Source organism: Salmo salar, unplaced genomic scaffold (assembly GCF_905237065.1).
Source record: "Salmo salar unplaced genomic scaffold, Ssal_v3.1, whole genome shotgun sequence".
NCBI lineage: Eukaryota > Metazoa > Chordata > Actinopteri > Salmoniformes > Salmonidae > Salmo > Salmo salar.
Window position 1 is genome coordinate 1 of NW_025549541.1, and position 51,424 is coordinate 51,424.

The following is a 51,424-nucleotide window of genomic DNA, read 5'->3' on the forward strand; positions in this document are numbered from 1 at the left end:
TGATATCCAGTGGAACAACCACTTTACAATAGTGCATCTAAATCTTTTAAGGGGGGTGGGGGGTTGGGATTGCTTTATCCTATCTAGGTATTCCTTAAAGAGGTGGGGTTTCAGGTGTCTCGGAAGGTGGTGATTGACTCCGCTGTCCTGGCGTCGTAAAGGAGCTTGTTCCACCATTGGAGTGCCAGAGCAGCGAACAGTTTTGACTGGGCTGAGCGGGGAACTGTCTTCCTCAGAGGTAAGGGGCCAGCAGGCCAGTGGTGGATGAGAGCGCCCAGTGCCCTTGTTTGGGTGTTGAGACTGATCAGAGCCTGAAGGTATGGAGGTGCAGTTCCCTTCACAGCTCCGTGGGCAATCACCATGGTCTTGTAGCGGATACGAGCTTCAACTGGAAGCCAGTGGAGAGAGAGCGGAGGAAGCGGGTGGCGTGAGAGAACTTGGGAAGGTTGAACACCAGGCCCGGGCTGCGGCGTTCTGGATGAGTTGTAGGGGTTTAATGGCACAGGCAAGGAGCCCAGCCAACAGCCCAGGTTGCAGTAATCCAGACGGGAGATGACAAGTGCCTGGATTAGGACCTGCGCCGCTTCCTGTGTGAGGCAAGAATTCGTACTCTGCGAATGTTGTAGAGCATGAACCTACAGGATCGGGTCACCGCCTTGATGTTGAGAACGGAGAGCGACGGGGTGTTGTTCAGGATCACGCCAGGTTCTTAGCACTCTGGGGAGGAGGACACCAGGGAGTTGTCAACCGTGCGAGATCATGGAGCAGGCAGTCCTTCCCGGGAGGAAGAGCAGCTCCGTCTTGCCGAGGATTCAGCTTGAGCTGGTGATCCGTCATCCACATGATATGTCTGACAGGACATGTGGTGAGATGCGATTCGACGCCTGGTTATCAGAAGGGGAAAGGAGAAGATTGTTTGTGTGTCGTCTGCATAGCAATGATAGGAGAGACCATGTGAGATATGACAGAGCCAAGTGACTTGGTGTATAGCGAGAATAGGAGAGGGCCTGAGAACAGAGCCCTGGGGGACACCAGTGGTGAGAGCGCATGGTGCGGAGAGCAGATTCTCGCCACGCCACCTGGTAGGAGCGCCACCTGTCAGTGGAGGACGTAATCCAGCGTGGGTCGCGCCAGGAGATGCCCAACTCCGGAGAGGGTGGAGAGGAGGATCTGATGGTTCCACAGTATCAAAGGCAGCAGATAGGTCTAGAAGGATGAGAGCAGAGGAGAGAGAGTTAGCTTTAGCAGTGCGGTGGAGAGCCCGTGACACAGGAGAAGGAGCAGTCTCAGTTGAATGCCCAGTCTTGAAACCTGACCGATTAGGATCAAGAAGGTCATTCTCGAGAGAGATAGCAGGAGAGCTGGCCAAGGACGGTACGTTCAAGAGTTTTGGAGAGAAAAGAAAGAAGGGATACTGGTCTGTAGTTGTTGAACATCGGAGGGATTGAGTGTGTAGGTTTTTTTTTCAGAAGGGGTGCAACTCTCCGCTCTCTTGAAGACGGAAGGGACGTAGCGCCAGTGGTCAAGGATGAGTTGATGCAGAGCGAGGTGGGAGGAAGGGAGAAGGTCTCCGGAAATGGTCTGGAGAAGGAGGAGGATAGGGCTCAAGTGGGCAGGTTGTTGGGCGGCCGGCCGTCACAAGACGCGAGATTTTATCTGGAGAGAGAGGGGAGAAAGAGGTCAGCACAGGGTAGGGCAGTGTGAGCAGGACCAGCGGTGTCGTTTGACTTAGCAAACGAGGATCGGATATCGTCAACCTTCTTTTCAAAATGGTTGACGAAGTCATCCGCGGGAGGAGGGGGAGGAGGAGTCAGGAGGGAGGAGAAGGTAGCAAAGAGCTTCCTAGGGTTAGAGGCAAGATGCTTGGAATTTAGAGTGGTAGAAAGTGGCTTTAGCAGCAGAGACGAGGAGAATGTAGAGAGGAGTGAGTGAAAGGATGCCGGTCCGCAGGGAGGCGAGCCTTTCTCCATTTCCGCTCGGCTGCCGGAGCCTTGTTCTGTGAGCTCGTAGTGAGTCGTCGAGCCACGGAGCAGGAGGGGAGGACCGAGCCGGCCTGGAGGATAGGGGGACAGAGAAAATCAAAGGATGCAGAAAGGGAGGAGAGGAGGGTTGAGGAGGCAGAATCAGGAGATAGGTTGGAGAAGGTCTTGAGCAGAGGGAAGAGATGATAGGATGGAAGAGGAGAGAGAAGCGGAGAGAGAGCGAAGGTTGGGACGGCGCAATACCATCCGAGTAGGGGCAGAGTGGAGAAGTGTTGGATGAGAGCAAGAGGGAAAAGGATAAGGTAGTGGTCGGAGATTTGGAAGGGAGTTGCAATGAGATTAGTGGAAGAACAGCATCTAGTAAAGATGAGGTCAGGCGTATTGCCTGCCTTGTGAGTAGGGGGGGAAGGTGAGAGGTTGAGGTCAAAAGAGGAGAGGAGTGGAAAGAAGGAGGCAGAGAGGAATGAGTCAAAGGTAGACGTGGGGAGGTTAAAGTCACCCAGAACTGTGAGAGAGGTGAGCCATCCTCAGAAAGGAACTTATGCAAGGCGTCAAGCTCATTGATGAACTCTCCAAGGGAACCTGGAGGGCGATAAATGATAAGGATGTTAAGCTTGGAAAGGGCTGGTAACTGTGACAGCATGGAATTCAAATGAGGAGATAGACAGATGGGTCAGGGAGAAAGAGAGAATGTCCACTTGGGGAGAGATGAGGATTCCAGTGCCACCACCCCGCTGGCTCGATGCTCTAGGGGGTATGCGAGAACACGTGGGCAGACGAAGAGAGAGCAGTAGGAGTAGCAGATGTTATCGGGTAATCCATGTTTCCGTCAGCGCCAGGAAGTCTAGGGACTGGAGGGTAGCATAGGCTGAGATGAACTCAGCCTTGTTGGCTGCAGACCGGCAGTTCCAGAGGCTGCCAGAGACCTGGAACTCCACGTGGGTCGTAAAAAGCGCTGGGACCACCAGGTTAGAGTGGCAGGCGGCCACGCGGTGTGAAGCGTTTGTATGGCCTGTGCAGAGAGGAGAGAATAGGGATAGACAGACACATAGTTGACAAGCTACAGAAGTGTTGTTTCTTGTATTATTGTCTCCTGTGTCTTTAGAGAACTGTTTCACTTTGATATCCTTTTCTTCTGTCCTGATTTTCTCTTTCTTTTCTTCTGTTAACTAGATATTCTTTGTTGTTCTTCGTTAGCTAGCTAGCTTCTTCCAAAAGAGTCCCTAGCAACTGCTTAGCAACTGGTAAACAATTCAGCTTTGCTAAGATAACTACAATTTTATGAAAAATAGTTATTTTTCAAAACGCCTATCTTCTTTGTTTGTTGCTTGTTTTTTCTCCTATTCAGTCTTGCAGTTTTCTTTTGCTTTTTTCCGATGTACTTCACTCTAAAAACCATGTAAATTTCAATATTTGTAGGAGCTCATTTTTCAGCTGCTGCTGCTCAAATTGGAGTTCCGGAACCACAGCTGTGCCAAGCATGTAGCATCATACCCAAGAAGGCTTGAGGCTGTAATCTATTATTATGAGCCATCCTCCCCTCCGCAGCCTCCACTGCATTGACCCTAAACCTTAACCTCAACGTTACCCTTAACCCCAACCCTCACTTAACCTGACCCTACTCATAACTCTATCAAATTGTTGAGTATCTTCAGATAAAATGTGACATTAATTTGTAATGGTACTGCAGGTAAAAAGATCAGGCTCTTCTATGATTTGTAGGACCATCATGTCTGTGCTGATATAGGCCTAGCCATGTAGTTGTTACTCAGTTTACACACTTGGTTAATTTTTACACATTCTAGTTGCTGAGATTTGAGATGAACTGTCCTCAAGTGAACCAAACCTAGAGCTACAGTAGTTAGCAATGTCCAGTCAAAGAAATAAAACATAATTTGTAACTATATTCGAACGAACAAAGCAACAAAATAAAATTTAAAAAACAACATTTATTTACATGACAGAAAATTACTAAGAAAAGGCCATACTTAATGTTACTACGTCTATAGCAAAAGTGGAATATGTGTTCAGATTTTGAACAACATAACATGGAAGAATGTTGATTTAAGCTTTCAGTCATCTCTGGGTGTGACACTCATTCTCTGGGCAGATGACATGTGTACATGCCTCTTTCTAACATGGAAGGAATGAGTGAAAGAGATGTTTCTTTCTGCCATTTACACCCTTCATTCATTGCCAGCCTTTATCTGGTGTGACTGAAACTCAGTTTGCATATTTGGCAGAGTTCAATATGGCTTGGTCCCAGATTTGTTTGTGCTGTTACGCAATGACCATACAGATGTAGGATCTTAATTTGATCAATCTTTTTGTTGCTGAGAATTTTCCTGCCGAGCAGGAAATGCAAACTTGTAGTGTATTCAAGGTTTAAAAAGTATTCTAAAGTTTATCATTTCCATTTTAAAATGTCACTTCATTTGCTCTAACGAAAAATGTATCAACCCTTACAAAAATGTCCATTAATTATAATCCACATAAGAATTCACATTTCCTGTTGCTACAGGATTATTTTCCCCTGTAGCGAACTGGCTCAAATTAAGATCCTACATCTGTAGGAGTTGGAAAAACAGCACAAACAGGTCTGGGACCAGGCTAAATTCACTGCTAATCTCCAGACACCTTCACTTAGGTGTCTCTTAATGGAAAATGGCCACCCATTCTAAAGTGATTCTTAAGACAATGAATGTCAGTAACAGCTGGTTCCTTGGAGACTGAGGTAGTGCTTGTTTTTGTCACTGTTACCTTGAAGTTGAACCAAGACTCCTCACTGCAAAACCTTTTTTATAAATGTATTGTCAAGTGCAGGTAAAAAAAGATAAAATTTCTTTACAATGAATAGCTTAAATAATACCTGTCTTTATTTTGTATTTCTTCCCCATGACTTGCATACCCTCATGTACAGCATCAGAACAGGTACAACCATGCATAGTATCAGAACAGGTACAACCATGCATACCCTCATGTACAGCATCAGAACAGGTACAACCATGCATAGTATCAGAACAGGTACAACCATGCATACCCTCATGTACAGTATCAGAACAGGTACAACCATGCATACACTTATGTACAGCATCAGAACAGGTACAACCATGCATACACTTATGTACAGCATCAAAACAGGTACAACCATGCATACACTTATGTACAGCATCAGAACAGGTACAACCATGCATACACTTATGTACAGCATCAAAACAGGTACAACCATGCATACACTCATGTACAGCATCAGAACAGGTACAACCATGCAATCAGACAAAAAAAAAAAAAGAGTTCATATTCACATGTCTTATTTCTTATTGATTTGCTCTTATTGACATGAATCTGATGTGGGACTGCCAGATATTATGGAAATCATTTGGTTCTGCCTTTGATGTTACAGTAGGACCTAAATCTTGTCCTCAAGGATGTAGCTAGATATTTAATTTAGCCACTGTGTTCAAGTAGGAGGATTGTAGATTTCCAGAATAATGTTATGCATTTCTTTGCTGCATGCATAGACAGATCAATATATATTTTTCTGCTACTTATTCCATGGACCTAGTTCACGAGTACCAAGCAGACACAAGCGAGGCAGGGGTTGAAATCTCTAAACATTACTGTGAAAGCTGCTAAACTTGCTGTACTGCTGTGCTCTTTCCCCTTTGTGATTGTTAGGCTACCGTAATCAGTCATTAACTCATTGTTTTTACTTCAGAGAACAATAGGCCAACTGCTCTCAAAGACAAACTCTGTAACTCATAAACCATTATCTTTCAAAATATGAAAGCTTTTGGTTAGACTTCTGTTGCCTTTTTTCAAAAGTTTTCTCCCTTGGCAGCTTTTTCGAAGAATGTGAATATTTTTGTGTGTCTGTGTGTGAACATGAACTCAGCTGCTCAACACCTTTTTGTCTTAGGGTGAAACTAGATGGGGTGTGCAGAGCCTGATGGGAGGGAGAGAGAGAGAGGAGGAGTGGAACAGGTGTACTGAATGTTCTGGGTGGGTGGGGAGTGGGAGGAACCGACAGAACAACATAGCAACAACCTTATAAAGGGAAAGATGCTCCCTCTCTCTGGCTTCAGTTCATACAGCAAGTGAAGTCAACACCACTGTCCTCTCAGACAACATGCTCAGCCTTATTAAACTGCCCAGAGTCTTCACCATCAACCAAGTCCCAAAAGTAAGTTACTTTACTTCACTACGTTTTATAATGACATATCCTACAATATTATTTTCAGAGTCGAGGTTATATTTTCTATTTAAGTCCAGTTAATTCAGAAGTTGGACATGTGGACATGGAATTTGAGTGGAACACTATTCTGAATCGTGTGTTTATTCGGTGCCACTTAGAATGTCAGGAATGTATCATTGTGACTCCCCTCAAGAATGTATAGTCAGTCCTACTTTCACTGGGAAATATGTCAACATCATCACCATTGTCTTTAGAGTAAACAGGTTACCCTCCATATGTATCTAGATATAGCCTACTACTGTGTGGTGAATGAGTGTTGGCCAACTGTGCAGTAACCCTGGGTTTTGTTTTGTTTAGGTGTTCCATGAGGACAGCATCATCTCAGGCTACCGACACCCTCGCAGCTCAGCCACTGACTGCATCCTCAGCCTCTTCCAGCTGACCAATGAAACGCTCAATATCTGGACACACTTCCTGCCCACATGGTATAGCTGAGCGACCCCTGTTACACTTACGGGGTTCCTTGTGAACGCCACATGGGGGCACATGTTTTGGTCACACTTTATTTGGATAGTCCCACACAAGATGCTCTGTAGATGCTCATACTATCAACAAATCTGTTTAGCAATTGCTTGCTAAATTTGGCTTAGGGTTAGGTTTAGAATCAGGGCTAGGGTTAGTGGATAGTTATTTCAATCAATCAAAAGTATTTATAAAGCCCTTCTTACATCAGTTGATGTCACAAAGTGCTGTACAGAAACATTGACATTTGTTTACAGTTATTGAACATCTACTGAACATCTACTTGGGACTATCTAAATAAAGTGTTACCCAGCACTAACACACCTAATTCAAGGTTGAATGGTTACGAAGTGCTGGGTAAGAACTAAAATGTGCACTCCTGTCACAGCAGTGGTATGTGTCCTTCAGACAGAGTTGTAGTAAATTCACAACCTTAACATCCTTCATAGATTAAAACAAACTGAGCTCTTTTCCTTAGATTCTTTATTCCAAAACTCTTCATCCTCAAAAAACAATGATCCGTATAGTTAAATGTGTGTCAGGTAATCCTGTGAATTGTAGTTAATAGAAGATGGGGGGACTTCTCAAACTATTTAATAACCCGTATAACATCTCTTTGAGGATCATTGTAGTATTCAATGCAGACCCCCCCCACCCCCATGGCAGTCCTCTGCTTCTTATTAAGGACGTGTAAAGAGCAGGTGTAGTCATTTAACATGATGGTTAACTGGAACCTCAGGGGACAGTCTCGTGTCAGTGATACTGGAGGCTTGACTGAGACGAAAGTAAACAGTTGAACTTTTCTCTCATGTTTAGTTATTATCTTTATAATTTGGATATGAACAATGAACATAACATGTATTTTAATGACAGAAAAGAAGCAACTGCATATTGAAACATGCTCTCTCACTCTCAATTCCCTGGAACAATGTTGCTTTGGATTTGGACTAAACCAGAAAACATAATTAACAGGTTTTAGTGAATAGCAGCTGAAGCATATTCCACAGGCTTGAGGCCTTCCACAGGAAGTAGTAGTTGATTAGCAGTGTAGCATGGTGTATGTGACTGTGTCTACCTGATGATGACAGTCGTTAAGACACTTGCCTCTGCACTGCAAGTATCAAGGACTCCTCTTTCTATTTCTCTCTCCCTCTCTCTCTGTCTCCCTCTTCTCTCTCCTCTCACAGCTCTCAAATGAGTTGCCACAATTAGTGAACAGCTCTGTGTAGTGATGGGGAAAACCACAAATAAGGTTTATTTGTTAATGAGGTGTGCAGAGACATGGAAACACAGCCCGCTGCCTCTGTAACTACTGTGTACAGGCCAGGGAAAACCTTGTGGTAGATACAGTAACTCACTGTGGCTGACTGAACTGGAGAATACAGTAATCTTACAAAAGACCAGGCTGGTTAAAGGGATTTCTTTCTTTTTTAAGCTATCACTGTGATGTTTAGGCGAACAATCCAAAATAACTATTTCATTTTGAAGAATCATAATTAACTTGCATTCTGATTTAATGCTGAAACAAGTACCACAAAATTGGTAAACGATTGCTCCCCCGATAAACAATTGGTCCTGAAAGGAATGCGTCCTCCAGTGCCAAACTAACCCCCTCTGTCCTCTGTGTGTCCTGACAGGTACTTCTTCTGGAAGCTGCTGACGGTGGTCCTGATGCAGGACGTGTGGCGCGACTTCGTTCACATGGCCCCTCCTGGTGTTCCTGATGTCGTGCTGTGTGTACCCGCTGGCCTCTAGCTGTGCCCACACCTTTAGCACCATGTCAACGCGCGCGACACATCTGCTTCTTCTTCGACTACGGAGCTCTGAGTCTCTACAGCCTGGGTGAGTAGACATGTCATAGAAATATAATTATTTTCAAAAGAACATTGTTGCCCCTAGCAACATGACTACTATATTATGCAGGTGTATTTCTAGAGGGAAAGGCATTGTATGGATTCTATCTAGTCAATGTATAAGGGGTTGGATTTGTATAGAGTTCTGAACCTGCAGGTCTTTTAACTGAGAGTCGTTGTATGATACCCTGATGGAGTTAGAATGGGTAGGAAGCACAGGGGGTTGGTGGCACCTTTATTGGGGAGGATGGACTTGTGGTAATGGCTGGAGCGGAATCCGTGGAATGGTATCAAATACATCAAACATTGTTTGATGCCATTCCATTGCTCCGTTCCAGCCATTATTATGAGTTGTCCTCCCCTCAGCAGCCTCCACTGATAGAAAGGGAATGTAGTCCCATTCAAATGGATGTTCTGTGGTGGGTACACTGGCCAGTCATACTTTTGATGTACAATTTGGAGTGTTGGATTGATCACATTACACATCTATGCCTGTTTCATTTGATCTAATTCTGTGGTTTCCCCCAATCCCAAATCAACCCCTAGCCGCTTGTTAATTCCTCATTACAGATCTGATGGAAGTACATGTGTCTGAGATAAATGGCACCAACTGCCTGGCCTACCACAGGCTTTATGACCATATTTGGCCCACCCATTCAATCCTTTTGGATTTTGGAGGGGCTTACAAAAGGTGTCTAGGGGTGGCAGTTGGGGTGGCAGTAGGGGTTGATGTGGAAAACGCATGCATAATGGTTTGCATTTATATAGCTCTGCACCCAGTTTTAAAAATCCCTTAGTGTGTAGCAGGTCTTGAACAGGACATAATGTACAGTCAGGGTAACTATACCCTCAACTAACTAATGTGAAGCACCAACCTGCCATACAAAGGGTGTTATTAGTTATGGAATCCATGCAGGAATGTGCTTAACCACATGTACCATGCATACTGAGTCCTGGACCAACCAGTCCTCAGATTGGAATCTACACTTCTGCCAGCATCTGCATGCTGAAGGGTGACGGTGTGTGTTTGTGTGTACACACGCATGAATGCCTTAGCCACATGAGTTCCCACATGTAGGATCTTAATTTGAGCCAGTTTGCAACAGCATGAAAGATCTCCTGAAACAGGGTGATCAAATTAAGAGCCTCCATCTGTATGTGTGTATATTATACACATCAATATAGTCTATGGTATATACACATAGTTTGCAGTGCCTCTGTATGCACACACGTTTGTATTTGTGTCTATTCCTGCATGTTTGGTTATGCATATTTCTTTCCCCTCCAGGCTCTGCCATAACATATTCTGCCTACGTGATTCCTGATAAGTGGGTGAACAGTTTGTTCCACCAGTACTATATCCCCATCGCTGTGCTAAACACTGTCATCTGTACCGCCTTAGCCTGCTACTCCAGGTAAGAGAGCTTTCTACTGGAAGGCCACTGTTGTTTGCAGGTTAGCGTTTTCCTTGTTCTGGAGGCAGCTCTGCAGTGGTCACTAGCTGGCACAGCCACAAAGTCATCAAATCTGATTTAAACCTTAACCCCAAACACACTGATAAACCTAACCTTAAATGAAAACCAAAAAGCAAATGTTTGTTTTCATGAATGTTTACAATATAGCCAGCTGGCCTATCTAAGGGGAAAACGCTCAGTTCTGCCTCCAGGTGTCACGGTTGTCGTAGGGTTTATACCAAGACGCGAGCGGTAAAATGTATACTCATCTTCTTTTATTAAAGGACAAAGAAGGAAAACCAAAACGTATACAAAAACACGACGACAAACACCAGGCCGGTAAGGCACAAAGCTATACACAGCAACAATCTCCCACAAAAATCCCATGACAAACACACACCTATTTATAGGACCTTCAACCAGAGGCAACGATAGACAGCTGCCTCCAACTGAAGGCCCCAACACCAATTAACTAAACATAGAAATACAAATGACTAGACTGAACATAGAACAATAACCAAAACCCTGGACTAATAAATCAAATACCCCTCTACATACATAACCACCCCGAACCATATAAACCAAATACCCCCTCTACATGAACACATACACAAACACACCCTGAACCACATAAAACAAATACCCCCCTGCCACGTCCTGACCAAACTATAAGAACAAATAACCCCTTTACTGGTCAGGACGTGACACCAGGACAAGACTCATAACAATAAATGTCAACCTGCCTGTTGTTTAGCAACCACTCAATCTCAGGCATCTCATAGTGCTAATGAGGATATTGTATAATTAGCTCTGGGTTTTAAAGGAATGTGATTGTTCAACTTGACCCCTAGCTTTGGATGAATTAATAAGATTACAAAATGACAATATTCCTCCAACCAGAAACAATCACATTTAGTCTAAATCCTACTGTGTGGACACATATTTGACATTAAACATTTTAATGTAGATTTGATACACACACTGCTGTTAAAAATTAATTTGGGGGAATGAAACTGCTCCTTTCAGCTCCTTTCTGTCAAAATATCTTGCATGATAGGAGGCAAATTGGACCAGTCTTTTACCTCAGCTTAGCTTCACTGTGTAGCAGCTATTGTGACTTCGCTTGTCATCGTACACTAAGCCAACACGTTGTTGTTAAAACGCACACTGACTGATTTGCCTACATTTCTTCATAATTATTACTGAGTATTATCTGCTTGATGGCAGTCTCACAATGCTTCTCCCTCCTCTTTTCTGCCAAGGCTTGGTTTACCATATATCCAATATAACCATGACATCATAAAAAGGTAAACATCATGTCGTCTCCGTTAGTCATGCGTTTTCTTTTGCTCTCTGTCAACTGCTGTGCTACTGCTAACCTAACTCACTGTGCTACTGCTAACCTAACTCACTGTGCTACTGCTAACCTAACTCACTGTGCTACTGCTAACCTAACTCACTGTGCTACTGCTAACCTAACTCACTGTGCTACTGCTAACCTAACTCACTGTGCTACTGCTAACCTAACTCACTGTGCTACTGCTAACCTAACTCACTGACTCACAGGAGGTTGGTGGCACCTTAATTGGGGAGGATGGGCTCATGGTAATGGCTGGAGCGGAATGGGTGGAATGGTATCAAATACATCAACCACTTGGTTTCCATTTTCACATATGTAGACACTGGTTTGGTGCTGGAGATAATGAATATGAGGTTGAAAAGTGGCGGAGTTGCCCTTTAAATATTAATGGTACTATGCACCTCCCTTTTCAATTATGTGGGTGTGAGCTAACAAAAAAACATGTAGGCCTCGTCACTCCATAGATAGACTATCAAGTGTGGTTTTAGTTGGAAGAGGTAGTAAGGAGAGGGAACACATGTACAGTAGTTAGCAACAGATCGTGTGTTTTTATGTGAAGAGGGAGTTGGCTTCATATACACTGGAATGTGTTTCAAAGCTACAAAAAACAGAATCTATTTTGCTAATCTGATCTGACAATGACACAGCAGTTATGGTTGTGTGAAAGGTAAGGAGAGCAAGTGAGTGAATTTAATTGAAGCCGTGCATTCGGAAAGCATTCAGACCTCTTGACTTTTCCCACATTTGTTACATTACAGCCTTAAAAAGCGTTTTTGCTATTAAACTAGAAATTGAGCTCATGTGCATCCTGTTTCCATTGATCCTCCTTGAGATGTTTCTACAACTTGATTGAAGACCACCTGTGGCAAATTCAATTGATTGGATATGATGTGGAAAAGCACATGTCTATATAAGGTCCCACAGTTGACAGTGCAGGTCAGAGAAAAATTGAAGCCATGAGGTCGAAGGAATTGTCCGTAGAGCTCCGAGACAGGATTGTGTTGAGGCACAGATCTGGGGAAGGTTACCAAAACATTTCTGCAGCATTGAAGGTCCCCAAGAACACAGTGGCCTCCATCATTCTTAAACGGAAGAAGTTTAGAACCACCAAGAATCTTCCTAGAGCTGGCCGCCTGGCCAAACTGAGCAATCGGGGGAGAAGGAACTTGGTCAGGGAGGTGACCAAGAACCCGATGGTCACTCTGATAGAGGTCCAGAGTTCCTCTGTGGAGATGGGAGAATCTTCCAGCCATTTCTACAGCGCTCCACCAATCCGGCCTTTATGGTAGTGGCCAGACAGAAGCCACTCTCCAGTAGAAGGCACATGACAGCCTGCTTGGAGTTTGCCAAAAGGCACCTAAAGGACTCTCAGACCATGAGAAACAAGATTCTCTGGTCTGATGAAACCGAGATTGAACTCTTTGGCCTGAATGCCAAGGGTCACGTCTGGAAGGATCCGGCACCATCCCTACAGTGAAGCATGGTGGTGGCAGCATTATGCTGTGGGGATGTTTTTCAGCGGCAGGGAATGGGAGACTTGATGAAAATCTGCTCCATAACTCTCAGGACCTCAGACTGGGGTGAAGGTTCACCTTCCAACAGGACAACGACCCTAAGCACATAGCCAAGACAACACAGGAGTGGCTTTCAGACCAGTCTTTGAGTGGCCCAGCCAGAGCCCGGACTTGAACCCAATTGAATATCTCTGGAGAGCCCGGAAAATAGCTGTGCATCAACGCTCCCCATCCAACCTGACAGCGCTTGAGAGGATCTGCAGAGAAGAATGGGAGAAACTCCCCAAATACAGGTGTGCCAAGCTTGTAGCATCATACCCAAGAAGACTCGAGGGTGTAATTGCTGCCAAAGGTGCTTCAGCAAAGTACTTAGTAAAGGGTCTGAATACTTATGTAAATGTGATATTTCTGTTTATTTTTATTTTTAATACATTTACAAAATGTATTTATTGGGTATTGTGTGTAGATTGATGAGGGGAAGGAAAACATTTGAATCCATTTTTAGAATAAGGCTATAACGTAACAAAATGTGGAAAAGTCCAGTGGTCTCAATACTCTCCAAATGCACTGTAAGTGATTTGTGATGGGAATATAAAACCATGAAAATGTCCTGTGTAATATTTAAACAAGATGAGTTCATGCTAGATACAAAAATGCACTGAAAAAGTGTCTATTTGGGAGCAAGTTCATAAAGGCTACAGTTTATTCCCAAATTCAATAACGGGAAATGGGTTTCTAATCATTTGAATAACCATGCAACAGTAATGCAATATTTTGTTCCCTAGACGCTGTTAAGAGCATCTTCTATTCATCTATCCTTAATGCACAGAGATGGGGAACAAAGAGATGGCATACGTTGATTAATTAAAATCCGTAATTATTTGCAGTGTATAATGAATGTGCATGGATTTGGCTCATTGTGATGGCTGATAAAACAACCATAACTTTTTTGTTTCAGATTGTCAGAGTGTAAGAGCCCAAAGTTTGGCAAATTTCTCCGCATTCTAGCTTTCGCATTACCCTACCTGTTCGACAACATTCCTCTCTTCTACAGGGTGAGTCATTACATTTCTCACCCCTCTGTGTGACAGACGCACCTTCTCCTGTGCCTGAGGAAAAGTTGAAAAGTATCGAACAGTGTTTGTCATGTTGAAGTGTACTGTGTCAATGTTTGATTCATGTGATGTTTTTGCCAGATCGTGGGACTAGGGATGAAAATGAGCTGAAGCTAGTATTGTCTGATTATTGTACGACTATATATTTTTAAACCTAGCAAGCTCTGTACACTTTGTTGTCTGGTTAATGGTATAATTATAGTCAAGTCAGTGGAATGCAGGTGTACATTTATTATTTATACAAGTATTTATGAACAGTTCTAAAATTCAGCTATTGGATCTTAATTTGACCAGTTTCTCACAGCAGTAAAATAATCCTGCAGCAACAGAAATGTTGATTATAATTATAGATTATAATTCATTTTTGTATGGGTTGATACGTTTTTAGTTAGGGCAAATCAAGTCTGAAATTTTGAACTGTAAATTACCAATGTTAAAATATTTTTTAAAGCTCAAATACACTACAAGTTGGTGTTTCCTGCTGTATAGGAAATGTCCTGCAACAACCGGGTGATCAAATTAATATTCTACACCTGTGCCATGCTATCTTGGTTCAACAGCCATGTGGAGTGTGACTGTGATGAAGCCTGTCACGTGACGCGAGGCTAATACATTCTACTGTGTTTTGACAGCTCTTCTTGTGTGTGGGTGAGGGCTGCACTGACAACGATACCAACGCTCTCCACCACACCCACATCGTCATGGCCTTCCTGACCGCATTCCTCTTCGCCACACACCTACCAGAGCGCCTGGCCCCAGGCAGCTTCGACTACATAGGTCAAAGTGCATGGTTTATCTGGAAAGGCTGCTTGTTTGATTCATTCAGAATGATTTGTCACTGTACTGTGCAAGACTTGTTGCAATACAGTGGATACTGATCAACACTGGCTTGACATTAGTGGTATGACATATGTAGCATTAAAACAACATAGTAGTCTTTATATCACTGCCTCTGGGTCTCACCGTGCCTTCCTGTTTCCCCCTTATGCTGTGGAGGCCAGTTCTTCTGTTGCTGGCCAGTTACAGTTCTCCTCCTTGAGTTCTGCTTCGTACCTTTCCTGTACCACTACTACTGTAGGTATTTAACCACAGTCCTTTTGCACCCTCTGCAGGTCACAGCCACCAACTGTTCCACGTGTTCGGCATAATTGGCACTCATTTCCAGATGGAGGCCATTGAACAGGACATGGTGATGCGACGCCCGTGGCTCCTCACGTACTCTCTGCCCATCACCTTCACCAACACACTGGGGGCGGCACTGCTGAGTGTAACCCTCAGCCTTGGCATCATCTTCCTCTTTAGTCTGCCTCTGCTCTGGTCAGCCACCCGGGGAGAACACACTGAGAAGAAGACATAGTCACATCCAATAGCCAAGGGCTGCCAGTACCACTAGCACTAGCCATTAGCCACATGCTAATGACAATGTATACAGGATGTAGTAACTGGATGGTTCAGTTGGTGGAGCATGGTGCCTGTAATGCCAGGATTGTAGATTTGATTCACAGGGCCACCCACACGTAAAATGTATACAAGCATGAATGTAAGTCACTTTGGATAAGAGCGTCTGCTAAATGGCATATATTTGTATTATATTACTATTATTAAACTGGACACTGTGGTGGGGGGTGGGTTTGGGAGAAGAGGTGAACAAGTGAAGTGACCCACTATGACTTATTGGTGTTGGATAGAGGTGAAGTCATGACAAGATACAATGCTGAAGGGGCAATGAAATGTTCTTCACATAATGTCAGCATGGATGAATAAACTGGTAGCTGAGCAAGAGCTCCAGATATACTACAATGAGGGACAGACAGTGGTACCTCTGGTAGTATTACATTGACTATAGGACTAGTACACAGTACTAAACACATAGGCCTTGCTTTTGTTCTCTGATTTACCAACGCTACTGAGGAGCAGGAAGAGGCTGGAGCAGTGGGAAGTCAAACTGTTTATGAAGACTCAATCCACTGAGGAGCAGGAAGAGACTGGAGCAGTGGGAAGTCAAACTGTATATGAAGAATCAATCCACTGAGGAGCAGGAAGAGACTGGAGCAGTGGGAAGTCAAACTGTATATGAAGAATCAATCCACTGAGGAGCAGGAAGAGACTGGAGCAGTGGGAAGTCAAACTGTATATGAAGAATCAATCCACTGAGGAGCAGGAAGAGACTGGAGCAGTGGGAAGTCACAAACTGTATATGAAGAATCAATCCACTGAGGAGCAGGAAGAGACTGGAGCAGTGGGAAGTCAAACTGTTTATGAAGAATCAATCCACTGAGGAGCAGGAAGAGACTGGAGCAGTGGGAAGTCAAACTGTATATGAAGAATCAATCCACTGAGGAGCAGGAAGAGACTGGAGCAGTGGGAAGTCAAACTGTATATGACGAATCAATCCACTGAATGTTACATGACGAGGAATTTTCAAAATTCCTTCAATTTCATTTTTCTTTCTTTTTAAACACATTATTTTTATACTAAATATATTGATCACATGATCATTTTTATACACAAACAATGGATATGTACCACAAACATATATCAACAATATTAGGGCCACAGTCTGTAGTCTAAGGGCTGTTCAGTAGAGGGTTTTGGTAGTCTACTGTAAACTAAAATCAGCACTGAAGGATACAATAACTTATTAATTAAGTGTACAGTATGTATGATGGTCAGCTACTAAAGTGAATGTGCCTTTTAGAGATAAAAATGATACATGTCACATCGCTTTCCTGTACACTGTTAAGTACAGTATTATTTAAAGCGTCACCAAGAGATTATAGTTCTCCGTTAGACATTAAACATTTTCTTTGGCTCCTGTAAATCTTGTCTTATTTTAGATCATATATTTTGTAATGTTATTTATTGTGAATTCCCATAAATAAAAGGTGTATGTGTATTGCCTTGAAATGAACTAGAGAGCAAAAACATCCTGTGAATGCAACACAAGAACTAGGCCTACAGCAAACTCCAAACACGGTTTTCTCATTGTAGTACATTTGAAGAAGAGCCTTTAGCTCACTTTCTCTTATTTCATTAACCACATGTAGGCTAGAGGATCACTTTGGATTTTATCATAAGCACAATATTCTTGAAATAGACATTGTACACAATATTTTTTTATTGAATGATTATTGAAGACATGGTTAGTTTTATTCCCAACAAATGATAATGCAGAAGTGTGCAGCACACACTCAGCTGATCCCAGGTTTTCGGTCAGGGTAGATAAGGTCATTTGGGGCAACACAAATGTGGGGGCGGGGCTTCCTTCACATACGGATGAAGCTGTCTGCGTTTTTACTGGCTCAAAACCACCAACACCTACGTGACGTCACACGAGAGGGAATTTTCAAAAACTGAAGAAGCTCACCGAACTTAAGGGGAAAGATAAACAAAGGCAACATAAAAAATGCAAAGACCTGCGTAAGTACAATACTGTACTATTATGTAAAGTTTTCATTAGTTAAAAATTGTGGTTATATTCGTAAGCAGTTTAATAACGATAGCGAACAAGGTAGCTAGCATTCTAGCTAACTAAACTAGCTAGACCGGCAGATAACCTTGATTGATAGATATCACGCCAACTGTGGCTAGCTAGCAAAGTATCATGTCGAATGTAATGTTTGCCAGCTTAGCAAGTTACTCCAACATAATAGCATAGACGTTAGCCAACACAATAAATTGAGACGCCAGTTTGCGCTGTTGACTTGAATATGTACACTTTTCTGAAGGGTGGGCTGATTTTGTAGCCAGCAGATCCGACCCGCTTGCTTACAGCTGCACCAGGGTCTGACAGGCTAACTGTGTAGTTTAAGGCAGAAGGAACCACTGCAAGATATATCGGAAAGGTACCTCAATGCAGGAATGAAGAAATACCTTGTACTCCGAATTGTCCCATTATCCCAATAGTTACACCAATAAGATTGAACAACTGTTAGTTTATAAGTAAACTGCCATCTGTCCTAATGCTAGCTAGTAGTAGCCACATCGGCCATTATGGAATGGCATGTCAAGTTGAACAAGAAAAGGAGTTGATTGGCTGACACGGCCAGTCCAAAATGACTGCTATGACTTCTGCTACCTAACATGAGGACGAAATGGACAGTTTTCCGAGAAACATATGGCGCTGGCTCCATGGTCAATCAAATGTATTTATAAAGCCCTTCTTACATCAGCTGATGTCACAAAGTGCTGTACAGAAACCCAGCCTAAAACCCCAAACAGCAAGCAATGCAGGTGTAGAAGCACGGTGGCTAGGAAAAACTCCCTAGAAAGACCGGAACCTAGAGAGGAACCAGGCTATGAGGGGTGGCCAGTCCTCTTCTGGCTGTGCCGGGTGTATATTTTAACAGAACATGGCCAAGATGTTCATAGATGACCATCAGGGTCAAATAATAATAATAATAATACTAATAATCACAGTGGCTGTAGAGGGTGCAACAGGTCAGCACCTCAGGAGTAAATGTCAGTTGGCTTTTCATAGCCAACCATTCAGAGTATCTGCACATCTATCACTCCAGTGTTTAATTGCTAAATTGTAATTACTTTGTCACTATGGCCTATTTATTGCCTTACCTCCCTAATCTTATCTCATTTGCACACACTGTATATAGACTTTTTGTATTGTGTTATTGACTGTACATTTGTTTATTCCATGTGGAAGTCTGTTTTTTGTCACACTGCTTTGGTCGCAGTTGTTCTCAACCGGCCTACCTGGTTAAATAAAGGTGAAAAAAATTATCTCTACTGCTCCTGCTGTCTCTAGAGAGTTGATAACAGCAGGTCTGGGACAGGTAGCGCGTCTGGTGAACAGGTCAGGGTTCCATAGCCGCAGGCAGAACAGTTGAAACTGGAGCAGCAGCATGACCAGGTGGACTGGGGACAAATCAAATCAAAGTTTATGTCACATGCACCGAATACAACAGGTGTAGACCTTACAGTGAAATGCTTACTTAGAGGCTCTAACCAATAGTGCAAAAAAGGTATTAGGTGAACAATAGGTAAGTAAAGAAATAAAACAACAGTAAAAAGACAGGCTACATACAGACACCGGTTAGTCAGGCTGATTGAGGTAGTATGTACATTATTATGTAAATGTAGATATGGTTAAAGTGACTATGCATATATGATGAACAGAGAGTAGCAGTAGTGTAAAAGAGGGGTTGGCGGGTGGCGGGACAATGCAGATAGCCCGGTTAGCCAATGTGCGGGAGCACTGGTTGGTCGGCCCAATTCAGGTACTATGTACATGAATGTATAGTTAAAGTGACTATGCATATATGATAAACAGAGAGTAGCAGCAGCATAAAAAAGAGGGGTTGGGGGCACACAATGCAAATAGTCCGGGTAGCCATTTGATTACCTTTTCAGGAGTCTTCTGGCTTGGGGGGTAAAAACTGTTGAGAAGCCTTTTTGTCCTAGACTTGGCACTCCGCTACCACTTGCCATGCGGTAGTAAAGAGAACAGTCTATGACTGGGGTGGCTGGGGTCTTTGACAATTTTTAGGGCCTTCCTCTGACACCGCCTGGTGTAGAGGTCCTGGATGGCAGGCAGCTTAGCCCCAGTGATGTACTGGGCCGTACGCACTACCCTCTGTAGTGCCTTGCGGTCAGAGGCCGAGCAATTTCCGTACCAGGAGGTGATGCAACCACTCAGGATGCTCTCGATGTTGCAGCTGTAGAACCTTTTGAGGATCTCAGGACCCATGCCAAATCTTTTTAGTTTCCTAAGAGGGAATAGGCTTTGTCGTGCCCTCTTCACGACTGTCTTTGTGTGTTTGGACCATTCTAGTTTGTTGATGTGGATGCCAAGGAACTTGAAGCTCTCAACCTGCTCCACTACAGCCCCATCGATGAGAAATGGGGGTGTGCTCGGTCCTCCTTTTCCTCTAGTCCACAATCATCTCCTTAGTCTTGGTTACGTTGAGGGATAGGTTGTTATTCTGGCACCACCCGGCCAGGTCTCTGACAGCAAGGGAGTCATCAGGCCAGGTAGTCCTGAGGCATGGTCCTAGGGCTCAGGTCCTCTGAGAGAGCACACTTAAATTCAGACAGGAGAAATACTCCAGATATAACAGACTGACCCTAGCCCCCGACACAAACTATTGCAGCATAAATACGGGAGGCCGAGCCGGGAGACACTGTGGCCCCGTCCGACGATACCCCCGGGCTGGGCCAAACAGGCAGGATATAACCCCACCCACTTTGCCAAAGCACAGCCCCCACACCACTAGGGTTTGAGGCAGAGAATCCCAGTGGAGAGAGGGGAACCGGCCAGACAGAGACAGCGTTTGTTGCACCAGTGCTTTTCTGTTCACCTTCACTCCTGGGCCAGACTACACTCAATCATAGTACCTACTGAAGAGATGAGTCTTCAATAACGACTTAAAGGTTGAGACCGAGTCTGCGTCTCTCACATGGATAGGCAGACCATTCCATAAAAATGGAGCTCTATAGGAGGAAGCCCTGCCTCCAGCTGTTTGTTTTGATATTCTAGGGACAGTAAGGAGGCCTGCGTCTTGTGACCGTAGCGTACGTGTAGGTGTGTATGGCAGGACCAAATCGGAAAGGTAGGTAGGAGCATGCCCATGTAATGCTTTGTAGGTTAGCAGTAAAACCTTTAAATCAGCCCTTGCCTTGACAGGTAGCCTGTCTAGAGAGGCTAGCACTGGAGTAATATGATCACGTTTTCTGGTTCTAGTCAAGATTCCAGCAGCTGTGTTTAGCACTAACTGAAGTCTTAATCTACACAGGAAGCCTGTCTGACCCAAGTGCAGCTGTAAGCAAGCGGGTCGGATCTGCTGTCTTCTGTATTTGTATCTAACTATGTGTTAGTTATGCTAGCCATGTCTTGCTGCAGTGTTTTTTTTTTCAGCCACTTTCTCCAAGTCCGTTACTGTGTAAATGTACTGTAGCTACTCAACCTCTAAATGCCTCTCATTCATTTCACAGAAAGGGCAAAACTCCACGGAGGCCAGCCCTGAAGAAAACATCACACACACAAAAGACCCAGTTGGTGTAAGTTGGTCACTGTCAGCTGTCACCTCAATTAATAGTTACTAAAAGCAAGTTAATAATGACAAAATAATCTGTACGTAGCTAGTGAATAACATGCCTTACAGTATGGTGATTTGCTGTGTGCAGGTGTACTGCCGTATCCGCCCTTTAGGCGCTACAGATGAGGAGTGTTGTATTGAAATGATCAGCAGCACCACCATTCAGCTGCATGCTCCTGATGGCATCAAAGCCAACCGCAATGGGGAATACAAAGAGGTACAGGTGTAACACAGCTAACTACATTACATGTCTCTCTCTCGCTCCATGATGCATCTTCCTGTGTCATCTCATAATGAACGTGTTCTTTCACAGACTCAGTACTCCTTCAAAAAAGTGTTTGGGATCCAAACCTCCCAAATAGAGTTGTTTGAGGATGTTGCCAAACCACTTGTGGATGACCTCATTCACTGCAAGAATGGTAAGTGACCGAAACTGCTCGTTTATTTTTAATAATGCATACGTTTTTAAAGTATTCGGTTTCGACAGGGTGTTGAGCGGCGATTTTTGTTTTTCTTTGCTGTCCATAGGATTGCTTTTTACTTATGGCGTCACAGGCAGTGGAAAGACGTTTACCATGACAGGCTCTCCTGGAGAAGGTGGTCTCCTCCCCCGCTCTCTGGACATGCTATTCAACAGCATTGCTCCATTACAGGCCAAGAGATTTGTAAGACTTATTTTACGTCATATCTCTGGGTGTAAACTCTGTTCCTACAGGGCATCATTGTATGCTTTTGTCCTCGTCTTTTCATCAGAGATTTATACATTGAACTGGATGTATTGGTACACTAGCCAATCAAGTGCTTGTGAGAGACTTAACTTTGAGTTGGCCATTTTATTCAACAGCTAATATGTGCAAAAAAGCCAATATTATTTTACTATTTGAATTTCAGGTTCTCCAAATGTTACATTGAGTGCTAAACCCTATACGTCTAGCTTTCAAATGTTCAATCTTGTAGGTGTTTAGGACCGACGACAAGAATGGCATGGAGATCCAAGGTCAGGTGGACGCTCTCCTGGAGAGACAGAAGAGAGACTCAAATCAACAGTCTGCAGTGCCCAAAACACCGTCCTCAAAGTATGCATGGGTTTTAGAAGCCAAACATGTTTCGTGCACATATTTGTGATCATCCTCAGATGTAAATAGATGCTAGGTTATTGACATCTTTCATGCATTGATTTGAGTGTTTCAGAGACTATTTGGATGACAAAAAGACAACCTGTTGAAATGATATTGGAAATGGCCATTTCACTTTCTTGATTGTTGAAGCTGGTTTGAGACTGAGGTTTTGTGTTGGTTCTGTCCTTCAGGCAAAAACCTGATCCAGAGTTTGCAGACATGATCAGTCCAGGGGAGGCTTGCAAATGTGAGGGAGTTGACGAGGACAGCTGTTACAGTGTGTTTGTGTCCTACATAGAAATATACAATAACTACATCTACGATCTGCTGGAAGAAGCTCCAATAGACCCCATACGACACAAGTAAGTCCAGGCTTTGTTGCGCTACCAGTAGTTATATATTTTTGTGTAATTTAATTGGAAAGATATGTTAAGGGTGACCAGTAAATCATTCTGCAAGAGTGTTCCTACCGCACGTCTTTCCTGTCATTTGTATCTTCTACAGTTAATTTTAGTGTGAAGAATGCACCAGTCAATGTAAGATGTATTGTAGGTTAGAGATGTGAAATGTTTTGTCTTTGTTAGGCGACCCGGTGGAGACACACCTCTGCGGATCCCTGAGTTGATGTACGTGGTTAGTTTATAACTAGCCTGGGACCACACTGATCAACTAGCTGTTTCATAGGAGCACTTTCATATATCTGATCCCAGGATAAGTGTATACAGTTTAAAAGTATAAAAACATGGCAGAATTATCTAGCCATCATCCCTCCACTACATCCCTTCCCAATCTAGAACCCTGCATATAATACATATGGTACCATGATCCCCTCCCAATCTAGAACCCTGCATGTAATACATATGGTACCATGATCCCCTCCCAATCTAGAACCCTGCATGTAATACGTATGGTACCATCATCCCCTCCCAATCTAGAACCCTGCATGTAATACGTATGGTACCATCATCCCCTCCCAATCTAGAACCCTGCATGTAATACGTATGGTACCATCATCCCCTCCCAATCTAGAACCCTGCATATAATACGTATGGTACCATCATCCCCTCCCAATCTAGAACCCTGCATGTAATACGTATGGTACCATCATCCCCTCCCAATCTAGAACCCTGCATGTAATACGTATGGTACCATCATCCCCTCCCAATCTAGAACCCTGCCTATAATACGTATGGTACCATCATCCCCTCCCAATCTAGAACCCTGCATGTAATACGTATGGTACCATCATCCCCTCCCAATCTAGAACCCTGCCTATAATACGTATGGTACCATCATCCCCTCCCAATCTAGAACCCTGCATGTGTACGTATGGTACCATCATCCCCTCCCAATCTAGAACCCTGCATGTAATACGTATGGTACCATCATCCCCTCCCAATCTAGAACCCTGCATATAATACATATGGTACCATCATCCCCTCCCAATCTAGAACCCTGCATGTAATACGTATGGTACCATCATCCCCTCCCAATCTAGAACCCTGCATATAATACGTATGGTACCATGATCCCCTCCCAATCTAGAACCCTGCATGTAATACGTATGGTACCATCATCCCCTCCCAATCTAGAACCCTGCATATAATACGTATGGTACCATCATCCCCTCCCAATCTAGAACCCTGCATGTAATACGTATGGTACCATCATCCCTCCACTACATCCCCTCCCAATCTAGAACCCTGCATATAATATGAGTGGTATGTAGTGTTATTATATAGTATATACATTTAAACATGTAGTATTACCTTTTGGAGTAACTATTTGCTTTTATTCCTCTGTCTCTGGTTGCCTTTGTAGAGGTAGTGCTTTTTAACCTCTGCTGATTATCATGAGATTGGTGTAAACACATCCTTGAATGGCTGTGGTGAAACTGATCTGTGCTGCGGCTGGGAAGCTTGACATAATGCATGTCTTTTACCCGTTGACTGTTTTGAACAGTTATAACCGTTGTTTTAACATAGTCATGTTGACTTTTTGCTAGTGGTTAGTCTAGTTTATTTGTTTTAGGCTGTGTGGTGGTTAACCGTATTGTTGCTCTGCACGGTTGCAGACTGCCTCAATCAAAGATTTTACGTGAGGACCAGAACCACAACATGTATGTGTCAGGATGTACAGAGGTCGAGGTGAAGTCCACAGAGGAAGCCTTCCAAGTGTTTTGGCGGGGTGAGTGGGATTTTAGTCATTTCTTTTGAAGAAAAAATATTTTTTCCTTCTGATTGTATTAGTCTACAGTTTTTGCTTTTGTCCAGGTCAAAAGAAAAGGAGGATTGCCGATACTCAGCTGAATCGCGAGTCCAGTCGCTCTCACAGTGTGTTTATTGTCAAACTTGCACAAGCTCCGCTGGATGCAGATGGAGACCACATTCTACAGGTGACTTTGAACCTTGCATCTTTATATCTTGCCGATACAGTTCTTCATATAGAAGTGAAGCCAAAATCCACTACCTTGTCCCAGGGATGGAACAAGGATTTTGGGCATGGCCAGCCAGGCTAGTACACCACACTTTTTTTTAGTAGCCTGGGTCTAATATCTGTGCCACGCGATATCTGAAAATATAAAATGTCACTAGCCAGGAGGCTAGTTGGGAAAATGTTCTACCAGCCCAGTGTGACCCGTACTAGCGTGGGCCCGGTGGGCTGGCATACTCTCTATCCCTGCCTTGACCTAATGTTAAGATAACAAACTCAAACATCCTTTAATTACTATGTGAACTAGCACAATAAATATCTGCTGCTCCTTCACTAGTAGAAGCTGTGTTAGCTCATGTATGTTTCACTAGAAGACCCAATACAGAGCAAGCATGCTAACAGCTATCACTGGACCACGTGGCCTTCAACCAGTGCTAGCTCTGATAGCCTAGTCTCTGATAGCCTAGCCTGGCTGTGTTACAGGACAAGAACCAGGTGACTGTTAGCCAGCTGTGTCTGGTGGACCTGGCAGGGAGTGAACGCACCAGCAGGACTAAAGCAGAGGGCAGCCGCCTCCGGGAAGCAGGTGAGCTGACAACGTGGGACCCATAGAAAAATCCTTTACTTTTCTGTTTGTCTAACAGCATCACTGACCTAGCCTGGGGAACCAGTCTGTTTAGCTAACATTCTGTTTGTCTAACAGCACCACTGACCTAGCCTGGGGAACCAGTCTGTTTAGCTAACATTCTGTTTGTCTAACAGCACCACTGACCTAGCCTGGGGATCCAGTCTGTTTAGCTAACATTCTGTTTGTCTAACAGCACCACTGACCTAGCCTGGGGATCCAGTCTGTTTAGCTAACATTCTGTTTGTCTAACAGCACCACTGACCTAGCCTGGGGATCCAGTCTGTTTAGCTAACATTCTGTTTGTCTAACAGCACCACTGACCTAGCCTGGGGATCCAGTCTGTTTAGCTAACATTCTGTTTGTCTAACAGCACCACTGACCTAGCCTGGGGAACCAGTCTGTTTAGCTAACATTCTGTTTGTCTAACAGCACCACTGACCTAGCCTGGGGAACCAGTCTGTTTAGCTAACATTCTGTTTGTCTAACAGCACCACTGACCTAGCCTGGGGAACCAGTCTGTTTAGCTAACATTCTGTTTGTCTAACAGCACCACTGACCTAGCCTGGGGACCAGTCTGTTTAGCTAACATTCTGTTTGTCTAACAGCACCACTGACCTAGCCTGGGGATCCAGTCTGTTTAGCTAACATTCTGTTTGTCTAACAGCACCACTGACCTAGCCTGGGGAACCAGTCTGTTTAGCTAACATTCTGTTTGTCTAACAGCACCACTGACCTAGCCTGGGGAACCAGTCTGTTTAGCTAACATTCTGTTTGTCTAACAGCACCACTGACCTAGCCTGGGGAACCAGTCTGTTTAGCTAACATTCTGTTTGTCTAACAGCACCACTGACCTAGCCTGGGGACCAGTCTGTTTAGCTAACATTCCACTCCACTCCTTGTGCTCTATGTCATATGCCACATGTTAAGCATGACAGGAGTGGAATCATGGCTAAACAGACTGGTACCCAGACTAGTACTGACCTACTGACAGCTTCACAACATGCACCCATCTTTACCTGGCATCTCCACTCTTTCCCCAGGCAACATCAACCAGTCCCTGATGACATTACGTACCTGTATAGAAGTCCTCAGAGAGAACCAGATGTGTGGAACAAACCGGGTTGGTCACTTTGAATGAATCTCTGTGTACTTGATAAAACTGTAGACCAGATGAGTCAAGCTCTGATATTATGTCATAAAGTAACACGATGATACTGTGTGTTTTTGTTTCAGATGGTTCCTTACAGAGACTCTAAAGTCACTCATCTGTTCAAGAACTATTTTGACGGTGAAGGGAAAGTCCGCATGGTTGTGTGTGTCAACCCTAAAGCCGACGACTATGAAGAAACCATGGTAACTGATCTGAGTTAGATCCCAATAACAGCCCCTAAGAAACCATGGTAACTGATCTGAGTTAGATCCCAATAACAGCCCTAAGAAACCATGGTAACTGATCTGAGTTAGATCCCAATAACAGCCCTAAGAAACCATGGTAACTGATCTGAGTTAGATCCCAATAACAGCCCTAAGGAACCATGGTAACTGATCTGAGTTAGATCCCAATAACAGCCCTAAGAAACCATGGTAACTGATCTGAGTTAGATCCCAATAACAGCCCTAAGGAACCATGGTAACTGATCTGAGTTAGATCCCAATAACAGCCCTAAGAAACCATGGTAACTGATCTGAGTTAGATCCCAATAACAGCCCTAAGAAACCATGGTAACTGATCTGAGTTAGATCCCAATAACAGCCCTAAGGAACCATGGTAACTGATCTGAGTTAGATCCCAATAACAGCCCTAAGAAACCATGGTAACTGATCTGAGTTAGATCCCAATAACAGCCCTAAGGAACCATGGTAACTGATCTGAGTTAGATCCCAATAACAGCCCTAAGGAACCATGGTAACTGATCTGAGTTAGATCCCAATAACAGCCCTAAGAAACCATGGTAACTGATCTGAGTTAGATCCCAATAACAGCCCTAAGAAACCATGGTAACTGATCTGGAGTTAGATCCCAATAACAGCCCTAAGAAACCATGGTAACTGATCTGAGTTAGATCCCAATAACAGCCCTAAGGAACCATGGTAACTGATCTGAGTTAGATCCCAATAACAGCCCTAAGGAACCATGGTAACTGATCTGAGTTAGATCCCAATAACAGCCCTAAGGAACCATGGTAACTGATCTGAGTTAGATCCCAATAACAGCCCTAAGGAACCATGGTAACTGATCTGAGTTAGATCCCAATAACAGCCCTAAGAAACCATGGTAACTGATCTGAGTTAGATCCCAATAACAGCCCTAAGGAACCATGGTAACTGATCTGAGTTAGATCCCAATAACAGCCCTAAGGAACCATGGTAACTGATCTGAGTTAGATCCCAATAACAGCCCTAAGAAATGGAAATATCAACAAGACGTAACCGTGTGTGTTCCTTCAGTTGGTCATGCGCTTTGCGGAGTTGACCCAGGAGGTTGAGGTGGCGCGGCCGGTGGACAGGCCCATTTGCAGCCTGGCGGCGGGGCGGAGACACCGAAACCAGGCCCTCAGAGATGAGTTGTCACGACGCCAGGAGGAGCGCCCTGGGGGACCCAACAACACCGGTATGTACACACACATAATCACAGAGAGACAGAGAGAGATATATATCTATATCTATATCATCTGATTGTACATGGGTGATGTTAGAACCGTCCAATGTGACCACCACCTCAGGCAGCACTAATGTTAAGTGAAGTTAATCTGTTCTCCACTGATCTTTCAGAGGATGGCTTGGTGCTGAACCAGCTCCTGGACAGCCTGCCGGCCCTGCCTGCCTGTGAGTTGGTGGATCCCACCGATGAGCAGATCCTGCCCCGCCTCATAGAGGTGCTGGAGAGGAGGCACCGCATCCGCCAGATGATCACTGAGCAGTACACCAGAACTGGTACGGACCAGGCCACTATAGACCTAATGAAGGGTATTTTGTCAGTACAGGACCTATTTTATTTATTTTAAATGTATGTACTGTAGTTCTGTTGTTGTCTGTTAATGTTCTGTGTTGACTCCAGGAAGAGTAGCTGCTGCTTTAGCAACATCTTAAGGGGATCCTAATAAAATACTACGGGCTTTAGAGCTGTACATTTAGTCTAGCGTTTGAAATGTCAGACTTCCTCTATTTAAATTCATCATTGTCTTTTGATGTTTATCTGACTTTTCTTAGGGCATGTTTTGCTATATGTAAATGTTTAGTTAGTGTAAACATATTGTCTACCTTTAGTGGACAAGAGTAAAGTTAAATCTGTACCAATGGATTCATTTCCATTCCTTTTCCCCCTTTCCAACAGCCAACACGCTGAAATCGATGCTCCAGGAGTTTGACGGCCACCTGATGGCCAAGGAGAACTTCATCCATGAACAGCGGGGTAAACTAGGGGAGAAGGACAAGATCATGTTCAACCAGAAGAATGAGATGGATCGGCTGGAGAAGAAATCCAAAATGCTGGAATACAAGGTGAAGTCTAAGTCCTCCATCTCTCTCCCCCCGCCTTGTTCTCCCCCCTTTGCCTCGTTCTCTCCATCTCCTGACCTCAGCTGCATTTTTATATCACTGAAACCCATGCATTCGTACATCCCTGAACTTTTTACATGCCTTTTATGCCCCCCCTCAGATTGACATTCTTCAGAAGACCACCAATATCTATGAGGGGGACAAGCGGTCGCTGCAGCAGGAGCTGGAGAGCCGTGAGCAGAGGCTGCAGCGGGAGCTGTCGGAGAGGAAGCGCATGGAGGCACGCATGCAGGGCATGGTGTCTGACACCAAACACCAGTGGGAGAAGGAGTGTGTAAGTGAAGTGTTACCCTCCCTCCCCTCAGCCCTCCCCTCAGCCCTCCCTCCCTCCCCTCAGCCCTCCCTCCCTCCCCTCAGCCCTCCCCTCAGCCCTCCCTCCCTCCCCTCAGCCCGCCCTCAGCCCACCCCTCCCCTCAGCCCTCCCTCCCTCCCCTCAGCCCGCCCTCCCCCACTCTTTCAATAGATCTGGTCACTCAGCTGCTAACTAACCCCAGAATGTGAGGGGGGGTCACTCAGCTGCTAACTAACCCCAGACTGTGAGGGGGTCACTCAGCTGCTAACTAATCCCAGACTGTGAGGGGGGGGTCACTCAGCTGGTAACTAACCCCACCAGTGGGAGAAGGAGTGTGTAAGTGAAGTGTTACCCTCCTTCCCCCAGCCCTCCTCCCCTCTGACCTCCCTCCCCTCAGCCCTCCCTCCCTCCCTCCCCTCAGCCCTCCCTCCCTCCCTCCCCTCAGCCCTCCCTCCCTCCCTCCCCTCAGCCCTCCCTCCCCTCAGCCCTCCCTCCCTCCCTCCCCTCAGCCCTCCCTCCCTCCCTCCCCTCAGCCCTCCCTCCCTCCCCTCAGCCCGCCCGCCCCACTCTTTCTGTGGTCACTCAGCTGCTAACTAACCACAGACTGTGAGGGGGGGTCACTCAGCTGCTAACTAACCACAGACTGTGAGGGGGGGGTCACTCAGCTGCTATCTAACCCCAGACTGTGAGGGGGGGTCACTCAGCTGCTAACTAACCCCAGACTGTGAGGGGGGGTCACTCAGCTGCTAACTAACCACAGACTGTTGGGGGGTCACTCAGCTGCTAACTAACCACAGACTGTTGGGCGGGGGTCACTCAGCTGCTAACTAACCACAGACTGTTGGGCGGGGGGGTCACTCAGCTGCTAACTAACCCCAGACTGTGAGGGGGGGCACTCAGCTGCTAGCTAACCCCAGACTGTGAGGGGGGGGTCACTCAGCTGCTAACTAACCCCAGACTGTGAGGGGGGGTCACTCAGCTGCTAACTAACCCCAGACTGTGAGGGGGGGGGTCACTCAGCTGCTAACTAACCCCAGACTGTGAGGGGGGTGTGTCACTCAGCTGCTAACTAACCCCAGACTGTGAGGGGGTGTGTCACTCAGCTGCTAACTAACCCCAGACTGTTGGGGGGGTCACTCAGCGGCTAACTAACCACAGACTGTGAGGGGGGGGGTGGGTCACTCAGCTGCTAACTAACCACAGACTGTGAGGGGGGGGCACTCAGCTGCTAACTAACCCCAGACTGTGAGGGGGGGGTCACTCAGCTGCTAACTAACCCCAGACTGTGAGGGGGGGTGTCACTCAGCTGCTAACTAACCCCAGACTGTGAGGGAGGGGGGGTGTCACTCAGCTGCTAACTAACCCCAGACTGTGAGGGGGGGTCACTCAGATGCTAACTAACCCCAGACTGTGAGGGGGGTGTCACTCAGCTGCTAACTAACCCCCAGACTGTGAGGGGGGGGTCACTCAGCTGCTAACTAACCACAGACTGTTGGGGGGGTCACTCAGCTGCTAACTAACCCCAGACTGTGAGGGTGGGAGGGTCACTCAGCTGCTAACTAACCACAGACTGTTGGGCGGGGGTCACTCAGCTGCTAACTAACCCCCAGACTGTGAGGGGGAGGGTCACTCAGCTGCTAACTAACCAGACTGTTGGGCGGGGGGTCACTCAGCTGCTATTAAACCCCAGACTGTGGGGGGGAGGGTCACTCAGCTGCTAACTAACCAGACTGTTGGGTGGGGGGTCACTCAGCTGCTAACTAACCCCAGACTGTGGGGGGTCACTCAGCTGCTAAATAACCCCAGACTGTGAGGGGGGGGCACTCAGCTGCTAACTAACCCCAGACTGTGAGGGGGGGTCACTCAGCTGCTAACTAACCACAGACTGTTGGGCGGGGGGTCACTCAGCTGCTAAATAACCCCAGACTGTGAGGGGGGGCACTCAGCTGCTAACTAACCCCAGACTGTGAGGGGGGGCACTCAGCTGCTAACTAACCCCAGACTGTGAGGGGGGGGCACTCAGCTGCTAACTAACCCCAGACTGTGAGGGGGGGTCACTCAGCTGCTAACTAACCCCAGACTGTGAGGGGGGGCACTCAGCTGCTAACTAACCCCAGACTGTGAGGGGGGGGCACTCAGCTGCTAACTAACCCCAGACTGTGAGGGGGGGGCACTCAGCTGCTAACTAACCCCAGACTGTGAGGGGGGGCACTCAGCTGCTAACTAACCCCAGACTGTGAGGGGGGGTCACTCAGCTGCTAACTAACCCCAGACTGTGAGGGGGGGGTCACTCAGCTGCTAACTAACCCCCAGACTGTGAGGGGGGTCACTCAGCTGCTAACTAACCCCAGACTGTGAGGGGGGGTCACTCAGCTGCTAACTAACCACAGACTGTTGGGGGGGGTCACTCAGCTGCTAACTAACCACAGACTGTTGGGGGGGGGTCACTCAGCTGCTAACTAACCCCAGACTGTGAGGGGGGGTCACTCAGCTGCTAACTAACCCCAGACTGTGGGGGGGGGGTCACTCAGCTGCTAACTAACCCCCAGACTGTGAGGGGGGGTCACTCAGCTGCTAACTAACCCCAGACTGTGGGTCATAAACATAGTTGAGGGTAGGTGTGGTGTTTATTGTAGTTCAGTGCTACTTACATTTTGTTGAAGTTGTGTAGTTAACATTGGTCTTCCTCTTGCTACCTCAGGAGCGTCGTGTGAATGCCAAGCAGCTGGAGATGCAGAACAAGCTGTGGGTGAAGGATGAGAAGCTGAAGCAGCTGAAGGCCATCGTATCAGAGAGCAACAGCAGCGCCACCTCAGAGCAGCAGCGTCCCCCAGACAAGCCCCAGAGGGCCTCCCGGGAGACGGATCAGCCTCGCGCCCCTGAGAAGAGATCTCGCTCACCACTGCCCGTGAGTTGTTACACCCTGTCACTGCCTCTCTTTCTCCCTCGCCGTCTCTCCCTCGCTCTCTTTCTCTATCCATCTATCGCTCCAGCTATAAATGATTGTGATTTGACGTTATTGTAATAGATATTGACTGTGGAACTAGTCTAATGTTGATGGACCGTTGTGTTGCATGGTGGGTTGAAGTGCTGTGTCATTAGACCACATGTACTATTACTCTGCTGTCTCACCGTTACTGGCCCCCTGCATGTAGTGTCTGTTTCACTCTGCTGTCTGACCGTTACTGGCCCCCTGCATGTAGTGGCTCTGTTTCACTCTGCTGTCTGACCGTTACTGGCCCCCTGCATGTAGTGTCTGTTTCACTCTGCTGTCTGACCGTTACTGGCCCCCTGCATGTAGTGTCTCTGTTTCACTCTGCTGTCTGACCGTTACTGGCCCCCTGCATGTAGTGTCTGTTTCACTCTGCTGTCTGACCGTTACTGGCCCCCTGCATGTAGTGTCTGTTTCACTCTGCTGTCTGACCGTTACTGGCCCCCTGCATGTAGTGGCTCTGTTTCACTCTGCTGTCTCACCGTTACTGGCCCCCTGCATGTAGTGTCTGTTTCACTCTGCTGTCTGACCGTTACTGGCCCCCTGCATGTAGTGGCTCTGTTTCACTCTGCTGTCTCACCGTTACTGGCCCCCTGCATGTAGTGGCTCTGTTTCACTCTGCTGTCTGACCGTTACTGGCCCCCTGCATGTAGTGTCTGTTTCACTCTGCTGTCTGACCGTTACTGGCCCCCTGCATGTAGTGGCTCTGTTTCACTCTGCTGTCTGACCGTTACTGGCCCCCCTGCATGTAGTGGCTCTGTTTCACTCTGCTGTCTGACCGTTACTGGCCCCCCTGCATGTAGTGTCTGTTTCACTCTGCTGTCTGACCGTTACTGGCCCCCTGCATGTAGTGGCTCTGTTTCACTCTGCTGTCTGACCGTTACTGGCCCCCTGCATGTAGTGTCTGTTTCACTCTGCTGTCTGACCGTTACTGGCCCCCTGCATGTAGTGTCTGTTTCACTCTGCTGTCTCACCGTTACTGGCCCCCTGCATGTAGTGGCTCTGTTTCACTCTGCTGTCTCACCGTTACTGGCCCCCTGCATGTAGTGTCTGTTTCACTCTGCTGTCTGACCGTTACTGGCCCCCTGCATGTAGTGTCTGTTTCACTCTGCTGTCTGACCGTTACTGGCCCCCCTGCATGTAGTGTCTCTGTTTCACTCTGCTGTCTCACCGTTACTGGCCCCCCTGCATGTAGTGGCTCTGTTTCACTCTGCTGTCTGACCGTTACTGGCCCCCTGCATGTAGTGTCTGTTTCACTCTGCTGTCTCACCGTTACTGGCCCCCTGCATGTAGTGTCTGTTTCACTCTGCTGTCTGACCGTTACTGGCCCCCTGCATGTAGTGTCTGTTTCACTCTGCTGTCTCACCGTTACTGGCCCCCCTGCATGTAGTGGCTGTTTCACTCTGCTGTCTGACCGTTACTGGCCCCCCTGCATGTAGTGGCTCTGTTTCACTCTGCTGTCTCACCGTTACTGGCCCCTGCATGTAGTGGCTCTGTTTCACTCTGCTGTCTGACCGTTACTGGCCCCCCTGCATGTAGTGTCTGTTTCACTCTGCTGTCTGACCGTTACTGGCCCCCTGCATGTAGTGTCTCTGTTTCACTCTGCTGTCTGACCGTTACTGGCCCCCCTGCATGTAGTGTCTGTTTCACTCTGCTGTCTGACCGTTACTGGCCCCCTGCATGTAGTGTCTGTTTCACTCTGCTGTCTGACCGTTACTGGCCCCCTGCATGTAGTGTCTCTGTTTCACTCTGCTGTCTGACCGTTACTGGCCCCCCTGCATGTAGTGTCTCTGTTTCACTCTGCTGTCTGACCGTTACTGGCCCCCTGCATGTAGTGTCTCTGTTTCACTCTGCTGTCTGACCGTTACTGGCCCCCTGCATGTAGTGTCTCTGTTTCACTCTGCTGTCTGACCGTTACTGGCCCCCTGCATGTAGTGTCTGTTTCACTCTGCTGTCTGACCGTTGCTGGCCCCCTGCATGTAGTGGCTGTTTCACTCTGCTGTCTGACCGTTACTGGCCCCCTGCATGTAGTGTCTCTGTTTCACTCTGCTGTCTCACCGTTACTGGCCCCCCTGCATGTAGTGGCTCTGTTTCACTCTGCTGTCTGACCGTTACTGGCCCCCCTGCATGTAGTGTCTGTTTCACTCTGCTGTCTGACCGTTACTGGCCCCCTGCATGTAGTGTCTCTGTTTCACTCTGCTGTCTGACCGTTACTGGCCCCCCTGCATGTAGTGGCTGTTTCACTCTGCTGTCTGACCGTTACTGGCCCCCTGCATGTAGTGTCTCTGTTTCACTCTGCTGTCTGACCGTTACTGGCCCCCCTGCATGTAGTGTCTGTTTCACTCTGCTGTCTGACCGTTGCTGGCCCCCCTGCATGTAGTGGCTGTTTCACTCTGCTGTCTGACCGTTACTGGCCCCCCTGCATGTAGTGTCTCTGTTTCACTCTGCTGTCTCACCGTTACTGGCCCCCTGCATGTAGTGTCTGTTTCACTCTGCTGTCTGACCGTTACTGGCCCCCCTGCATGTAGTGTCTGTTTCACTCTGCTGTCTGACCGTTACTGGCCCCCTGCATGTAGTGTCTCTGTTTCACTCTGCTGTCTGACCGTTACTGGCCCCCTGCATGTAGTGTCTGTTTCACTCTGCTGTCTCACCGTTACTGGCCCCCTGCATGTAGTGTCTCTGTTTCACTCTGCTGTCTGACCGTTACTGGCCCCCTGCATGTAGTGTCTGTTTCACTCTGCTGTCTGACCGTTACTGGCCCCCTGCATGTAGTGTCTCTGTTTCACTCTGCTGTCTCACCGTTACTGGCCCCCCTGCATGTAGTGTCTGTTTCACTCTGCTGTCTGACCGTTACTGGCCCCCCTGCATGTAGTGTCTCTGTTTCACTCTGCTGTCTCACCGTTACTGGCCCCCTGCATGTAGTGTCTGTTTCACTCTGCTGTCTGACCGTTACTGGCCCCCCTGCATGTAGTGTCTCTGTTTCACTCTGCTGTCTCACCGTTACTGGCCCCCTGCATGTAGTGGCTCTGTTTCACTCTGCTGTCTCACCGTTACTGGCCCCCTGCATGTAGTGTCTCTGTTTCACTCTGCTGTCTCACCGTTACTGGCCCCCTGCATGTAGTGTCTGTTTCACTCTGCTGTCTCACCGTTACTGGCCCCCTGCATGTAGTGTCTCTGTTTCACTCTGCTGTCTCACCGTTACTGGCCCCCTGCATGTAGTGGCTCTGTTTCACTCTGCTGACATTTGTGACATTACAGTGTTCAGATAGAAACTTGTATGCTGTAGAACAGATATGATTGTCTGTCATGTACCTGAATAGGGCATCGTGTTGGTTCTATTTGTTACAATGTTACCTACAACGTTGTGAATACAGTGTTGTAGATGCCATGCTACAGACTTCATATAATACTCCCAGACTCCCTCCTGCTACCACCACCAGGTCAGCACAGCTCAGTGCCACCCCCTTCCACCCTCCTCCTCCGCTGGTAGTCTGTCAGTAGCCTCCGTCATCTCTGAGTGGGAGCAGAGGTTCCCCATAGGTAGGGACCCCCCCGGGACACCCGGAGCGTACGGAAGAACGACCCCATACGGAAGCAGCAGTGTGGGCCGCAGGAGAGGCCAGCGATGGGCCCCTGAGACAGAGGCCCCGGGCCCCAGCCACACATATGGGCTAGACCTAGAGTCAAGTTCAAGGGTTAGTGTGTGTTAGAATTTCACCCTAAGGGACTGGTTTCCCCGACAATGATTAAGCATAGTCCTGCTTTTGGCTTCATCTGTGTCTTGGAAATCAGGAGGTGAACTTTAAGTAGCTGGATCTGCCATGCTTGTAGACCCGGATAGAACTGCACCCTAGACCCGGATAGAACTGTAGCTGCTTGGTTTGTATACTTACCTACTGTACATGTGCTAGCTATTAGGACCAGGCTGATACCAGTATCGATACTCGTTAGTGTCATGGCAAGAAAAGGAAACACAAAGTGGATTTAACTTCTGGAAAACAGTCCTTTTGTTGAAACAAACATCACTATGTTGTCTTCCAGAGTCATGTTCCAAGCTATAACACAGTATTTACCATGTAACAGGTTTTTAAAGGGCCCAAGAGTTTGGTCTGTTTCGTGTTTTAATTTTAGCCATGGAAACAAAAAATTGCGACGCTGATATCACAGTAGTTAGATCTGCTATGCTTGTAGTCCTGTGTGTTCATATGTGTGTAGATGTACCGTAGCTAGTTCTGCTATGCTTGTAGTCCTGTAGGCTTTAATCTGTGTGTTCGTATGTGTGTAGATGTACCGTAGCTAGTTCTGCTATGCTTGTAGTCCTGTAGGCTTTAATCTGTGTGTTTGTATGTGTGTAGATGTACCGTAGCTAGTTCTGCTATGCTTGTAGTCCTGTAGGCTTTAATCTGTGTGTTTGTATGTGTGTGTAGATGTACCGTAGCTAGTTCTGCTATGCTTGTAGTCCTGTAGGCTTTAATCTGTGTGTTTGTATGTGTGTAGATGTACCGTAGCTAGTTCTGCTATGCTTGTAGTCCTGTAGGCTTTAATCTGTGTGTTTGTATGTGTGTAGATGTACCGTAGCTAGTTCTGCTATGCTTGTAGTCCTGTAGGCTTTAATCTGTGTGTTTGTATGTGTGTAGATGTACCGTAGCTAGTTCTGCTATGCTTGTAGTCCTGTAGGCTTTAATCTGTGTGTTCGTATGTGTGTAGATGTACCGTAGCTAGTTCTGCTATGCTTGTAGTCCTGTAGGCTTTAATCTGTGTGTTCGTATGTGTGTAGATGTACCGTAGCTAGTTCTGCTATGCTTGTAGACCCTTAAACAATCATCCTGCAGAATTGCATCAGTAGCTGCTTGATATGTGTTTGGTTGTCTGTAATGGCCACCACAGGACTGATAACCAGGGTGTCCTCATCACATTTATCATCACCATTATCCTCCCATTTTATGTTACATTGTCCGCTAGTGTAGGCTGTATTACGTACAGTAAGTAACATTTTTCAGCACTTTCACATATACAATATTCACAAATCTCCTCAGACTTTTTGTGTACCCCAGGAAGAGTAGCTGCTTCAGCAACCGCTAGTGGGGATCCTAATAAACTACCAAGTACTAATAATACTCTTATGAAACAATCCATTCATCAATTCATAATGCTATAGATTGCTGCTATAAAACTCATATCTAACCTGGTTTCAATCATAATGTTGGCAGCTGATGTGTATATACAGTGGCAATAGAAAGTGTGTGAAATACCTGGATTTCTGCCTAAATTGGTCATACAAATGTATCTGATCTTCATCTCGGTTACAACAATATACAGTCTGCTTAAACTAATAACACAAACAATTATACTTTTCATTGATCACACTGTAAACATTCACAATGCAGGGTGGGAAAAGTATGTGATCCCTTGGATTTAATAACAGGTTGACACTCCTTTGGCAGCAATAACCTCAATCAAACGTTTCCTGTAGTCGGATCAGACCTGCACAACGGTCTGGAGGAATTTTGAAACATTCCTCTCTTTTACAAAGCTGTTTCAGTTCAGAAATATTCCTGGGATGTTGGGTATGAACTGCTCACGCCACGGCATCTCAATCAGGTTGAGGTCAGGACTGGGCCACTCCAGAAGGCGTATTTTCTTCTGAAGCCCTTCTGCTGTTGATTTACTTCTGTGTTTTGGGTTGTTGTTCTGTTGCATCACCCAACTTCTGTTGAGCATCAATTGGCAGACAGACAGCCTAACATTCTCCTGCAAAATGTCTTTAACTTGGGAATTCATTTTCCGTCTGATAGCAAGCTGTCCAGGCCCTTAGGCAGCAAAGCAGCCCCAAACCATGATGCTCCCTCCACCATACTTTACAGTTGGGTTGAGGGTTTCATGTTGGTGTGCGGTGCATATATTTATTTTCTTCCACACGTAGTGTTGTGTGTTCCTTCCAAACAACTTTAGTTTCATCTGTCCACAGAGTATTTTGCCAGTGGCGCTGTGGAACATCCAGGTACTCTTTTGCGAACGTCAGACATTCAGCAATGCTTTTTTTGGACAGCAGTGGCTTCCGTGGTGTTCTTCCATGAACGCCATTCTTGTTTTAGTGTTTTACGTATCCTAGACTCGTCAGATGTTAGCATGTTCCAGAGATTTCTGTAAGTCTTTAGCTGACACTCTAGGATTCTTCTCAACCTCATTGAGTATTCTGAGCTGTGCTCTTGCAGTCATCTTTGCAGGACTGCCACTCCTAAGGAGAGTAGCCACACTGCTGAACTTTCTCCATTTATAGACAATTTGTCTTACCATGGACTGATGAACATCAAGGCTTTTAGAGATACTTTTGTAACCCTTTCCAGCTTTATGCAAGTCAACCATTCTTAATCTTAGGTCTTCTGAGATCTCTTTTGTTCGAGGCATGGTTCACATCAGGCAATGCTTCTTCTGAATAGAAAACTCACATTTTCTGAGTTTCTTTTTTTTTATATGGCAAGGCAGGTCTAACCAACGTCATTGATTGGACTCCAGGTTAGCTGACTCCAATTAGCTTTTGGAGAAGTTATTAGCCTAGGGGTTCACATACTTTTTCCAACCTACACTGAATGTTTAAATTATGTATTCAATATAGACAAAAATACAGTAATTTGTTATTAGTTTCAGCACACTGTCTATTGTTGTGACTTAGATGAAGATCAGATCAAATTTGACAACCAATTAATGCAGAAATCCAGGTAATTCCACAGGGTTCACCTACTATTTCTTGCTACTGTATATTGACTTACAGTATACCTGTCATTGGTCTTCCATTAGCCTAGCTTACAGGAAGGGAAATTATCTTAATCATATCCGATTCATTTGAACCTCCAGAGCATAGAGGATTGTCCAATTTATACCTGTTAAACATAACACCTCAAACTATACTGTGTATAAACCGTGGGCTTTATGTTTTGCCAGCCCACTCTACCCACACTAATGCCTGTCGCCGGTCCGCCGTAGACGCTGCTACTACTAACCCAATGGCCCTTAACACCACAACTGTCAATAATTCCCTGATTTTTGTCTTTTCCTCACTGTTTTAAATGGGACCCACCAGACCACGGGGACACCGATTCGCCTGCACCACAGACGCTCACACTCAGCGGGTGGGGAGCGATGGGTAGATCACAAACCACTCTCTAATTTGGATTTAGACACGGTCATGCAGCCAATCATACCCAATGCAATCAAGGTGTCAGCGGCCAGCGAAAGCTCTGTCTAAATGCCACAAGTATGTTCTCACGCATCAGGAGCTTGCCTCCGATGGGGAGATTCAGACCAAACTGATCAAGGTAAAAAAGAAAGAGGGGAAAAATTCCTCAATTGGTGTCTTTTTTTTTTGTTTCTGTCTCATATTTTAGACTTTTTCACCTTTTTGGGTTTGAATCTTTCCGACTACTATAGAATATTGATACCTGAGCAATGAGTAGTAGTAGTAGTAATAATGTTTCAAATAGAGATTTGTACTGCTACAACCATGGAAAGTGTTCAGACCCCTTGACTTTTTCCACATTTTGTTACGTTACAACCTTATTCAAACATTGATGAGAGAGAAAAAACAATTTAATCTATCTAGACACAATACCCCATAATGGATACATATACATAAGTATTCAGACCCTTTACTCAGTACTTTGTACCTTTTTGGAAGCGATTACACCCTCGTCTTCTTGGGTATGACGCTACTAAACATCCCCACAGCATGATGCTGCCGCCACCATGCTTCACCGTAGGGATGGTGCCAGGTTTCCTCCAGACCTGATGCTTGGAATTCAGGCCAAAGAGTTCAATCTTGGTTTCATAAGAGCAGAGAATCTTGTTTCTCATGGTCTGAGAGTCCTTTAGGTGCCTTTTGGCAAACTCCAAGCGGGCTGTCTTATGCCTTCTCCTGGGGAGTGGCTTCCGTCTGGCCATTCTACCATAAAGGTCTGATTGGTGGAGTGCTGCAGTGAAGGTTGTTCTTCTGGAAGGTTCTCCCATCTCCTCATAGGAACTCTGGAGCTCTGTCAGTGACCATCAGGTTCTTGGTCACCTCCTTGACAAAGGCTCTTCACCCCCGATTGCTCAGTTGGAATCTTAGTGGTTCCTAACTTCACGTGTGTGTGTGTGTGTGTGTGTGTGTGCGCGCGCCTTTCCAAATCATGTCCAATCAATTGAATTTACAACAGGTGGACCCCAATCAAGTTGTAGAAACATCTCAAGAATGATCAATGGAAACAGGATGCACCTGAACTCAATTTCGAGTCTCATAGCAAAGGGTCTGAATACTTATTTAAAATTTAATAAAAACTCTTCTTTGTCGTTATGGGGTATTATGTATAGATTTAGTAAAAAAAAAAATATCTTAATCCATTTTAGAATAAGGCTGTGGGAAAAGTTGTGAGGTCTGAATACTTTCCGAATGCACTGTACCTGATTTACCTGTGAAGGGGAATGCATTTGTATCCCTCACTTTGAGTCTTTCTGCGTGGTACATCTCTTAATCTGATAGTTGTCCATCTTCAGGGAGACGTGTTCAGAACGAGAGGTGGAGGACAAGCCGTGCAGTTCACAGACATCGAAACGCTTAGACAGGAATGCCCAACTGCTTCAAGGTATGCCCATTGGCCAACCTATCCGTTATTATGCAGACACTTTGCCAGATGTTGTGTTTAGCGTTGCAAAATTCTGATGACTTTCCCAACATTTCTAGGTTTCCCGAAATCCCGTTTGCAGGATTCCATATTTTATGCTTATTTCCAGGAATATTCCAAGTGGTGTTTCTGGAAACCTTTTGCAACCCTATCAGAAATCATCTTCTGTTGAGATGAGGACATTACCTCACTGTCTCATCTTCTTGAAATAAATGTTGGCTATGTTTTTAGTGTAAGTCATTCAGAGACCTGATGTGAATATTTTCTGTTCCATGAAGTCGTAAGAGGAGGTCATCGGAAGACGGGCCAGGACAACATGATGAGAACAAGATGGACTGGAACGACAGAGAGAACAGGGTAAGCTGTCCATCACTCATTCACCTAGGCTGGAGTAAACGGCCATTAGAGTTTTGTAATGATACCTGCTCATAAAGGTATAAATCAGCTAGACATTTGGTGTGACCCAGGGTATAAAATATGTTTTCTCCCAACAGGCACCAGTGGCAAGCACAAGCTCGGGTCTTGGTCTCCAGATTGGCTATCAGAAGTGAGCATTTATATCACATTCCAGTAGGGATTTTGACTGACAACATTGCATGTTTTCATAGTATTGACTAATCAACTGTTGTTGACAAATTCCACTTCTTCTTTTCTCCATCCCTTCTTTCAGAGCATGAAAGTAGGAACTGGACAGATCATCTTTGTCTATGCTGGATTTGTCTTGTGCATTGGACTAGTGAACTTACCTTCACTTTAAACTATGCATCTTTTTTTTAAAGTCAAACTTTTTATATAACTGTTTTTCTAGACAAGTGATGATCAAGACCTGAGTTGTATTTAATCATGACCGTAGCTTAAAAGGGACATTTTTCAATTAGATTTGTATTAGATGATTTAGATAAGAGAACTACAAGTTATCACATTGTATAGCGTGTCATTGTATAGTTTACTACCTTCACCTATGACACTTCCCTTCACTGCGTTTTCACACCCAAAGATTATTTAGATGACAAAATGTAACTTTCTTTTTCTCTCTCTCTGTTTCAAGGTACTTGTTTTGTTGTTGTATAGACCTATATTCAGACACATAATCTGCAGAAAATCAATGGTAGAAAGCTGCTAGTTCAACGACCCCAATTATATACTTTACTAAAGCCTGCCGGTCAGTCTCTGACTGCAAATACATGTATTTTTGAAGGAATGTACTATTTAAAAACTGTAAAAAAAATAAATCAAGAAATGAGAATCTTATCTTTAACCACCTTTTTTATATTACTGTATAACCATGTGAATGGCAGGTCTTGCTTTGGAGGTAGGTGTAGCGCTGCAGGCCCCAAACATAATCAATTGAAACCAGTTGGCATCCAAAAAGATTTGGTGTGGCAACATGAGTACCAATCTATCAAATTAATTTTATTACTTTAAGTCAGCAGTAATGTTAGGGAAACAGTGCTACACTCTACCTAATGTCCTAACCCAACCTTCCCCATCTTAGCAGCACCACTGCCAGACTCCTGTCTGAATAACTGGTGTCCTTATAGTTCACATCCCTTATATTTGCCCCAGCCAGGCAGCCACAGGCACCAGCCTTTTTAAATGGAAGGGAGTGCTTTAAGACTTTGCTAAGCACACAATGTGCTATGCTAACAAACTGAAATTTTTTATGTGGCTGGTGCTGTTTGCTCGACATTCTTTGGTCTGTTGACAGTTGATGAGAAATGTCAAACAGAAGCGCTCACTAGCAAATCTGTATATTTTGTGGGGCCCCTGCTAAAGTCTTGTGCACTGCAGACTATCTGCTAGTCTCCTGGGCAGGTTACATTCCACCAGCATGATGCGAATGGTCCGGGCATATTTATTGTATAGGGCTGCTTTTGGGCTGTCAATGGTTTGAAACATCTTTCTTGTGGGAAGAACATACGCAATGAAAGGCAGAAAATTTTTAGATTTTCTTGTTGCCTGATTCCACTTGTCTGTATGCTGAGTAATTTCACTAAGCCTCAGAAGTATTTGTAAACCTGGCCCAGCATGTTCCATGTGGGCTAGCTGATATGTGTGTATAATTGGAGCCTATCTACATGGTCAAATTCCATCACACAACTAGAACACGTTTAATGTTCATTAATATTTGAAGATACATTTTATACATGTGTCTTTCATCTATAATGTTGCATGACTTACTTTAGCCGTATAATGTAATGACTCAAACACACTACTGTTTGCAGCACACCGAGGAGAGCTTTACAGGGAATTCCTGTAATAATCATTACTAACAGCAGGTGGCAGCAGATACCGTACATTTTATAACAGGGGCCTTTAATATTGGCACTTATTTTGTGACTGGCCATATGGCTCTACAGGTTATTCTGACTTGGAGAATTGTCTGATGGTAACCATGGTCTGGACAGTGTAGATTGGTTGGTGTTAATGCAAAGGTTTTATCCAGTAGTTCCTCAGACTGCATCCTTACCAGACACATTTGACATGACGCGTATACATGTGTTTCCATGCCAACAAACGGTCACGTGAATATGTAATAATTACCACATGCTTTAACTGGGCATACTAGCTCTCCATTTCCACCTTCTTGTTATATTTTAACTGTGCATACTAGATCTCCATTTCCACCTTCTTGTTATATTTTAACTGTGCATACTAGCTCTCCATTTCCACCTTCTTGTTATATTTTATCTGTGCATACGAGCTCTCCATTTCCACCTTCTTGTTATATTTTAACTGGGCATACGAGCTCTCCATTTCCACCTTCTTGTTATATTTTAACTGGGCATACGAGCTCTCCATTTCCACCTTCTTGTTATATTTTAACTCGGCATACGAGCTCTCCATTTCCACCTTCTTGTTATATTTTAACTGGGCATACGAGCTCTCCATTTCCACCTTCTTGTTATATTTTATCTGGGCATACGAGCTCTCCATTTCCACCTTCTTGTTATATTTTATCTGGGCATACGAGCTCTCCATTTCCACCTTCTTGTTATATTTTAACTGGGCATACGAGCTCTCCATTTCCACCTTCTTGTTCTATTTTAACTGGGCATACGAGCTCTCCATTTCCACCTTCTTGTTATATTTTAACTGGGCATACGAGCTCTCCATTTCCACCTTCTTGTTATATTTTAACTGGGCATACGAGCTCTCCATTTCCACCTTCTTGTTATATTTTAACTGGGCATCACGAGCTCTCCATTTCCACCTTCTTGTTATATTTTAACTGGGCATACGAGCTCTCCATTTCCACCTTCTTGTTATATTTTAACTGGGCATACGAGCTCTCCATTTCCACCTTCTTGTTCTATTTTAACTGGGCATACGAGCTCTCCGTTTCCACCTTCTTGTTCTATTTTAACTGGGCATACGAGCTCTCCGTTTCCACCTTCTTGTTATATTTTAACTGAGCATACTAGTGTTCCGTTTCCTCTCTCTTGTTATATTTTAACTGAGCATACTAGTGTTCCGTTTCCTCTCTCTTGTTATATTTTAACTGAGCATACTAGTGTTCCGTTTCCTCTCTTGTTATATTTTAACTGAGCATACTAGTGTTCCGTTTCCTCTCTTGTTATATTTTAACTGAGCATACTAGTGTTCCGTTTCCTCTCTTGTTATATTTTAACTGAGCATACTAGTGTTCCGTTTCCTCTCTTGTTATATTTTAACTGAGCATACTAGTGTTCCGTTTCCTCTCTTGTTATATTTTAACTGAGCATACTAGTGTTCCGTTTCCTCTCTTGTTATATTTTAACTGAGCATACTAGTGTTCCGTTTCCTCTCTTGTTATATTTTAACTGAGCATACTAGTGTTCCGTTTCCTCTCTTGTTATATTTTAACTGAGCATACTAGTGTTCCGTTTCCTCTCTTGTTATATTTTAACTGAGCATACTAGTGTTCCGTTTCCTCTCTTGTTATATTTTAACTGAGCATACTAGTGTTCCGTTTCCTCTCTCTTGTTATATTTTAACTGAGCATACTAGTGTTCCGTTTCCTCTCTCTTGTTATATTTTAACTGAGCATACTAGTGTTCCGTTTCCTCTCTTGTTATATTTTAACTGAGCATACTAGTGTTCCGTTTCCTCTCTCTTGTTATATTTTAACTGAGCATACTGGTGTTCCGTTTCCTCTCTCTTGTTATATTTAGGGGCCTTTCAGATCTCATTGCCTGTGAGTGACTCATTGTGCTGCAGAGAATATGGATGACAGTCTTGACACATTTGACAAGTTGGACTGTGAGTCCATGCCGTCAGCCACGGCCGTTGACTTTGGACAGCTCCAGATATCCTAGGCTCCTCTGCTTCACTGGGCTCGTTTCATAGTGAACGCTTGGTCGGCGGCGAGGTCAGTGCACACTGCACTGCTGAATTGCTCTTCTGCTTGGATGAGGCCCGTCGTCTTTCACCTAAACCGCTGCGTTATCACTTCATCGTAAACGGAGCGCGAGGGAATGTAAGTTAATAGGCAATGTGCACTTAGCAAATCGACTCCAGAGTATGATTTCTTGCTGGAGTGGAGGGGGACTGAGTTTATCAAGTTCACTCTCCCCAGCCACTTACCTTATTCAGAGTAAAAAATATATATATATATTTATATTTGACCTTTATTTTTTTTATTACCAGAGCATTCAATTGTAATGTGTTTTGTAGTTGGTTCCAGCAATGAGGCGCTTTTAAGCTAAAAGCCATTTAACCTGGTTCGGCAGGGAAGTTCACTGTACAATCTGATTCCTGCAATTTAGGGAGAGGCAAGATGCATCTTTAAAAAGAAGCCACATTCTTAGCTTTTTAACTAGCTCATCCATATGTTTTTAACATTTGTCAATCGAAATGCCAAGATATTTAAAGGCGAGAACCCGATCATCTGAAACATTTTTGTGAGCATTAGAGAACAACATATATTTAGTGTTGCCTGCAAGGGTAGGCAGCATAAACGTAACGTGGATTTGTATTAGTATACACATCAAATGTCCCAATGCAAAGTTACATGATGATTTAGCCAGTTGCTGTCATCACCCAGCTTAGCTACATTAACATAAACCAAAGTTTTGGAAATGCACAACGCCATCTAAGCAATTATCAAAGAATGTTAGCTATCTGCAGTTCTTAGCACGCTAGCCAGCCAATCTCAACGCTCAAGGCAATCTCAACGCTGTGCTTTACAGGGAAGACATCCTCCTCCCTCGTGGTACCCTTCCTGCAGGCTCATCCTGACATGACCCTCCAGCATGACAATGCCACCAGCCATACTGCTCGTTCTGTGCATAATTTCCTGCAAGACAGGAATGTCAGTGTTCTTCCATGGCCAGCGAAGAGCCCAGATCTCAATCCCATTGAGCACGTCTGGGACCTGTTGGATCGGAGGGTGAGGGCTACGGCCAATTCCCCCCCAGAAATGTCCGGGAACTTGCAGGTGCCTTGGTGGAAGAGTGGGGTAACAAGTCACAGCAAGAACTGGCAAATCTGGTGCAGTCCATGAGGAGGAGATGCACTGCAGTACTTAGCATCTGGTGTGGACACCAGCTGCATTGACTGTTACTTTTGATTTTGACACCCCCCTTTGTTCAGGGACACATTATTCAATTTCTGTTAGTGACATGTCTGTGGAACTTGTTCAGTTTATGTCTCAGTTGTTGAATCTTGTTATGTTCATACAAATATTTACACATGTTAAGTTTGCTGAAAATAAACGCAGTTGACAGTGAGAGGACGTTTCTTTTTTTGCTGAGTTTATATAGCGAGAACAATCCAAACTTGATAGGTCAGCTAGCGTGCTAGCACTAAACCAAGGTGGAAAAGTTACAAAACTCATGTAGCTTACTTCACAGAGAACATGCCGAAAAGTTGACAAAACAAAATGGAGAACAGATGAGCTATTACACAATTAGAGCAAGCAGGTATGATTTTCTCTCTTGTTTTGAGCCCGTGGCAAGAAGGCACCAGAGCCTGCCATGCTAATGGGATCCCACTAAATAACATTGCCACAAAGTCTGAAGAGTGTGAGGTGTGACTAACATTAGCCAGCTTGATCTAGCTACCGAGCTAGCATACGAACTTGGTAGCACATAGAACTTGGCAGAAGTTCGCTGCATTCCCACCATTCTCAGCTATACAGCTCAAGAAGTTTGACTTTGCTTTTCTTACCAGAGAGGCATCCATTTCTCAAGTGTCTGATGGACTGCCAGTCAGATGTAGTATCAGTCAATCTAGCCTTCTAGATCTTTCCTGTCATTTTTAAGAAAATTCATGCATGAACCAAGTGTTTGACCTATCCTTTACTCTTAGTTTTTTTATACAGAGAATGCTTATTTGCGACAGTGTTAAACAGAGAAGTTAACATTTTTTGGGCCTAATCTGAATCAGAGATGCATGACACAATCCCCCAGTCACACAACCTCAGACATGAAATGTTGATCATTAAAATTCCTAAAATGTGGGCTGGGTTTAGGTATTTTAGTAGGCAGTGGGACCAATGGTCACTGAGCTTATTAGCTAAGATTCAATTGGCAGTGTACTTATGAGGGGCATTTGTTAGAATATCAAAAACAAATTAGATTTTTCAGGGTTTTTAAAGTTGGGAAGTTGGTTTAGTTATCAGCTGTGTTAGAATTAGCTCAGTACAAATATCTTTAAAACCATCTGAAACAGGCATCAACCAATCCAGATTAAAATCACCCAATATGAATTATTCAAATTTAGAATGGTCAGACAGTAATTCAGACAATTTGCTTAGAGCACAAGGTAGAGCTGAGGGAGGGGGATAAATTCCCACTAGTGTCATTTGGGCTTTATTACCAGGGCCCACATTTGGGATTAGACATTCAAATTGCTTAGGGACAGAGGTGGAAAGGGGCACAAACATTTAAGTTGCTCTTTAAGAATATGGCGACACCCCCACCGCTGCCAACTCTTTTAGATCTATATATTATAACCAGTCAGAGACACCAGAATTCAGCATGGACTTCTTTAACCAAGATTCTGTAATAAACAGAATGTCTGCGTTTAATTTGAGAAGCCAGAGTAACAATGACATCTATTTTCAAAATCACATTTCTGGCATTTATGTGATACAGTCTAAGGGCGGCAGGCAGTCTAGTAGTTAGAGCGTTGGGCCAGTAACTGAAAGGTTGCTGGATCAAATCCCCAAGCTGCCTAGGTAAAGATCTGTCGTTCTGCCCCTGAACAAGGCAGTTAACCCTCTGTACCATTTAGGTACTGAACGAGGACGTGACTTTAAACAATAGTCAATGAGGGTTACCCGTTGAAATTAAATAAAAATGATTACAATAACACTACAGACAATGAGCAGTGAGTACATGCAGAGCAACATAGGACAAGCACCACGTAGCACGCAGTCAGAGCAACATAGGACAAGTAGCATGCAGACAGATAAACAGTACAAGTAGCACGTATCACGTAGCACGCAGTCAGAGCAACATAGAACAAGTAGCACGCAGACAGAGAAACAGGACAAGTAGCACGTAGCACGCAGTCAGAGCAACATAGAACAAGCACCATGTAGCACGCAGTCAGAGCAACATAGGACAAGCAGCACGCAGACAGAGCAACAGGACAAGCAGCACGCAGACAGAGCAACAGGACAAGCAGCACGCAGACAGAGCAACATAGGACAAGCACCATGTAGCACGCAGTCAGAGCAACATAGGACAAGCAGCACGCAGACAGAGCAACATAGAACAAGTAGCACGCAGACAGAGAAACATAGGACAAGCACCACGTAACACGCAGACAGAGAAACATAGGACAAGCACCACGTAACACGCAGACAGAGAAACATAGGACAAGCACCACGTAACACGCAGACAGAGAAACATAGGGCAAGCACCACGTAACACGCAGACAGAGAAACAGGACAAGCACCACATAGCACACAGACAGAGAAACATAGGACAAGCACCACATAGCACACAGACAGAGAAACATAGGGCAAGTAGCACGCAGACAGAGAAACATAGGACAAGCACCACATAGCACACAGGCAGAGAAACATAGGGCAAGCACCACGTAGCACGCAGACAGAGAAACATAGGACAAGCACCACATAGCACACAGACAGAGCAATAGCACAAAAAGCAACACAACTAAATCCATAAAAGCAGCAGTGTTTCCACACCTCACAAGCTACAGATGACATGGAAAGCTACAATACATAGCTAGGGATTATGTTCACAAGTCTGATTGTCCTTTAGCCATGTCTTCATGTTTTTTGTGAAAGTATGATAGGTGGTGATATGTGTGTCTGATGGCAGTGTGTTCCAGACATGGGAAGCTCTCACAGAGAAAGCAGATTGACCAAAGGTGATTTTCCTCAAGGGAACTATAGTCACATCTCATGGCAGACCTTGTGGATCTGCTGCCGTGGGTTTAGGTTTTCTGTTTGACAAAACTACTAAGTGGAGGGGAGGAGCCAGGCCATTTAGGATCTTTGAATACAAGACATGCTTGTAGATTTTCCCAACTCAGGAGCTTATGCTTTCTGAGGATGTAGCAGTGGTGATGGCTATTGAGCTTTCTATCAAGCACTTTGAGAGCCTGTGTGTGGACAGACTGAATGGGTTTTAATGTTGTATAGCAAGCTTGGGCCCAACTAGTCAAGCAGTATGTTAAGTGGGGGGGAGTAGCCTATCATTGAAGTACAGTTTTGCCACCTATAGTCAAACAATTTTGTATGAATCAGAAATTAGCTAGCTTGAATTTGGTTATTCAAGTTACCTTTTTCACCTGCTTTATAAAAGAGATGTCAGAATCAAGTATAATGCCAAGGTACTTATACAGGACTTTCTATAGTGCCCTGTGGTTTTTATACAGGACTTTCTATAGTGCCCTGTGGTTTTTATACATTACTTTCTATAGTGCCCTGTGGTTTTTATACAGGACTTTCTATAGTGCCCTGTGGTTTTTATACATGACTTTCTATAGTGCCCTGTGGTTTTTATACAGGACTTTCTATAGTGCCCTGTGGTTTTTATACATGACTTTCTATAGTGCCCTGTGGTTTTTATACAGGACACTCTATAGTGCGCTGTGGTTTTTATACATGACTTTCTATAGTGCCCTGTGGTTTTTATACAGGACTTTCTATAGTGCCCTGTGGTTTTTATACATGGCTTTCTATAGTGCCCTGTGGTATTTATACAGGACTTTCTATAGTGCCCTGTGGTTTTTATACAGGACTTTCTATAGTGCCCTGTGGTTTTTATACAGGACTTTCTATAGTGCCCTGTGGTTTTTATACAGGACTTTCTATAGTGCCCTGTGGTATTTATACAGGACTTTCTATAGTGCCCTGTGGTTTTTATACAGGACTTTCTATAGTGCCCTGTGGTTTTTATACAGGACTTTCTATAGTGCCCTGTGGTTTTTATACAGGACTTTCTATAGTGCCCTGTGGTTTTTATACAGGACTTTCTATAGTGCCCTGTGGTTTTTATACAGGACTTTCTATAGTGCCCTGTGGTATTTATACAGGACTTTCTATAGTGCCCTGTGGTTTTTATACAGGACTTTCTATAGTGCCCTGTGGTTTTTATACAGGACTTTCTATAGTGCCCTGTGGTTTTTATACAGGACTTTCTATAGTGCCCTGTGGTTTTTATACAGGACTTTCTATAGTGCCCTGTGGTTTTTATACAGGACTTTCTATAGTGCCCTGTGGTTTTTATACAGGACTTTCTATAGTGCCCTGTGGTTAAAGAGTTGGACTAGTAACCAAAAGGTTGCAAGATCAAGTCTCTGAGCTGACATGGTAAAAATATGTTGTTCTGCCTCTGAACAAGGCACTTAACCCACCGTTCCTAGGCCATCATTGAAAATAAGAATTTGTTCTTAATAACTGACTTGCCTTGTTAAATAAAGATGGTTTTTATACATGACTTTCTATAGTGCCAGGTGGTTTTTGGGTCCGCCCCCACCCCCTTTATTTGAGAGGGCCATGCTGACATGTCTGGTCTGACTGTTGTCCAGTCCAACGTCCTCTCCTGCACAGTTTGAACAGCGAGTGGCAGCCCGGTCCGGAAACAGCTGTCAGTTGTCTCTCACTTCTAGCGGTCCTGTGTCTCCAGGCCTGCCTGTGAAAATATTGACCTTCCCCCCGCTGCCTGTTTAACCAAGCAGCCTTTAAGCACTGTTTGAGCAAATATCACATGGCCCTGCCGCTTTTCTAAATGACTCCTTTTACTCAAACATTCACTAATGGATGCTTAAATACCCCCTCTTATCCACTGTGTACGTTGTGTTTGCCTTGGAACATTGTATTGAATTGGTCACCTTTTCACGTCCTGAGGCTCTGGAGTAGAAAGTCTGAGAGATTAGCTACCTATTTGTGCTGTTTGTTCCCTTTTATGCCGGGCCTTTCCTTTATGTGGCCGTGTAGCTCAAATATAGATACAGAACAAATATGAGATGTACAAGGTACACACACCAGGCAGGTCACCACGGCTGGCTACCTGCTAGCTACTTCTGCTAATCTGACTGGTCTCGTTCTCATGACCCTCCTAGCTACTACTGCCAATCTGACTGGTGTTGTTGGTTGTCATGACCCCACTAGGTACTACTGCTAATGTGACTGGTCTCGTTCTCATGACCCTGATGCTGGCCTGTCAGAGGGAGGATGAGCGTGGTTTAAACTTGCTCATCCTAACGTCGGTGTGCAGGCAGGTCCCAGCCTTGTGAC

The 51,424-nt window shown here is 44.9% G+C and overlaps 2 pseudogenes; both read left to right on the forward strand.

The window, feature by feature from the left end:
• The first annotated feature begins 6,026 nt into the window (after nt 1–6,026).
• Nucleotides 6,027–15,614, forward strand: LOC123723762 (membrane progestin receptor gamma-B-like; annotated as a pseudogene).
• A 1,679-nt stretch (nt 15,615–17,293) lies between these two features.
• Nucleotides 17,294–41,358, forward strand: LOC123738345 (kinesin-like protein KIF23; annotated as a pseudogene).
• The last annotated feature ends 10,066 nt before the right edge of the window (nt 41,359–51,424 follow it).